Below are 72089 nucleotides of genomic sequence, written 5' to 3'. Positions count from 1 at the left end.
GAGGCATTTAATGTTCAAGCAAAAACGGCTGATTTTCGACAAAAGAGATAACACCCCCCCATTACGTCATGCTTCAGAAATGTGGAAAATGGTCCGTTTTCAAATGTTTTATTTTTGAACGTCAGTTCACATTTATAGGTGGATCATCAGTGTTAGAGCTAAAATTAGCATTTTTAAAGTGATTTTCATGCTTCCAGGGGCTCGGGAAGTGAATTAAATACTATTTGGAGGCATTTAATGTTCAAGCAAAAACGGCTGATTTTTGACAAAAGAGATAACACCCCCCCATTACGTCATGCTTCAGAAATGTGGAAAATGGTCCGTTTTCAAATGTTTTATTTTTGAACGTCAGTTCACATTTGTAGGTGGATCATCAGTGTTAGAGCTAAAATTAGCATGTTTAAAGTGATTTTCATGCTTCCAGGGGCTCGGGAAGTGAATTAAATACTATTTGGAGGCATTTAATGTTCAAGCAAAAACAGCTGATTTTTGACAAAAGAGATAACACCCCCCCCATTACGTCATGCTTCAGAAATGTGGAAAATGGTCCGTTTTCAAATGTTTTATTTTTGAACGTCAGTTCACATTTGTAGGTTGATCATCAGTGTTAGAGCTAAAATTAGCATGTTTAAAGTGATTTTCATGCTTCCAGGGGCCCTAAACACAAGATTTATGGAATGGTAAAAAGTGCATGAAAATGGCCAATTTACTCACTCTGAGTTCTCAAAAAGGGTTTCTTCACCCCGGGAAGTTAATTAAATACCATTTGGAGGCATTGAATTTTCAAGCAAAAACGGCTGATTTTCGACAAAAGAGATAACACCCCCCATTACGTCATGCTTCAGAAATGTGGAGACTGGTCTGTTTTCAAATGTTTTATTTTTGAACGTCAGTTCACATTTGTAGGTTGATCATCAGTGTTAGAGCTAAAATTAGCATGTTTAAAGTGATTTTCATGCTTCCAGGGGCTCGGGAAGTGAATTAAATACTATTTGGAGGCATTTAATGTTCAAGCAAAAACGGCTGATTTTTGACAAAAGAGATAACACCCCCCATTACGTCATGCTTCAGAAATGTGGAAAATGGTCCGTTTCAAATGTTTTATTTTTGAACGTCAGTTCACATTTGTAGGTTGATCATCAGTGTTAGAGCTAAAATTAGCATGTTTAAAGTGATTTTCATGCTTCCAGGGGCCCTAAACACAAGATTTATGGAATGGTTAAAAGTGCATGAAAATGGCCAATTTACTCACTCTGAGTTCTCAAAAAGGGTTTCTTCACCCCGGGAAGTTAAATAAATACCATTTGGAGGCATTTAATGTTCAAGCAAAAACGGCTGATTTTCGACAAAAGAGATAACACCCCCCATTACGTCATGCTTCAGAAACGTGGAAAATGGTCAGTTTCAAATGTTTTATTTTTGAACGTCAGTTCACATTTGTAGGTTGATCATCAGTGTTAGAGCTAAAATTAGCATGTTTAAAGTGATTTTCATGCTTCCAGGGGCCCTAAACACAAGATTTATGGAATGGTTAAAAGTGCATGAAATGGCCAATTTACTCACTCTGAGTTCTCAAAAAGGGTTTCTTCACCCCGGGAAGTTAATTAAATACCATTTGGAGGCATTTAATGTTCAAGCAAAAACGGCTGATTTTCGACAAAAGAGATAACACCCCCCCATTACGTCATGCTTCAGAAATGTGGAAAATGGTCCGTTTTCAAATGTTTTATTTTTGAACGTCAGTTCACATTTGTAGGTGGATCATCAGTGTTAGAGCAAAAATTAGCATGTTTAAAGTGATTTTCATGCTTCCAGGGGCTCGGGAAGTGAATTAAATACTATTTGGAGGCATTTAATGTTCAAGCAAAAACGGCTGATTTTCGACAAAAGAGATAACACCCGCCATTACGTCATGCTTCAGAAATGTGGAGACTGGTCCGTTTTCAAATGTTTTATTTTTGAACGTCAGTTCACATTTGTAGGTTGATCATCAGTGTTAGAGCTAAAATTAGCATGTTTAAAGTGATTTTCATGCTTCCAGGGGCCCTAAACACAAGATTTATGGAATGGTTAAAAGTGCATGAAAATGGCCAATTTACTCACTCTGAGTTCTCAAAAAGGGTTTCTTCACCCCGGGAAGTTAATTAAATACCATTTGGAGGCATTTAATGTTCAAGCAAAAACGGCTGATTTTCGACAAAAGAGATAACACCCCCCCATTACGTCATGCTTCAGAAATGTGGAAAATGGTCCGTTTTCAAATGTTTGATTTTTGAACGTCAGTTCACATTTGTAGGTTGATCATCAGTGTTAGAGCTAAAATTAGCATGTTTAAAGTGATTTTCATGCTACCAAGGGCCCTAAACACAAGATTTATGGAATGGTAAAAAGTGCATGAAAATGGCCAATTTACTCACTCTGAGTTCTCAAAAAGGGTTTCTTCACCCCGGGAAGTTAATTAAATACCATTTGGAGGCATTGAATGTTCAAGCAAAAACGGCTGATTTTCGACAAAAGAGATAACACCCCCCATTACGTCATGCTTCAGAAATGTGGAGACTGGTCCGTTTTCAAATGTTTTATTTTTGAACGTCAGTTCACATTTATAGGTTGATCATCAGTGTTAGAGCTAAAATTAGCATGTTTAAAGTGATTTTCATGCTTCCAGGGGCTCGGGAAGTGAATTAAATACTATTTGGAGGCATTTAATGTTCAAGCAAAAATGGCTGATTTTTGACAAAAGAGATAACACCCCCCCATTTTGTCATGCTTCAGAAATGTGGAAAATGGTCCGTTTTCAAATGTTTTATTTTTGAACGTCAGTTCACATTTGTAGGTTGATCATCAGTGTTAGAGCTAAAATTAGCATGTTTAAAGTGAGTTTCATGCTTCCAGGGGCCCTAAACACAAGATTTATGGAATGGTTAAAAGTGCATGAAAATGGCCAATTTACTCACTCTGAGTTCTCAAAAAGGGTTTCTTCACCCCGGGAAGTTAATTAAATACCATTTGGAGGCATTTAATGTTCAAGCAAAAACGGCTGATTTTCGACAAAAGAGATAACACCCCCCCATTACGTCATGCTTCAGAAATGTGGAAAATGGTCCGTTTTTCAACTGTTTGATTTTTGAACGTCAGTTCACATTTGTAGGTTGATCATCAGTGTTAGAGCTAAAATTAGCATGTTTAAAGTGATTGTCATGCTTCCAGGGGCCCTAAACACAAGATTTATGGAATGGTTAAAAGTGCATGAAAATGGCCAATTTACTCACTCTGAGTTCTCAAAAAGGGTTTCTTCACCCCGGGAAGTTAAATAAATACCATTTGGAGGCATTTAATGTTCAAGCAAAAACGGCTGATTTTCGACAAAAGAGATAACAGCCCCCCATTACGTCATGCTTCAGAAATGTGGAAAATGGTCCGTTTTCAAATGTTTTATTTTTGAACGTCAGTTCACATTTATAGGTGGATCATCAGTGTTAGAGCTAAAATTAGCATGTTTAAAGTGATTTTCATGCTTCCAGGGGCTCGGGAAGTGAATTAAATACTATTTGGAGGCATTTAATGTTCAAGCAAAAACGGCTGATTTTTGACAAAAGAGATAACACCCCCCCATTACGTCATGCTTCAGAAATGTGGAAAATGGTCCGTTTCAAATGTTTTATTTTTGAACGTCAGTTCACATTTGTAGGTTGATCATCAGTGTTAGAGCTAAAATTAGCATGTTTAAAGTGATTTTCATGCTTCCAGGGGCCCTAAACACAAGATTTATGGAATGGTTAAAAGTGCATGAAAATGGCCAATTTACTCACTCTGAGTTCTCAAAAAGGGTTTCTTCACCCCGGGAAGTTAAATAAATACCATTTGGAGGCATTTAATGTTCAAGCAAAAACGGCTGATTTTCGACAAAAGAGATAACACCCCCCCATTACGTCATGCTTCAGAAACGTGGAAAATGGTCAGTTTCAAATGTTTTATTTTTGAACGTCAGTTCACATTTGTAGGTTGATCATCAGTGTTAGAGCTAAAATTAGCATGTTTAAAGTGATTTTCATGCTTCCAGGGGCCCTAAACACAAGATTTATGGAATGGTTAAAAGTGCATGAAATGGCCAATTTACTCACTCTGAGTTCTCAAAAAGGGTTTCTTCACCCCGGGAAGTTAATTAAATACCATTTGGAGGCATTTAATGTTCAAGCAAAAACGGCTGATTTTCGACAAAAGAGATAACACCCCCCCATTACGTCATGCTTCAGAAATGTGGAAAATGGTCCGTTTTCAAATGTTTTATTTTTGAACGTCAGTTCACATTTGTAGGTGGATCATCAGTGTTAGAGCAAAAATTAGCATGTTTAAAGTGATTTTCATGCTTCCAGGGGCTCGGGAAGTGAATTAAATACTATTTGGAGGCATTTAATGTTCAAGCAAAAACGGCTGATTTTCGACAAAAGAGATAACACCCGCCATTACGTCATGCTTCAGAAATGTGGAGACTGGTCCGTTTTCAAATGTTTTATTTTTGAACGTCAGTTCACATTTGTAGGTTGATCATCAGTGTTAGAGCTAAAATTAGCATGTTTAAAGTGATTTTCATGCTTCCAGGGGCCCTAAACACAAGATTTATGGAATGGTTAAAAGTGCATGAAAATGGCCAATTTACTCACTCTGAGTTCTCAAAAAGGGTTTCTTCACCCCGGGAAGTTAATTAAATACCATTTGGAGGCATTTAATGTTCAAGCAAAAACGGCTGATTTTCGACAAAAGAGATAACACCCCCCCATTACGTCATGCTTCAGAAATGTGGAAAATGGTCCGTTTTCAAATGTTTGATTTTTGAACGTCAGTTCACATTTGTAGGTTGATCATCAGTGTTAGAGCTAAAATTAGCATGTTTAAAGTGATTTTCATGCTACCAAGGGCCCTAAACACAAGATTTATGGAATGGTAAAAAGTGCATGAAAATGGCCAATTTACTCACTCTGAGTTCTCAAAAAGGGTTTCTTCACCCCGGGAAGTTAATTAAATACCATTTGGAGGCATTGAATGTTCAAGCAAAAACGGCTGATTTTCGACAAAAGAGATAACACCCCCCATTACGTCATGCTTCAGAAATGTGGAGACTGGTCCGTTTTCAAATGTTTTATTTTTGAACGTCAGTTCACATTTATAGGTTGATCATCAGTGTTAGAGCTAAAATTAGCATGTTTAAAGTGATTTTCATGCTTCCAGGGGCTCGGGAAGTGAATTAAATACTATTTGGAGGCATTTAATGTTCAAGCAAAAATGGCTGATTTTTGACAAAAGAGATAACACCCCCCCATTTTGTCATGCTTCAGAAATGTGGAAAATGGTCCGTTTTCAAATGTTTTATTTTTGAACGTCAGTTCACATTTGTAGGTTGATCATCAGTGTTAGAGCTAAAATTAGCATGTTTAAAGTGAGTTTCATGCTTCCAGGGGCCCTAAACACAAGATTTATGGAATGGTTAAAAGTGCATGAAAATGGCCAATTTACTCACTCTGAGTTCTCAAAAAGGGTTTCTTCACCCCGGGAAGTTAATTAAATACCATTTGGAGGCATTTAATGTTCAAGCAAAAACGGCTGATTTTCGACAAAAGAGATAACACCCCCCCATTACGTCATGCTTCAGAAATGTGGAAAATGGTCCGTTTTTCAACTGTTTGATTTTTGAACGTCAGTTCACATTTGTAGGTTGATCATCAGTGTTAGAGCTAAAATTAGCATGTTTAAAGTGATTGTCATGCTTCCAGGGGCCCTAAACACAAGATTTATGGAATGGTTAAAAGTGCATGAAAATGGCCAATTTACTCACTCTGAGTTCTCAAAAAGGGTTTCTTCACCCCGGGAAGTTAAATAAATACCATTTGGAGGCATTTAATGTTCAAGCAAAAACGGCTGATTTTCGACAAAAGAGATAACACCCCCCCATTACGTCATGCTTCAGAAATGTGGAAAATGGTCCGTTTTCAAATGTTTTATTTTTGAACGTCAGTTCACATTTATAGGTGGATCATCAGTGTTAGAGCTAAAATTAGCATGTTTAAAGTGATTTTCATGCTTCCAGGGGCTCGGGAAGTGAATTAAATACTATTTGGAGGCATTTAATGTTCAAGCAAAAACGGCTGATTTTTGACAAAAGAGATAACACCCCCCCATTACGTCATGCTTCAGAAATGTGGAAAATGGTCCGTTTCAAATGTTTTATTTTTTAACGTCAGTTCACATTTGTAGGTTGATCATCAGTGATAGAGCTAAAATTAGCATGTTTAAAGTGATTTTCATGCTTCCAGGGGCCCTAAACACAAGATTTATGGAATGGTTAAAAGTGCATGAAAATGGCCAATTTACTCACTCTGAGTTCTCAAAAAGGGTTTCTTCACCCCGGGAAGTTAATTAAATACCGTTTGGAGGCATTTAATGTTCAAGCAAAAACGGCAGATTTTCGACAAAAGAGATAACACCCCCCCATTACGTCATGCTTCAGAAATGTGGAAAATGATCCGTTTTCAAATGTTTTATTTTTGAACGTCAGTTCACATTTGTAGGTGGATCATCAGTGTTAGAGCTAAAATTAGCATGTTTAAAGTGATTTTCATGCTTCCAGGGGCTCGGGAAGTGAATTAAATACTATTTGGAGGCATTTAATGTTCAAGCAAAAACAGCTGATTTTTGACAAAAGAGATAACACCCCCCCATTACGTCATGCTTCAGAAATGTGGAAAATGGTCCGTTTTCAAATGTTTTATTTTTGAACGTCAGTTCACATTTGTAGGTTGATCATCAGTGTTAGAGCTAAAATTAGCACGTTTAAAGTGATTTTCATGCTTCCAGGGGCCCTAAACACAAGATTTATGGAATGGTAAAAAGTGCATGAAAATGGCCAATTTACTCACTCTGAGTTCTCAAAAAGGGTTTCTTCACCCCGGGAAGTTAATTAAATACCATTTGGAGGCATTGAATGTTCAAGCAAAAACGGCTGATTTTCGACAAAAGAGATAACACCCCCCATTACGTCATGCTTCAGAAATGTGGAGACTGGTCCGTTTTCAAATGTTTTATTTTTGAACGTCAGTTCACATTTGTAGGTTGATCATCAGTGTTAGAGCTAAAATTAGCATGTTTAAAGTGATTTTCATGCTTCCAGGGGCTCGGGAAGTGAATTAAATACTATTTGGAGGCATTTAATGTTCAAGCAAAAACGGCTGATTTTTGACAAAAGAGATAACACCCCTCATTACGTCATGCTTCAGAAACGTGGAAAATGGTCCGTTTCAAATGTTTTATTTTTGAACGTCAGTTCACATTTGTAGGTTGATCATCAGTGTTAGAGCTAAAATTAGCATGTTTAAAGTGATTTTCATGCTTCCAGGGGCCCTAAACACAAGATTTATGGAATGGTTAAAAGTGCATGAAAATGGCCAATTTACTCACTCTGAGTTCTCAAAAAGGGTTTCTTCACCCCGGGAAGTTAATTAAATACCATTTGGAGGCATTTAATGTTCAAGCAAAAATGGCAGATTTTCGACAAAAGAGATAACACCCCCCCATTACGTCATGCTTCAGAAATGTGGAAAATGGTCCGTTTTCAAATGTTTTATTTTTGAACGTCAGTTCACATTTGTAGGTGGATCATCAGTGTTAGAGCTAAAATTAGCATGTTTAAAGTGATTTTCATGCTTCCAGGGGCTCGGGAAGTGAATTCAATACTATTTGGAGGCATTTAATGTTCAAGCAAAAATGGCTGATTTTTGACAAAAGAGATAACACCCCCCCCATTACGTCATGCTTCAGAAATGTGGAAAATGGTCCGTTTTCAAATGTTTTTTTTTTGAACGTCAGTTCACATTTGTAGGTTGATCATCAGTGTTAGAGCTAAAATTAGCATGTTTAAAGTGATTGTCATGCTTCCAGGGGCCCTAAACACAAGATTTATGGAATGGTTAAAAGTGCATGAAAATGGCCAATTTACTCACTCTGAGTTCTCAAAAAGGGTTTCTTCACCCCGGGAAGTTAATTAAATACCATTTGGAGGCATTTAATGTTGAAGCAAAAACGGCTGATTTTTGACAAAAGAGATAACACCCCCCCATTACGTCATGCTTCAGAAATGTGGAAAATGGTCCGTTTTTCAAATGTTTGATTTTTGAACGTCAGTTCACATTTGTAGGTTGATCATCAGTGTTAGAGCTAAAATTAGCATGTTTAAAGTGATTGTCATGCTTCCAGGGGCCCTAAACACAAGATTTATGGAATGGTTAAAAGTGCATGAAAATGGCCAATTTACTCACTCTGAGTTCTCAAAAAGGGTTTCTTCACCCCGGGAAGTTAAATAAATACCATTTGGAGGCATTTAATGTTCAAGCAAAAACGGCTGATTTTCGACAAAAGAGATAACACCCCCCCATTACGTCATGCTTCAGAAATGTGGAAAATGGTCCGTTTTCAAATGTTTTATTTTTGAACGTCAGTTCACATTTATAGGTGGATCATCAGTGTTAGAGCTAAAATTAGCATGTTTAAAGTGATTTTCATGCTTCCAGGGGCTCGGGAAGTGAATTAAATACTATTTGGAGGCATTTAATGTTCAAGCAAAAACGGCTGATTTTTGACAAAAGAGATAACACCCCCCCATTACGTCATGCTTCAGAAATGTGGAAAATGGTCAGTTTCAAATGTTTTATTTTTGAACGTCAGTTCACATTTGTAGGTTGATCATCAGTGTTAGAGCTAAAATTAGCATGTTTAAAGTGATTTTCATGCTTCCAGGGGCCCTAAACACAAGATTTATGGAATGGTTAAAAGTGCATGAAAATGGCCAATTTACTCACTCTGAGTTCTCAAAAAGGGTTTCTTCACCCCGGGAAGTTAAATAAATACCATTTGGAGGCATTTAATGTTCAAGCAAAAACGGCTGATTTTCGACAAAAGAGATAACACCCCCCCATTACGTCATGCTTCAGAAATGTGGAAAATGGTCCGTTTTCAAATGTTTTATTTTTGAACGTCAGTTCACATTTGTAGGTTGATCATCAGTGTTAGAGCTAAAATTAGCATGTTTAAAGTGATTTTCATGCTTCCAGGGGCTCGGGAAGTGAATTAAATACTATTTGGAGGCATTTAATGTTCAAGCAAAAACGGCTGATTTTTGACAAAAGAGATAACACCCCCCATTACGTCATGCTTCAGAAATGTGGAAAATGGTCCGTTTCAAATGTTTTATTTTTGAACGTCAGTTCACATTTGTAGGTTGATCATCAGTGTTAAAGCTAAAATTAGCATGTTTAAAGTGATTTTCATGCTTCCAGGGGCCCTAAACACAAGATTTATGGAATGGTTAAAAGTGCATGAAAATGGCCAATTTACTCACTCTGAGTTCTCAAAAAGGGTTTCTTCACCCCGGGAAGTTAAATAAATACCATTTGGAGGCATTTAATGTTCAAGCAAAAACGGCTGATTTTCGACAAAAGAGATAACACCCCCCCATTACGTCATGCTTCAGAAACGTGGAAAATGGTCAGTTTCAAATGTTTTATTTTTGAACGTCAGTTCACATTTGTAGGTTGATCATCAGTGTTAGAGCTAAAATTAGCATGTTTAAAGTGATTTTCATGCTTCCAGGGGCCCTAAACACAAGATTTATGGAATGGTTAAAAGTGCATGAAATGGCCAATTTACTCACTCTGAGTTCTCAAAAAGGGTTTCTTCACCCCGGGAAGTTAATTAAATACCATTTGGAGGCATTTAATGTTCAAGCAAAAACGGCTGATTTTCGACAAAAGAGATAACACCCCCCCATTACGTCATGCTTCAGAAATGTGGAAAATGGTCCGTTTTCAAATGTTTTATTTTTGAACGTCAGTTCACATTTGTAGGTGGATCATCAGTGTTAGAGCAAAAATTAGCATGTTTAAAGTGATTTTCATGCTTCCAGGGGCTCGGGAAGTGAATTAAATACTATTTGGAGGCATTTAATGTTCAAGCAAAAACGGCTGATTTTCGACAAAAGAGATAACACCCCCCATTACGTCATGCTTCAGAAATGTGGAGACTGGTCCGTTTTCAAATGTTTTATTTTTGAACGTCAGTTCACATTTGTAGGTTGATCATCAGTGTTAGAGCTAAAATTAGCATGTTTAAAGTGATTTTCATGCTTCCAGGGGCTCGGGAAGTGAATTAAATACTATTTGGAGGCATTTAATGTTCAAGCAAAAATGGCAGATTTTTGACAAAAGAGATAACACCCCCCCATTACGTCATGCTTCAGAAATGTGGAAAATGGTCCGTTTTCAAATGTTTTATTTTTGAACGTCAGTTCACATTTGTTAGTTGATCATCAGTGTTAGAGCTAAAATTAGCATGTTTAAAGTGAGTTTCATGCTTCCAGGGGCCCTAAACACAAGATTTATGGAATGGTTAAAAGTGCATGAAAATGGCCAATTTACTCACTCTGAGTTCTCAAAAAGGGTTTCTTCACCCCGGGAAGTTAATTAAATACCATTTGGAGGCATTTAATGTTCAAGCAAAAACGGCTGATTTTCGACAAAAGAGATAACACCCCCCCATTACGTCATGCTTCAGAAATGTGGAAAATGGTCCGTTTTCAAATGTTTGATTTTTGAACGTCAGTTCACATTTGTAGGTTGATCATCAGTGTTAGAGCTAAAATTAGCATGTTTAAAGTGATTTTCATGCTACCAAGGGCCCTAAACACAAGATTTATGGAATGGTAAAAAGTGCATGAAAATGGCCAATTTACTCACTCTGAGTTCTCAAAAAGGGTTTCTTCACCCCGGGAAGTTAATTAAATACCATTTGGAGGCATTGAATGTTCAAGCAAAAACGGCTGATTTTCGACAAAAGAGATACCACCCCCCATTACGTCATGCTTCAGAAATGTGGAGACTGGTCCGTTTTCAAATGTTTTATTTTTGAACGTCAGTTCACATTTATAGGTTGATCATCAGTGTTAGAGCTAAAATTAGCATGTTTAAAGTGATTTTCATGCTTCCAGGGGCTCGGGAAGTGAATTAAATACTATTTGGAGGCATTTAATGTTCAAGCAAAAATGGCTGATTTTTGACAAAAGAGATAACACCCCCCCATTTTGTCATGCTTCAGAAATGTGGAAAATGGTCCGTTTTTCAACTGTTTGATTTTTGAACGTCAGTTCACATTTGTAGGTTGATCATCAGTGTTAGAGCTAAAATTAGCATGTTTAAAGTGATTGTCATGCTTCCAGGGGCCCTAAACACAAGATTTATGGAATGGTTAAAAGTGCATGAAAATGGCCAATTTACTCACTCTGAGTTCTCAAAAAGGGTTTCTTCACCCCGGGAAGTTAAATAAATACCATTTGGAGGCATTTAATGTTCAAGCAAAAACGGCTGATTTTCGACAAAAGAGATAACAGCCCCCCATTACGTCATGCTTCAGAAATGTGGAAAATGGTCCGTTTTCAAATGTTTTATTTTTGAACGTCAGTTCACATTTATAGGTGGATCATCAGTGTTAGAGCTAAAATTAGCATGTTTAAAGTGATTTTCATGCTTCCAGGGGCTCGGGAAGTGAATTAAATACTATTTGGAGGCATTTAATGTTCAAGCAAAAACGGCTGATTTTTGACAAAAGAGATAACACCCCCCCATTACGTCATGCTTCAGAAATGTGGAAAATGGTCCGTTTCAAATGTTTTATTTTTTAACGTCAGTTCACATTTGTAGGTTGATCATCAGTGTTAGAGCTAAAATTAGCATGTTTAAAGTTATTTTCATGCTTCCAGGGGCCCTAAACACAAGATTTATGGAATGGTAAAAAGTGCATGAAAATGGCCAATTTACTCACTCTGAGTTCTCAAAAAGGGTTTCTTCACCCCGGGAAGTTAATTAAATACCATTTGGAGGCATTGAATGTTCAAGCAAAAACGGCTGATTTTCGACAAAAGAGATAACACCCCCCATTACGTCATGCTTCAGAAATGTGGAGACTGGTCCGTTTTCAAATGTTTTATTTTTGAACGTCAGTTCACATTTGTAGGTTGATCATCAGTGTTAGAGCTAAAATTAGCATGTTTAAAGTGATTTTCATGCTTCCAGGGGCTCGGGAAGTGAATTAAATACTATTTGGAGGCATTTAATGTTCAAGCAAAAACGGCTGATTTTTGACAAAAGAGATAACACCCCTCATTACGTCATGCTTCAGAAACGTGGAAAATGGTCCGTTTCAAATGTTTTATTTTTGAACGTCAGTTCACATTTGTAGGTTGATCATCAGTGTTAGAGCTAAAATTAGCATGTTTAAAGTGATTTTCATGCTTCCAGGGGCCCTAAACACAAGATTTATGGAATGGTTAAAAGTGCATGAAAATGGCCAATTTACTCACTCTGAGTTCTCAAAAAGGGTTTCTTCACCCCGGGAAGTTAATTAAATACCATTTGGAGGCATTTAATGTTCAAGCAAAAATGGCAGATTTTCGACAAAAGAGATAACACCCCCCCATTACGTCATGCTTCAGAAATGTGGAAAATGGTCCGTTTTCAAATGTTTTATTTTTGAACGTCAGTTCACATTTGTAGGTGGATCATCAGTGTTAGAGCTAAAATTAGCATGTTTAAAGTGATTTTCATGCTTCCAGGGGCTCGGGAAGTGAATTCAATACTATTTGGAGGCATTTAATGTTCAAGCAAAAATGGCTGATTTTTGACAAAAGAGATAACACCCCCCCATTACGTCATGCTTCAGAAATGTGGAAAATGGTCCGTTTTCAAATGTTTTTTTTTTGAACGTCAGTTCACATTTGTAGGTTGATCATCAGTGTTAGAGCTAAAATTAGCATGTTTAAAGTGATTGTCATGCTTCCAGGGGCCCTAAACACAAGATTTATGGAATGGTTAAAAGTGCATGAAAATGGCCAATTTACTCACTCTGAGTTCTCAAAAAGGGTTTCTTCACCCCGGGAAGTTAATTAAATACCATTTGGGGGCATTTAATGTTCAAGCAAAAACGGCTGATTTTTGACAAAAGAGATAACACCCCCCATTACGTCATGCTTCAGAAATGTGGAAAATGGTCCGTTTTTCAAATGTTTGATTTTTGAACGTCAGTTCACATTTGTAGGTTGATCATCAGTGTTAGAGCTAAAATTAGCATGTTTAAAGTGATTGTCATGCTTCCAGGGGCCCTAAACACAAGATTTATGGAATGGTTAAAAGTGCATGAAAATGGCCAATTTACTCACTCTGAGTTCTCAAAAAGGGTTTCTTCACCCCGGGAAGTTAAATAAATACCATTTGGAGGCATTTAATGTTCAAGCAAAAACGGCTGATTTTCGACAAAAGAGATAACACCCCCCCATTACGTCATGCTTCAGAAATGTGGAAAATGGTCCGTTTTCAAATGTTTTATTTTTGAACGTCAGTTCACATTTATAGGTGGATCATCAGTGTTAGAGCTAAAATTAGCATGTTTAAAGTGATTTTCATGCTTCCAGGGGCTCGGGAAGTGAATTAAATACTATTTGGAGGCATTTAATGTTCAAGCAAAAACGGCTGATTTTTGACAAAAGAGATAACACCCCCCCATTACGTCATGCTTCAGAAATGTGGAAAATGGTCAGTTTCAAATGTTTTATTTTTGAACGTCAGTTCACATTTGTAGGTTGATCATCAGTGTTAGAGCTAAAATTAGCATGTTTAAAGTGATTTTCATGCTTCCAGGGGCCCTAAACACAAGATTTATGGAATGGTTAAAAGTGCATGAAAATGGCCAATTTACTCACTCTGAGTTCTCAAAAAGGGTTTCTTCACCCCGGGAAGTTAATTAAATACCATTTGGAGGCATTTAATGTTCAAGCAAAAACGGCTGATTTTCGACAAAAGAGATAACACCCCCCCATTACGTCATGCTTCAGAAATGTGGAAAATGGTCCGTTTTTCAAATGTTTGATTTTTGAACGTCAGTTCACATTTGTAGGTTGATCATCAGTGTTAGAGCTAAAATTAGCATGTTTAAAGTGATTGTCATGCTTCCAGGGGCCCTAAACACAAGATTTATGGAATGGTTAAAAGTGCATGAAAATGGCCAATTTACTCACTCTGAGTTCTCAAAAAGGGTTTCTTCACCCCGGGAAGTTAAATAAATACCATTTGGAGGCATTTAATGTTCAAGCAAAAACGGCTGATTTTCGACAAAAGAGATAACACCCCCCCATTACGTCATGCTTCAGAAATGTGGAAAATGGTCCGTTTTCAAATGTTTTATTTTTGAACGTCAGTTCACATTTATAGGTGGATCATCAGTGTTAGAGCTAAAATTAGCATGTTTAAAGTGATTTTCATGCTTCCAGGGGCTCGGGAAGTGAATTAAATACTATTTGGAGGCATTTAATGTTCAAGCAAAAACGGCTGATTTTTGACAAAAGAGATAACACCCCCCCATTACGTCATGCTTCAGAAATGTGGAAAATGGTCCGTTTCAAATGTTTTATTTTTGAACGTCAGTTCACATTTGTAGGTTGATCATCAGTGTTAGAGCTAAAATTAGCATGTTTAAAGTGATTTTCATGCTTCCAGGGGCCCTAAACACAAGATTTATGGAATGGTTAAAAGTGCATGAAAATGGCCAATTTACTCACTCTGAGTTCTCAAAAAGGGTTTCTTCACCCCGGGAAGTTAAATAAATACCATTTGGAGGCATTTAATGTTCAAGCAAAAACGGCTGATTTTCGACAAAAGAGATAACACCCCCCCATTACGTCATGCTTCAGAAACGTGGAAAATGGTCAGTTTCAAATGTTTTATTTTTGAACGTCAGTTCACATTTGTAGGTTGATCATCAGTGTTAGAGCTAAAATTAGCATGTTTAAAGTGATTTTCATGCTTCCAGGGGCCCTAAACACAAGATTTATGGAATGGTTAAAAGTGCATGAAATGGCCAATTTACTCACTCTGAGTTCTCAAAAAGGGTTTCTTCACCCCGGGAAGTTAATTAAATACCATTTGGAGGCATTTAATATTCAAGCAAAAACGGCTGATTTTCGACAAAAGAGATAACACCCCCCCATTACGTCATGCTTCAGAAATGTGGAAAATGGTCCGTTTTCAAATGTTTTATTTTTGAACGTCAGTTCACATTTGTAGGTGGATCATCAGTGTTAGAGCAAAAATTAGCATGTTTAAAGTGATTTTCATGCTTCCAGGGGCTCGGGAAGTGAATTAAATACTATTTGGAGGCATTTAATGTTCAAGCAAAAACGGCTGATTTTCGACAAAAGAGATAACACCCCCCATTACGTCATGCTTCAGAAATGTGGAGACTGGTCCGTTTTCAAATGTTTTATTTTTGAACGTCAGTTCACATTTGTAGGTTGATCATCAGTGTTAGATCTAAAATTAGCATGTTTAAAGTGATTTTCATGCTTCCAGGGGCTCGGGAAGTGAATTAAATACTATTTGGAGGCATTTAATGTTCAAGCAAAAATGGCTGATTTTTGACAAAAGAGATAACACCCCCCCATTACGTCATGCTTCAGAAATGTGGAAAATGGTCCGTTTTCAAATGTTTTATTTTTGAACGTCAGTTCACATTTGTTAGTTGATCATCAGTGTTAGAGCTAAAATTAGCATGTTTAAAGTGAGTTTCATGCTTCCAGGGGCCCTAAACACAAGATTTATGGAATGGTTAAAAGTGCATGAAAATGGCCAATTTACTCACTCTGAGTTCTCAAAAAGGGTTTCTTCACCCCGGGAAGTTAATTAAATACCATTTGGAGGCATTTAATGTTCAAGCAAAAACGGCTGATTTTCGACAAAAGAGATAACACCCCCCCATTACGTCATGCTTCAGAAATGTGGAAAATGGTCCGTTTTCAAATGTTTGATTTTTGAACGTCAGTTCACATTTGTAGGTTGATCATCAGTGTTAGAGCTAAAATTAGCATGTTTAAAGTGATTTTCATGCTTCCAAGGGCCCTAAACACAAGATTTATGGAATGGTAAAAAGTGCATGAAAATGGCCAATTTACTCACTCTGAGTTCTCAAAAAGGGTTTCTTCACCCCGGGAAGTTAATTAAATACCATTTGGAGGCATTGAATGTTCAAGCAAAAACGGCTGATTTTCGACAAAAGAGATAACACCCCCCATTACGTCATGCTTCAGAAATGTGGAGACTGGTCCGTTTTCAAATGTTTTATTTTTGAACGTCAGTTCACATTTATAGGTTGATCATCAGTGTTAGAGCTAAAATTAGCATGTTTAAAGTGATTTTCATGCTTCCAGGGGCTCGGGAAGTGAATTAAATACTATTTGGAGGCATTTAATGTTCAAGCAAAAATGGCTGATTTTTGACAAAAGAGATAACACCCCCCCATTTTGTCATGCTTCAGAAATGTGGAAAATGGTCCGTTTTCAAATGTTTTATTTTTGAACGTCAGTTCACATTTGTAGGTTGATCATCAGTGTTAGAGCTAAAATTAGCATGTTTAAAGTGAGTTTCATGCTTCCAGGGGCCCTAAACACAAGATTTATGGAATGGTTAAAAGTGCATGAAAATGGCCAATTTACTCACTCTGAGTTCTCAAAAAGGGTTTCTTCACCCCGGGAAGTTAATTAAATACCATTTGGAGGCATTTAATGTTCAAGCAAAAACGGCTGATTTTCGACAAAAGAGATAACACCCCCCCATTACGTCATGCTTCAGAAATGTGGAAAATGGTCCGTTTTTCAAATGTTTGATTTTTGAACGTCAGTTCACATTTGTAGGTTGATCATCAGTGTTAGAGCTAAAATTAGCATGTTTAAAGTGATTGTCATGCTTCCAGGGGCCCTAAACACAAGATTTATGGAATGGTTAAAAGTGCATGAAAATGGCCAATTTACTCACTCTGAGTTCTCAAAAAGGGTTTCTTCACCCCGGGAAGTTAAATAAATACCATTTGGAGGCATTTAATGTTCAAGCAAAAACGGCTGATTTTTGACAAAAGAGATAACAGCCCCCCATTACGTCATGCTTCAGAAATGTGGAAAATGGTCCGTTTTCAAATGTTTTATTTTTGAACGTCAGTTCACATTTATAGGTGGATCATCAGTGTTAGAGCTAAAATTAGCATGTTTAAAGTGATTTTCATGCTTCCAGGGGCTCGGGAAGTGAATTAAATACTATTTGGAGGCATTTAATGTTCAAGCAAAAACGGCGGATTTTTGACAAAAGAGATAACACCCCCCCATTACGTCATGCTTCAGAAATGTGGAAAATGGTCCGTTTCAAATGATTTATTTTTTAACGTCAGTTCACATTTGTAGGTTGATCATCAGTGTTAGAGCTAAAATTAGCATGTTTAAAGTGATTTTCATGCTTCCAGGGGCCCTAAACACAAGATTTATGGAATGGTTAAAAGTGCATGAAAATGGCCAATTTACTCACTCTGAGTTCTCAAAAAGGGTTTCTTCACCCCGGGAAGTTAATTAAATACCGTTTGGAGGCATTTAATGTTCAAGCAAAAACGGCAGATTTTCGACAAAAGAGATAACACCCCCCCATTACGTCATGCTTCAGAAATGTGGAAAATGATCCGTTTTCAAATGTTTTATTTTTGAACGTCAGTTCACATTTGTAGGTGGATCATCAGTGTTAGAGCTAAAATTAGCATGTTTAAAGTGATTTTCATGCTTCCAGGGGCTCGGGAAGTGAATTAAATACTATTTGGAGGCATTTAATGTTCAAGCAAAAACAGCTGATTTTTGACAAAAGAGATAACACCCCCCATTACGTCATGCTTCAGAAATGTGGAAAATGGTCCGTTTTCAAATGTTTTATTTTTGAACGTCAGTTCACATTTGTAGGTTGATCATCAGTGTTAGAGCTAAAATTAGCATGTTTAAAGTGATTTTCATGCTTCCAGGGGCCCTAAACACAAGATTTATGGAATGGTAAAAAGTGCATGAAAATGGCCAATTTACTCACTCTGAGTTCTCAAAAAGGGTTTCTTCACCCCGGGAAGTTAATTAAATACCATTTGGAGGCATTGAATGTTCAAGCAAAAACGGCTGATTTTCGACAAAAGAGATAACACCCCCCATTACGTCATGCTTCAGAAATGTGGAGACTGGTCCGTTTTCAAATGTTTTATTTTTGAACGTCAGTTCACATTTGTAGGTTGATCATCAGTGTTAGAGCTAAAATTAGCATGTTTAAAGTGATTTTCATGCTTCCAGGGGCTCGGGAAGTGAATTAAATACTATTTGGAGGCATTTAATGTTCAAGCAAAAACGGCTGATTTTTGACAAAAGAGATAACACCCCTCATTACGTCATGCTTCAGAAATGTGGAAAATGGTCCGTTTCAAATGTTTTATTTTTGAACGTCAGTTCACATTTGTAGGTTGATCATCAGTGTTAGAGCTAAAATTAGCATGTTTAAAGTGATTTTCATGCTTCCAGGGGCCCTAAACACAAGATTTATGGAATGGTTAAAAGTGCATGAAAATGGCCAATTTACTCACTCTGAGTTCTCAAAAAGGGTTTCTTCACCCCGGGAAGTTAATTAAATACCATTTGGAGGCATTTAATGTTCAAGCAAAAATGGCAGATTTTCGACAAAAGAGATAACACCCCCCCATTACGTCATGCTTCAGAAATGTGGAAAATGGTCCGTTTTCAAATGTTTTATTTTTGAACGTCAGTTCACATTTGTAGGTGGATCATCAGTGTTAGAGCTAAAATTAGCATGTTTAAAGTGATTGTCATGCTTCCAGGGGCCCTAAACACAAGATTTATGGAATGGTTAAAAGTGCATGAAAATGGCCAATTTACTCACTCTGAGTTCTCAAAAAGGGTTTCTTCACCCCGTGAAGTTAAATAAATACCATTTGGAGGCATTTAATGTTCAAGCAAAAACGGCTGATTTTCGACAAAAGAGATAACACCCCCCATTACGTCATGCTTCAGAAATGTGGAAAATGGTCCGTTTTCAAATGTTTTATTTTTGAACGTCAGTTCACATTTATAGGTGGATCATCAGTGTTAGAGCTAAAATTAGCATGTTTAAAGTGATTTTCATGCTTCCAGGGGCTCGGGAAGTGAATTAAATACTATTTGGAGGCATTTAATGTTCAAGCAAAAACGGCTGATTTTTGACAAAAGAGATAACACCCCCCCATTACGTCATGCTTCAGAAATGTGGAAAATGGTCCGTTTCAAATGTTTTATTTTTGAACGTCAGTTCACATTTGTAGGTTGATCATCAGTGTTAGAGCTAAAATTAGCATGTTTAAAGTGATTTTCATGCTTCCAGGGGCCCTAAACACAAGATTTATGGAATGGTTAAAAGTGCATGAAAATGGCCAATTTACTCACTCTGAGTTCTCAAAAAGGGTTTCTTCACCCCGGGAAGTTAAATAAATACCATTTGGAGGCATTTAATGTTCAAGCAAAAACGGCTGATTTTCGACAAAAGAGATAACACCCCCCCATTACGTCATGCTTCAGAAACGTGGAAAATGGTCAGTTTCAAATGTTTTATTTTTGAACGTCAGTTCACATTTGTAGGTTGATCATCAGTGTTAGAGCTAAAATTAGCATGTTTAAAGTGATTTTCATGCTTCCAGGGGCCCTAAACACAAGATTTATGGAATGGTTAAAAGTGCATGAAATGGCCAATTTACTCACTCTGAGTTCTCAAAAAGGGTTTCTTCACCCCGGGAAGTTAATTAAATACCATTTGGAGGCATTTAATGTTCAAGCAAAAACGGCTGATTTTCGACAAAAGAGATAACACCCCCCATTACGTCATGCTTCAGAAATGTGGAGACTGGTCCGTTTTCAAATGTTTTATTTTTGAACGTCAGTTCACATTTGTAGGTTGATCATCAGTGTTAGAGCTAAAATTAGCATGTTTAAAGTGATTTTCATGCTTCCAGGGGCTCGGGAAGTGAATTAAATACTATTTGGAGGCATTTAATGTTCAAGCAAAAACGGCTGATTTTCGACAAAAGAGATAACACCCCCCATTACGTCATGCTTCAGAAATGTGGAGACTGGTCCGTTTTCAAATGTTTTATTTTTGAACGTCAGTTCACATTTGTAGGTTGATCATCAGTGTTAGAGCTAAAATTAGCATGTTTAAAGTGATTTTCATGCTTCCAGGGGCTCGGGAAGTGAATTAAATACTATTTGGAGGCATTTAATGTTCAAGCAAAAATGGCTGATTTTTGACAAAAGAGATAACACCCCCCCATTACGTCATGCTTCAGAAATGTGGAAAATGGTCCGTTTTCAAATGTTTTATTTTTGAACGTCAGTTCACATTTGTTAGTTGATCATCAGTGTTAGAGCTAAAATTAGCATGTTTAAAGTGAGTTTCATGCTTCCAGGGGCCCTAAACACAAGATTTATGGAATGGTTAAAAGTGCATGAAAATGGCCAATTTACTCACTCTGAGTTCTCAAAAAGGGTTTCTTCGACCCGGGAAGTTAATTAAATACCATTTGGAGGCATTTAATGTTCAAGCAAAAACGGCTGATTTTCGACAAAAGAGATAACACCCCCCCATTACGTCATGCTTCAGAAATGTGGAAAATGGTCCGTTTTCAAATGTTTGATTTTTGAACGTCAGTTCACATTTGTAGGTTGATCATCAGTATTAGAGCTAAAATTAGCATGTTTAAAGTGATTTTCATGCTTCCAAGGGCCCTAAACACAAGATTTATGGAATGGTAAAAAGTGCATGAAAATGGCCAATTTACTCACTCTGAGTTCTCAAAAAGGGTTTCTTCACCCCGGGAAGTTAATTAAATACCATTTGGAGGCATTGAATGTTCAAGCAAAAACGGCTGATTTTCGACAAAAGAGATAACACCCCCCATTACGTCATGCTTCAGAAATGTGGAGACTGGTCCGTTTTCAAATGTTTTATTTTTGAACGTCAGTTCACATTTATAGGTTGATCATCAGTGTTAGAGCTAAAATTAGCATGTTTAAAGTGATTTTCATGCTTCCAGGGGCTCGGGAAGTGAATTAAATACTATTTGGAGGCATTTAATGTTCAAGCAAAAATGGCTGATTTTTGACAAAAGAGATAACACCCCCCCATTTTGTCATGCTTCAGAAATGTGGAAAATGGTCCGTTTTCAAATGTTTTATTTTTGAACGTCAGTTCACATTTGTAGGTTGATCATCAGTGTTAGAGCTAAAATTAGCATGTTTAAAGTGAGTTTCATGCTTCCAGGGGCCCTAAACACAAGATTTATGGAATGGTTAAAAGTGCATGAAAATGGCCAATTTACTCACTCTGAGTTCTCAAAAAGGGTTTCTTCACCCCGGGAAGTTAATTAAATACCATTTGGAGGCATTTAATGTTCAAGCAAAAACGGCTGATTTTCGACAAAAGAGATAACACCCCCCATTACGTCATGCTTCAGAAATGTGGAAAATGGTCCGTTTTTCAAATGTTTGATTTTTGAACGCCAGTTCACATTTGTAGGTTGATCATCAGTGTTAGAGCTAAAATTAGCATGTTTAAAGTGATTGTCATGCTTCCAGGGGCCCTAAACACAAGATTTATGGAATGGTTAAAAGTGCATGAAAATGGCCAATTTACTCACTCTGAGTTCTCAAAAAGGGTTTCTTCACCCCGGGAAGTTAAATAAATACCATTTGGAGGCATTTAATGTTCAAGCAAAAACGGCTGATTTTCGACAAAAGAGATAACAGCCCCCCATTACGTCATGCTTCAGAAATGTGGAAAATGGTCCGTTTTCAAATGTTTTATTTTTGAACGTCAGTTCACATTTATAGGTGGATCATCAGTGTTAGAGCTAAAATTAGCATGTTTAAAGTGATTTTCATGCTTCCAGGGGCTCGGGAAGTGAATTAAATACTATTTGGAGGCATTTAATGTTCAAGCAAAAACGGCTGATTTTTGACAAAAGAGATAACACCCCCCCATTACGTCATGCTTCAGAAATGTGGAAAATGGTCCGTTTCAAATGTTTTATTTTTTAACGTCAGTTCACATTTGTAGGTTGATCATCAGTGTTAGAGCTAAAATTAGCATGTTTAAAGTGATTTTCATGCTTCCAGGGGCCCTAAACACAAGATTTATGGAATGGTTAAAAGTGCATGAAAATGGCCAATTTACTCACTCTGAGTTCTCAAAAAGGGTTTCTTCACCCCGGGAAGTTAATTAAATACCGTTTGGAGGCATTTAATGTTCAAGCAAAAACGGCAGATTTTCGACAAAAGAGATAACACCCCCCCATTACGTCATGCTTCAGAAATGTGGAAAATGATCCGTTTTCAAATGTTTTATTTTTGAACGTCAGTTCACATTTGTAGGTGGATCATCAGTGTTAGAGCTAAAATTAGCATGTTTAAAGTGATTTTCATGCTTCCAGGGGCTCGGGAAGTGAATTAAATACTATTTGGAGGCATTTAATGTTCAAGCAAAAACAGCTGATTTTTGACAAAAGAGATAACACCCCCCCATTACGTCATGCTTCAGAAATGTGGAAAATGGTCCGTTTTCAAATGTTTTATTTTTGAACGTCAGTTCACATTTGTAGGTTGATCATCAGTGTTAGAGCTAAAATTAGCATGTTTAAAGTGATTTTCATGCTTCCAGGGGCCCTAAACACAAGATTTATGGAATGGTAAAAAGTGCATGAAAATGGCCAATTTACTCACTCTGAGTTCTCAAAAAGGGTTTCTTCACCCCGGGAAGTTAATTAAATACCATTTGGAGGCATTGAATGTTCAAGCAAAAACGGCTGATTTTCGACAAAAGAGATAACACCCCCCATTACGTCATGCTTCAGAAATGTGGAGACTGGTCCGTTTTCAAATGTTTTATTTTTGAACGTCAGTTCACATTTGTAGGTTGATCATCAGTGTTAGAGCTAAAATTAGCATGTTTAAAGTGATTTTCATGCTTCCAGGGGCTCGGGAAGTGAATTAAATACTATTTGGAGGCATTTAATGTTCAAGCAAAAACGGCTGATTTTTGACAAAAGAGATAACACCCCTCATTACGTCATGCTTCAGAAATGTGGAAAATGGTCCGTTTCAAATGTTTTATTTTTGAACGTCAGTTCACATTTGTAGGTTGATCATCAGTGTTAGAGCTAAAATTAGCATGTTTAAAGTGATTTTCATGCTTCCAGGGGCCCTAAACACAAGATTTATGGAATGGTTAAAAGTGCATGAAAATGGCCAATTTACTCACTCTGAGTTCTCAAAAAGGGTTTCTTCACCCCGGGAAGTTAATTAAATACCATTTGGAGGCATTTAATGTTCAAGCAAAAATGGCAGATTTTCGACAAAAGAGATAACACCCCCCCATTACGTCATGCTTCAGAAATGTGGAAAATGGTCCGTTTTCAAATGTTTTATTTTTGAACGTCAGTTCACATTTGTAGGTGGATCATCAGTGTTAGAGCTAAAATTAGCATGTTTAAAGTGATTTACATGCTTCCAGGGGCTCGGGAAGTGAATTCAATACTATTTGGAGGCATTTAATGTTCAAGCAAAAATGGCTGATTTTTGACAAAAGAGATAACACCCCCCCATTACGTCATGCTTCAGAAATGTGGAAAATGGTCCGTTTTCAAATGTTTTATTTTTGAACGTCAGTTCACATTTGTAGGTTGATCATCAGTGTTAGAGCTAAAATTAGCATGTTTAAAGTGATTGTCATGCTTCCAGGGGCCCTAAACACAAGATTTATGGAATGGTTAAAAGTGCATGAAAATGGCCAATTTACTCACTCTGAGTTCTCAAAAAGGGTTTCTTCACCCCGGGAAGTTAATTAAATACCATTTGGAGGCATTTAATGTTCAAGCAAAAACGGCTGATTTTCGACAAAAGAGATAACACCCCCCCATTACGTCATGCTTCAGAAATGTGGAAAATGGTCCGTTTTTCAAATGTTTGATTTTTGAACGTCAGTTCACATTTGTAGGTTGATCATCAGTGTTAGAGCTAAAATTAGCATGTTTAAAGTGATTGTCATGCTTCCAGGGGCCCTAAACACAAGATTTATGGAATGGTTAAAAGTGCATGAAAATGGCCAATTTACTCACTCTGAGTTCTCAAAAAGGGTTTCTTCACCCCGGGAAGTTAAATAAATACCATTTGGAGGCATTTAATGTTCAAGCAAAAACGGCTGATTTTCGACAAAAGAGATAACACCCCCCCCATTACGTCATGCTTCAGAAATGTGGAAAATGGTCCGTTTTCAAATGTTTTATTTTTGAACGTCAGTTCACATTTATAGGTGGATCATCAGTGTTAGAGCTAAAATTAGCATGTTTAAAGTGATTTTCATGCTTCCAGGGGCTCGGGAAGTGAATTAAATACTATTTGGAGGCATTTAATGTTCAAGCAAAAACGGCTGATTTTTGACAAAAGAGATAACACCCCTCATTACGTCATGCTTCAGAAATGTGGAAAATGGTCCGTTTCAAATGTTTTATTTTTGAACGTCAGTTCACATTTGTAGGTTGATCATCAGTGTTAGAGCTAAAATTAGCATGTTTAAAGTGATTTTCATGCTTCCAGGGGCCCTAAACACAAGATTTATGGAATGGTTAAAAGTGCATGAAAATGGCCAATTTACTCACTCTGAGTTCTCAAAAAGGGTTTCTTCACCCCGGGAAGTTAATTAAATACCATTTGGAGGCATTTAATGTTCAAGCAAAAATGGCAGATTTTCGACAAAAGAGATAACACCCCCCCATTACGTCATGCTTCAGAAATGTGGAAAATGGTCCGTTTTCAAATGTTTTATTTTTGAACGTCAGTTCACATTTGTAGGTGGATCATCAGTGTTAGAGCTAAAATTAGCATGTTTAAAGTGATTTACATGCTTCCAGGGGCTCGGGAAGTGAATTCAATACTATTTGGAGGCATTTAATGTTCAAGCAAAAATGGCTGATTTTTGACAAAAGAGATAACACCCCCCCATTACGTCATGCTTCAGAAATGTGGAAAATGGTCCGTTTTCAAATGTTTTATTTTTGAACGTCAGTTCACATTTGTAGGTTGATCATCAGTGTTAGAGCTAAAATTAGCATGTTTAAAGTGATTGTCATGCTTCCAGGGGCCCTAAACACAAGATTTATGGAATGGTTAAAAGTGCATGAAAATGGCCAATTTACTCACTCTGAGTTCTCAAAAAGGGTTTCTTCACCCCGGGAAGTTAATTAAATACCATTTGGAGGCATTTAATGTTCAAGCAAAAACGGCTGATTTTCGACAAAAGAGATAACACCCCCCCATTACGTCATGCTTCAGAAATGTGGAAAATGGTCCGTTTTTCAAATGTTTGATTTTTGAACGTCAGTTCACATTTGTAGGTTGATCATCAGTGTTAGAGCTAAAATTAGCATGTTTAAAGTGATTGTCATGCTTCCAGGGGCCCTAAACACAAGATTTATGGAATGGTTAAAAGTGCATGAAAATGGCCAATTTACTCACTCTGAGTTCTCAAAAAGGGTTTCTTCACCCCGGGAAGTTAAATAAATACCATTTGGAGGCATTTAATGTTCAAGCAAAAACGGCTGATTTTCGACAAAAGAGATAACACCCCCCCATTACGTCATGCTTCAGAAATGTGGAAAATGGTCCGTTTTCAAATGTTTTATTTTTGAACGTCATTTCACATTTATAGGTGGATCATCAGTGTTAGAGCTAAAATTAGCATGTTTAAAGTGATTTTCATGCTTCCAGGGGCTCGGGAAGTGAATTAAATACTATTTGGAGGCATTTAATGTTCAAGCAAAAACGGCTGATTTTTGACAAAAGAGATAACACCCCCCCATTACGTCATGCTTCAGAAATGTGGAAAATGGTCCGTTTCAAATGTTTTATTTTTGAACGTCAGTTCACATTTGTAGGTTGATCATCAGTGTTAGAGCTAAAATTAGCATGTTTAAAGTGATTGTCATGCTTCCAGGGGCCCTAAACACAAGATTTATGGAATGGTTAAAAGTGCATGAAAATGGCCAATTTACTCACTCTGAGTTCTCAAAAAGGGTTTCTTCACCCCGGGAAGTTAAATAAATACCATTTGGAGGCATTTAATGTTCAAGCAAAAACGGCTGATTTTCGACAAAAGAGATAACACCCCCCCATTACGTCATGCTTCAGAAATGTGGAAAATGGTCCGTTTTCAAATGTTTTATTTTTGAACGTCAGTTCACATTTATAGGTGGATCATCAGTGTTAGAGCTAAAATTAGCATGTTTAAAGTGATTTTCATGCTTCCAGGGGCTCGGGAAGTGAATTAAATACTATTTGGAGGCATTTAATGTTCAAGCAAAAACGGCTGATTTTTGACAAAAGAGATAACACCCCCCCATTACGTCATGCTTCGGAAATGTGGAAAATGGTCCGTTTTAAATGTTTTATTTTTGAACGTCAGTTCACATTTGTAGGTTGATCGTCAGTGTTAGAGCTAAAATTAGCATGTTTAAAGTGATTTTCATGCTTCCAGGGGCCCTAAACACAAGATTTATGGAATGGTTAAAAGTGCATGAAAATGGCCAATTTACTCACTCTGAGTTCTCAAAAAGGGTTTCTTCACCCCGGGAAGTTAATTAAATACCATTTGGAGGCATTTAATGTTCAAGCAAAAACGTTAGATTTTCGACAAAAGAGATAACACCCCCCCATTACGTCATGCTTCAGAAATGTGGAAAATGATCCGTTTTCAAATGTTTTATTTTTGAACGTCAGTTCACATTTGTAGGTGGATCATCAGTGTTAGAGCTAAAATTAGCATGTTTAAAGTGATTTTCATGCTTCCAGGGGCTCGGGAAGTGAATTAAATACTATTTGGAGGCATTTAATGTTCAAGCAAAAACAGCTGATTTTTGACAAAAGAGATAACACCCCCCCCCATTACGTCATGCTTCAGAAATGTGGAAAATGGTCCGTTTTCAAATGTTTTATTTTTGAACGTCAGTTCACATTTGTAGGTTGATCATCAGTGTTAGAGCTAAAATTAGCATGTTTAAACTGATTTTCATGCTTCCAGGGGCCCTAAACACAAGATTTATGGAATGGTAAAAAGTGCATGAAAATGGCCAATTTACTCACTCTGAGTTCTCAAAAAGGGTTTCTTCACCCCAGGAAGTTAATTAAATACCATTTGGAGGCATTGAATGTTCAAGCAAAAACGGCTGATTTTCGACAAAAGAGATAACACCCCCCATTACGTCATGCTTCAGAAATGTGGAGACTGGTCCGTTTTCAAATGTTTTATTTTTGAACGTCAGTTCACATTTGTAGGTTGATCATCAGTGTTAGAGCTAAAATTAGCATGTTTAAAGTGATTTTCATGCTTCCAGGGGCTCGGGAAGTGAATTAAATACTATTTGGAGGCATTTAATGTTCAAGCAAAAATGGCTGATTTTTGACAAAAGAGATAACACCCCCCATTACGTCATGCTTCAGAAATGTGGAAAATGGTCCGTTTTCAAATGTTTTATTTTTGAACGTCAGTTCACATTTGTAGGTTGATCATCAGTGTTAGAGCTAAAATTAGCATGTTTAAAGTGATTTTCATGTTTCCAGGGGCCCTAAACACAAGATTTATGGAATGGTAAAAAGTGCATGAAAATGGCCAATTTACTCACTCTGAGTTCTCAAAAAGGGTTTCTTCACCCCGGGAAGTTAATTAAATACCATTTGGAGGCATTGAATGTTCAAGCAAAAACGGCTGATTTTCGACAAAAGAGATAACACCCCCCATTACGTCATGCTTCAGAAATGTGGAGACTGGTCCGTTTTCAAATGTTTTATTTTTGAACGTCAGTTCACATTTGTAGGTTGATCATCAGTGTTAGAGCTAAATCTAGCATGTTTAAAGTGATTTTCATGCTTCCAGGGGCTCGGGAAGTGAATTAAATACTATTTGGAGGCATTTAATGTTCAAGCAAAAACGGCTGATTTTTGACAAAAGAGATAACACCCCCCATTACGTCATGCTTCAGAAATGTGGAAAATGGTCCGTTTCAAATGTTTTATTTTTGAACGTCAGTTCACATTTGTAGGTTGATCATCAGTGTTAGAGCAAAAATTAGCATGTTTAAAGTGATTTTCATGCTTCCAGGGGCCCTAAACACAAGATTTATGGAATGGTTAAAAGTGCATGAAAATGGCCAATTTACTCACTCTGAGTTCTCAAAAAGGGTTTCTTCACCCCGGGAAGTTAATTAAATACCATTTGGAGGCATTTAATGTTCAAGCAAAAATGGCAGATTTTCGACAAAAGAGATAACACCCCCCCCATTACGTCATGCTTCAGAAATGTGGAAAATGGTCCGTTTTCAAATGTTTTATTTTTGAACGTCAGTTCACATTTGTAGGTGGATCATCAGTGTTAGAGCTAAAATTAGCATGTTTAAAGTGATTTTCATGCTTCCAGGGGCTCGGGAAGTGAATTAAATACTATTTGGAGGCATTTAATGTTCAAGCAAAAATGGCTGATTTTTGACAAAAGAGATAACACCCCCCCATTACGTCATGCTTCAGAAATGTGGAAAATGGTCCGTTTTCAAATGTTTTATTTTTGAACGTCAGTTCACATTTGTAGGTTGATCATCAGTGTTAGAGCTAAAATTAGCATGTTTAAAGTGATTGTCATGCTTCGAGGGGCCCTAAACACAAGATTTATGGAATGGTTAAAAGTGCATGAAAATGGCCAATTTACTCACTCTGAGTTCTCAAAAAGGGTTTCTTCACCCCGGGAAGTTAAATAAATACCATTTGGAGGCATTTAATGTTCAAGCAAAAACGGCTGATTTTCGAGAAAAGAGATAACACCCCCCCCATTACGTCATGCTTCAGAAATGTGGAAAATGGTCCGTTTTCAAATGTTTTATTTTTGAACGTCAGTTCACATTTATAGGTGGATCATCAGTGTTAGAGCTAAAATTAGCATGTTTAAAGTGATTTTCATGCTTCCAGGGGCTCGGGAAGTGAATTAAATACTATTTGGAGGCATTTAATGTTCAAGCAAAAACGGCTGATTTTTGACAAAAGAGATAACACCCCCCCATTACGTCATGCTTCAGAAATGTGGAAAATGGTCCGTTTCAAATGTTTTATTTTTGAACGTCAGTTCACATTTGTAGGTTGATCATCAGTGTTAGAGCTAAAATTAGCATGTTTAAAGTGATTTTCATGCTTCCAGGGGCCCTAAACACAAGATTTATGGAATGGTTAAAAGTGCATGAAAATGGCCAATTTACTCACTCTGAGTTCTCAAAAAGGGTTTCTTCACCCCGGGAAGTTAATTAAATACCATTTGGAGGCATTTAATGTTCAAGCAAAAACGGCTGATTTTCGACAAAAGAGATAACACCCCCCCATTACGTCATGCTTCAGAAATGTGGAAAATGATCCGTTTTCAAATGTTTTATTTTTGAACGTCAGTTCACATTTGTAGGTGGATCATCAGTGTTAGAGCTAAAATTAGCATGTTTAAAGTGATTTTCATGCTTCCAGGGGCTCGGGAAGTGAATTAAATACTATTTGGAGGCATTTAATGTTCAAGCAAAAACAGCTGATTTTTGACAAAAGAGATAACACCCCCCCCCATTACGTCATGCTTCAGAAATGTGGAAAATGGTCCGTTTTCAAATGTTTTATTTTTGAACGTCAGTTCACATTTGTAGGTTGATCATCAGTGTTAGAGCTAAAATTAGCATGTTTAAAGTGATTTTCATGCTTCCAGGGGCCCTAAACACAAGATTTATGGAATGGTAAAAAGTGCATGAAAATGGCCAATTTACTCACTCTGAGTTCTCAAAAAGGGTTTCTTCACCCCGGGAAGTTAATTAAATACCATTTGGAGGCATTGAATGTTCAAGCAAAAACGGCTGATTTTCGACAAAAGAGATAACACCCCCCATTACGTCATGCTTCAGAAATGTGGAGACTGGTCCGTTTTCAAATGTTTTATTTTTGAACGTCAGTTCACATTTGTAGGTTGATCATCAGTGTTAGAGCTAAAATTAGCATGTTTAAAGTGATTTTCATGCTTCCAGGGGCTCGGGAAGTGAATTAAATACTATTTGGAGGCATTTAATGTTCAAGCAAAAACGGCTGATTTTTGACAAAAGAGATAACACCCCCCATTACGTCATGCTTCAGAAATGTGGAAAATGGTCCGTTTCAAATGTTTTATTTTTGAACGTCAGTTCACATTTGTAGGTTGATCATCAGTGTTAGAGCTAAAATTAGCATGTTTAAAGTGATTTTCATGCTTCCAGGGGCCCTAAACACAAGATTTATGGAATGGTTAAAAGTGCATGAAAATGGCCAATTTACTCACTCTGAGTTCTCAAAAAGGGTTTCTTCACCCCGGGAAGTTAAATAAATACCATTTGGAGGCATTTAATGTTCAAGCAAAAACGGCTGATTTTCGACAAAAGAGATAACACCCCCCCATTACGTCATGCTTCAGAAATGTGGAAAATGGTCCGTTTCAAATGTTTTATTTTTGAACGTCAGTTCACATTTGTAGGTTGATCATCAGTGTTAGAGCTAAAATTAGCATGTTTAAAGTGATTTTCATGCTTCCAGGGGCCCTAAACACAAGATTTATGGAATGGTTAAAAGTGCATGAAAATGGCCAATTTACTCACTCTGAGTTCTCAAAAAGGGTTTCTTCACCCCGGGAAGTTAATTAAATACCATTTGGAGGCATTTAATGTTCAAGCAAAAACGGCTGATTTTCGACAAAAGAGATAACACCCCCCCATTACATCATGCTTCAGAAATGTGGAAAATGGTCCGTTTTCAAATGTTTTATTTTTGAACGTCAGTTCACATTTGTAGGTGGATCATCAGTGTTAGAGCTAAAATTAGCATGTTTAAAGTGATTTTCATGCTTCCAGGGGCTCGGGAAGTGAATTAAATACTATTTGGAGGCATTTAATGTTCAAGCAAAAACGGCTGATTTTCGACAAAAGAGATAACACCCCCCATTACGCCATGCTTCAGAAATGTGGAGACTGGTCCGTTTTCAAATGTTTTATTTTTGAACGTCAGTTCACATTTGTAGGTTGATCATCAGTGTTAGAGCTAAAATTAGCATGTTTAAAGTGATTTTCATGCTTCCAGGGGCTCGGGAATTGAATTAAATACTATTTGGAGGCATTTAATGTTCAAGCAAAAATGGCTGATTTTTGACAAAAGAGATAACACCCCCCATTACGTCATGCTTCAGAAATGTGGAAAATGGTCCGTTTTCAAATGTTTTATTTTTGAACGTCAGTTCACATTTGTGGGTTGATCATCAGTGTTAGAGCTAAAATTAGCATGTTTAAAGTGAGTTTCATGCTTCCAGGGGCCCTAAACACAAGATTTATGGAATGGTTAAAAGTGCATGAAAATGGCCAATTTACTCACTCTGAGTTCTCAAAAAGGGTTTCTTCACCCCGGGAAGTTAATTAAATACCATTTGGAGGCATTTAATGTTCAAGCAAAAACGGCTGATTTTCGACAAAAGAGATAACACCCCCCCATTACGTCATGCTTCAGAAATGTGGAAAATGGTCCGTTTTCAAATGTTTGATTTTTGAACGTCAGTTCACATTTGTAGGTTGATCATCAGTGTTAGAGCTAAAATTAGGATGTTTAAAGTTATTTTCATGCTTCCAGGGGCTCGGGAAGTGAATTAAATACTATTTGGAGGGATTTAATGTTCAAGCAAAAACGGCTGATTTTTGACAAAAGAGATAACACCCCCCCATTACGTCATGCTTTAGAAATGTGGAAAATGGTCCGTTTTCAAATGTTTTATTTTTGAACGTCAGTTCACATTTGTGGGTTGATCATCAGTGTTAGAGCTAAAATTAGCATGTTTAAAGTGATTTTCATGCTTCCAGGGGCCCTAAACACAAGATTTATGGAATGGTTAAAAGTGCATGAAAATGGCCAATTTACTCACTCTGAGTTCTCAAAAAGGGTTTCTTCACCCCGGGAAGTTAATTAAATACCATTTGGAGGCATTTAATGTTCAAGCAAAAACGGCTGATTTTCGACAAAAGAGATAACACCCCCCCATTACGTCATGCTTCAGAAATGTGGAAAATGGTCTGTTTTTCAAATGTTTGATTTTTGAACGTCAGTTCACATTTGTAGGTTGATCATCAGTGTTAGAGCTAAAATTAGCATGTTTAAAGTGATTGTCATGCTTCCAGGGGCCCTAAACACAAGATTTATGGAATGGTTAAAAGTGCATGAAAATGGCCAATTTACTCACTCTGAGTTCTCAAAAAGGGTTTCTTCACCCCGGGAAGTTAAATAAATACCATTTGGAGGCATTTAATGTTCAAGCAAAAACGGCTGATTTTCGACAAAAGAGATAACACCCCCCCATTACGTCATGCTTCAGAAATGTGGAAAATGGTCCGTTTTCAAATGTTTTATTTTTGAACGTCAGTTCACATTTATAGGTGGATCATCAGTGTTAGAGCTAAAATTAGCATGTTTAAAGTGATTTTCATGCTTCCAGGGGCTCGGGAAGTGAATTAAATACTATTTGGAGGCATTTAATGTTCAAGCAAAAACGGCTGATTTTTGACAAAAGAGATAACACCCCCCATTACGTCATGCTTCAGAAATGTGGAAAATGGTCCGTTTCAAATGTTTTATTTTTGAACGTCAGTTCACATTTGTAGGTTGATCATCAGTGTTAGAGCTAAAATTAGCATGTTTAAAGTGATTTTCATGCTTCCAGGGGCCCTAAACACAAGATTTATGGAATGGTTAAAAGTGCATGAAAATGGCCAATTTACTCACTCTGAGTTCTCAAAAAGGGTTTCTTCACCCCGGGAAGTTAATTGAATACCATTTGGAGGCATTTAATGTTCAAGCAAAAACGTTAGATTTTCGACAAAAGAGATAACACCCCCCCATTACGTCATGCTTCAGAAATGTGGAAAATGATCCGTTTTCAAATGTTTTATTTTTGAACGTCAGTTCACATTTGTAGGTGGATCATCAGTGTTAGAGCTAAAATTAGCATGTTTAAAGTGATTTTCATGCTTCCAGGGGCTCGGGAAGTGAATTAAATACTATTTGGAGGCATTTAATGTTCAAGCAAAAACAGCTGATTTTTGACAAAAGAGATAACACCCCCCCCCATTACGTCATGCTTCAGAAATGTGGAAAATGGTCCGTTTTCAAATGTTTTATTTTTGAACGTCAGTTCACATTTGTAGGTTGATCATCAGTGTTAGAGCTAAAATTAGCATGTTTAAACTGATTTTCATGCTTCCAGGGGCCCTAAACACAAGATTTATGGAATGGTAAAAAGTGCATGAAAATGGCCAATTTACTCACTCTGAGTTCTCAAAAAGGGTTTCTTCACCCCAGGAAGTTAATTAAATACCATTTGGAGGCATTGAATGTTCAAGCAAAAACGGCTGATTTTCGACAAAAGAGATAACACCCCCCATTACGTCATGCTTCAGAAATGTGGAGACTGGTCCGTTTTCAAATGTTTTATTTTTGAACGTCAGTTCACATTTGTAGGTTGATCATCAGTGTTAGAGCTAAAATTAGCATGTTTAAAGTGATTTTCATGCTTCCAGGGGCTCGGGAAGTGAATTAAATACTATTTGGAGGCATTTAATGTTCAAGCAAAAATGGCTGATTTTTGACAAAAGAGATAACACCCCCCATTACGTCATGCTTCAGAAATGTGGAAAATGGTCCGTTTTCAAATGTTTTATTTTTGAACGTCAGTTCACATTTGTAGGTTGATCATCAGTGTTAGAGCTAAAATTAGCATGTTTAAAGTGATTTTCATGCTTCCAGGGGCCCTAAACACAAGATTTATGGAATGGTAAAAAGTGCATGAAAATGGCCAATTTACTCACTCTGAGTTCTCAAAAAGGGTTTCTTCACCCCGGGAAGTTAATTAAATACCATTTGGAGGCATTGAATGTTCAAGCAAAAACGGCTGATTTTCGACAAAAGAGATAACACCCCCCATTACGTCATGCTTCAGAAATGTGGAGACTGGTCCGTTTTCAAATGTTTTATTTTTGAACGTCAGTTCACATTTGTAGGTTGATCATCAGTGTTAGAGCTAAATCTAGCATGTTTAAAGTGATTTTCATGCTTCCAGGGGCTCGGGAAGTGAATTAAATACTATTTGGAGGCATTTAATGTTCAAGCAAAAACGGCTGATTTTTGACAAAAGAGATAACACCCCCCATTACGTCATGCTTCAGAAATGTGGAAAATGGTCCGTTTCAAATGTTTTATTTTTGAACGTCAGTTCACATTTGTAGGTTGATCATCAGTGTTAGAGCAAAAATTAGCATGTTTAAAGTGATTTTCATGCTTCCAGGGGCCCTAAACACAAGATTTATGGAATGGTTAAAAGTGCATGAAAATGGCCAATTTACTCACTCTGAGTTCTCAAAAAGGGTTTCTTCACCCCGGGAAGTTAATTAAATACCATTTGGAGGCATTTAATGTTCAAGCAAAAATGGCAGATTTTCGACAAAAGAGATAACACCCCCCCATTACGTCATGCTTCAGAAATGTGGAAAATGGTCCGTTTTCAAATGTTTTATTTTTGAACGTCAGTTCACATTTGTAGGTGGATCATCAGTGTTAGAGCTAAAATTAGCATGTTTAAAGTGATTTTCATGCTTCCAGGGGCTCGGGAAGTGAATTAAATACTATTTGGAGGCATTTAATGTTCAAGCAAAAATGGCTGATTTTTGACAAAAGAGATAACACCCCCCCATTACGTCATGCTTTAGAAATGTGGAAAATGGTCCGTTTTCAAATGTTTTATTTTTGAACGTCAGTTCACATTTGTGGGTTGATCATCAGTGTTAGAGCTAAAATTAGCATGTTTAAAGTGATTTTCATGCTTCCAGGGGCCCTAAACACAAGATTTATGGAATGGTTAAAAGTGCATGAAAATGGCCAATTTACTCACTCTGAGTTCTCAAAAAGGGTTTCTTCACCCCGGGAAGTTAATTAAATACCATTTGGAGGCATTTAATGTTCAAGCAAAAACGGCTGATTTTCGACAAAAGAGATAACACCCCCCCATTACGTCATGCTTCAGAAATGTGGAAAATGGTCTGTTTTTCAAATGTTTGATTTTTGAACGTCAGTTCACATTTGTAGGTTGATCATCAGTGTTAGAGCTAAAATTAGCATGTTTAAAGTGATTGTCATGCTTCCAGGGGCCCTAAACACAAGATTTATGGAATGGTTAAAAGTGCATGAAAATGGCCAATTTACTCACTCTGAGTTCTCAAAAAGGGTTTCTTCACCCCGGGAAGTTAAATAAATACCATTTGGAGGCATTTAATGTTCAAGCAAAAACGGCTGATTTTCGACAAAAGAGATAACACCCCCCCATTACGTCATGCTTCAGAAATGTGGAAAATGGTCCGTTTTCAAATGTTTTATTTTTGAACGTCAGTTCACATTTATAGGTGGATCATCAGTGTTAGAGCTAAAATTAGCATGTTTAAAGTGATTTTCATGCTTCCAGGGGCTCGGGAAGTGAATTAAATACTATTTGGAGGCATTTAATGTTCAAGCAAAAACGGCTGATTTTTGACAAAAGAGATAACACCCCCCATTACGTCATGCTTCAGAAATGTGGAAAATGGTCCGTTTCAAATGTTTTATTTTTGAACGTCAGTTCACATTTGTAGGTTGATCATCAGTGTTAGAGCTAAAATTAGCATGTTTAAAGTGATTTTCATGCTTCCAGGGGCCCTAAACACAAGATTTATGGAATGGTTAAAAGTGCATGAAAATGGCCAATTTACTCACTCTGAGTTCTCAAAAAGGGTTTCTTCACCCCGGGAAGTTAATTAAATACCATTTGGAGGCATTTAATGTTCAAGCAAAAACGTTAGATTTTCGACAAAAGAGATAACACCCCCCCATTACGTCATGCTTCAGAAATGTGGAAAATGATCCGTTTTCAAATGTTTTATTTTTGAACGTCAGTTCACATTTGTAGGTGGATCATCAGTGTTAGAGCTAAAATTAGCATGTTTAAAGTGATTTTCATGCTTCCAGGGGCTCGGGAAGTGAATTAAATACTATTTGGAGGCATTTAATGTTCAAGCAAAAACAGCTGATTTTTGACAAAAGAGATAACACCCCCCCCATTACGTCATGCTTCAGAAATGTGGAAAATGGTCCGTTTTCAAATGTTTTATTTTTGAACGTCAGTTCACATTTGTAGGTTGATCATCAGTGTTAGAGCTAAAATTAGCATGTTTAAACTGATTTTCATGCTTCCAGGGGCCCTAAACACAAGATTTATGGAATGGTAAAAAGTGCATGAAAATGGCCAATTTACTCACTCTGAGTTCTCAAAAAGGGTTTCTTCACCCCAGGAAGTTAATTAAATACCATTTGGAGGCATTGAATGTTCAAGCAAAAACGGCTGATTTTCGACAAAAGAGATAACACCCCCCATTACGTCATGCTTCAGAAATGTGGAGACTGGTCCGTTTTCAAATGTTTTATTTTTGAACGTCAGTTCACATTTGTAGGTTGATCATCAGTGTTAGAGCTAAAATTAGCATGTTTAAAGTGATTTTCATGCTTCCAGGGGCTCGGGAAGTGAATTAAATACTATTTGGAGGCATTTAATGTTCAAGCAAAAATGGCTGATTTTTGACAAAAGAGATAACACCCCCCATTACGTCATGCTTCAGAAATGTGGAAAATGGTCCGTTTTCAAATGTTTTATTTTTGAACGTCAGTTCACATTTGTAGGTTGATCATCAGTGTTAGAGCTAAAATTAGCATGTTTAAAGTGATTTTCATGCTTCCAGGGGCCCTAAACACAAGATTTATGGAATGGTAAAAAGTGCATGAAAATGGCCAATTTACTCACTCTGAGTTCTCAAAAAGGGTTTCTTCACCCCGGGAAGTTAATTAAATACCATTTGGAGGCATTGAATGTTCAAGCAAAAACGGCTGATTTTCGACAAAAGAGATAACACCCCCCATTACGTCATGCTTCAGAAATGTGGAGACTGGTCCGTTTTCAAATGTTTTATTTTTGAACGTCAGTTCACATTTGTAGGTTGATCATCAGTGTTAGAGCTAAATCTAGCATGTTTAAAGTGATTTTCATGCTTCCAGGGGCTCGGGAAGTGAATTAAATACTATTTGGAGGCATTTAATGTTCAAGCAAAAACGGCTGATTTTTGACAAAAGAGATAACACCCCCCATTACGTCATGCTTCAGAAATGTGGAAAATGGTCCGTTTCAAATGTTTTATTTTTGAACGTCAGTTCACATTTGTAGGTTGATCATCAGTGTTAGAGCAAAAATTAGCATGTTTAAAGTGATTTTCATGCTTCCAGGGGCCCTAAACACAAGATTTATGGAATGGTTAAAAGTGCATGAAAATGGCCAATTTACTCACTCTGAGTTCTCAAAAAGGGTTTCTTCACCCCGGGAAGTTAATTAAATACCATTTGGAGGCATTTAATGTTCAAGCAAAAATGGCAGATTTTCGACAAAAGAGATAACACCCCCCCATTACGTCATGCTTCAGAAATGTGGAAAATGGTCCGTTTTCAAATGTTTTATTTTTGAACGTCAGTTCACATTTGTAGGTGGATCATCAGTGTTAGAGCTAAAATTAGCATGTTTAAAGTGATTTTCATGCTTCCAGGGGCTCGGGAAGTGAATTAAATACTATTTGGAGGCATTTAATGTTCAAGCAAAAATGGCTGATTTTTGACAAAAGAGATAACACCCCCCCATTACGTCATGCTTCAGAAATGTGGAAAATGGTCCGTTTTCAAATGTTTTATTTTTGAACGTCAGTTCACATTTGTAGGTTGATCATCAGTGTTAGAGCTAAAATTAGCATGTTTAAAGTGATTGTCATGCTTCGAGGGGCCCTAAACACAAGATTTATGGAATGGTTAAAAGTGCATGAAAATGGCCAATTTACTCACTCTGAGTTCTCAAAAAGGGTTTCTTCACCCCGGGAAGTTAAATAAATACCATTTGGAGGCATTTAATGTTCAAGCAAAAACGGCTGATTTTCGAGAAAAGAGATAACAACCCCCCCATTACGTCATGCTTAAGAAATGTGGAAAATGGTCCGTTTTCAAATGTTTTATTTTTGAACGTCAGTTCACATTTATAGGTGGATCATCAGTGTTAGAGCTAAAATTAGCATGTTTAAAGTGATTTTCATGCTTCCAGGGGCTCGGGAAGTGAATTAAATACTATTTGGAGGCATTTAATGTTCAAGCAAAAACGGCTGATTTTTGACAAAAGAGATAACACCCCCCCATTACGTCATGCTTCAGAAATGTGGAAAATGGTCCGTTTCAAATGTTTTATTTTTGAACGTCAGTTCACATTTGTAGGTTGATCATCAGTGTTAGAGCTAAAATTAGCATGTTTAAAGTGATTTTCATGCTTCCAGGGGCCCTAAACACAAGATTTATGGAATGGTTAAAAGTGCATGAAAATGGCCAATTTACTCACTCTGAGTTCTCAAAAAGGGTTTCTTCACCCCGGGAAGTTAATTAAATACCATTTGGAGGCATTTAATGTTCAAGCAAAAACGGCTGATTTTCGACAAAAGAGATAACACCCCCCCATTACGTCATGCTTCAGAAATGTGGAAAATGATCCGTTTTCAAATGTTTTATTTTTGAACGTCAGTTCACATTTGTAGGTGGATCATCAGTGTTAGAGCTAAAATTAGCATGTTTAAAGTGATTTTCATGCTTCCAGGGGCTCGGGAAGTGAATTAAATACTATTTGGAGGCATTTAATGTTCAAGCAAAAACAGCTGATTTTTGACAAAAGAGATAACACCCCCCCCCATTACGTCATGCTTCAGAAATGTGGAAAATGGTCCGTTTTCAAATGTTTTATTTTTGAACGTCAGTTCACATTTGTAGGTTGATCATCAGTGTTAGAGCTAAAATTAGCATGTTTAAAGTGATTTTCATGCTTCCAGGGGCCCTAAACACAAGATTTATGGAATGGTAAAAAGTGCATGAAAATGGCCAATTTACTCACTCTGAGTTCTCAAAAAGGGTTTCTTCACCCCGGGAAGTTAATTAAATACCATTTGGAGGCATTGAATGTTCAAGCAAAAACGGCTGATTTTCGACAAAAGAGATAACACCCCCCATTACGTCATGCTTCAGAAATGTGGAGACTGGTCCGTTTTCAAATGTTTTATTTTTGAACGTCAGTTCACATTTGTAGGTTGATCATCAGTGTTAGAGCTAAAATTAGCATGTTTAAAGTGATTTTCATGCTTCCAGGGGCTCGGGAAGTGAATTAAATACTATTTGGAGGCATTTAATGTTCAAGCAAAAACGGCTGATTTTTGACAAAAGAGATAACACCCCCCATTACGTCATGCTTCAGAAATGTGGAAAATGGTCCGTTTCAAATGTTTTATTTTTGAACGTCAGTTCACATTTGTAGGTTGATCATCAGTGTTAGAGCTAAAATTAGCATGTTTAAAGTGATTTTCATGCTTCCAGGGGCCCTAAACACAAGATTTATGGAATGGTTAAAAGTGCATGAAAATGGCCAATTTACTCACTCTGAGTTCTCAAAAAGGGTTTCTTCACCCCGGGAAGTTAAATAAATACCATTTGGAGGCATTTAATGTTCAAGCAAAAACGGCTGATTTTCGACAAAAGAGATAACACCCCCCCATTACGTCATGCTTCAGAAATGTGGAAAATGGTCCGTTTCAAATGTTTTATTTTTGAACGTCAGTTCACATTTGTAGGTTGATCATCAGTGTTAGAGCTAAAATTAGCATGTTTAAAGTGATTTTCATGCTTCCAGGGGCCCTAAACACAAGATTTATGGAATGGTTAAAAGTGCATGAAAATGGCCAATTTACTCACTCTGAGTTCTCAAAAAGGGTTTCTTCACCCCGGGAAGTTAATTAAATACCATTTGGAGGCATTTAATGTTCAAGCAAAAACGGCTGATTTTCGACAAAAGAGATAACACCCCCCCATTACGTCATGCTTCAGAAATGTGGAAAATGGTCCGTTTTCAAATGTTTTATTTTTGAACGTCAGTTCACATTTGTAGGTGGATCATCAGTGTTAGAGCTAAAATTAGCATGTTTAAAGTGATTTTCATGCTTCCAGGGGCTCGGGAAGTGAATTAAATACTATTTGGAGGCATTTAATGTTCAATCAAAAACAGCTGATTTTCGACAAAAGAGATAACACCCCCCATTACGCCATGCTTCAGAAATGTGGAGACTGGTCCGTTTTCAAATGTTTTATTTTTGAACGTCAGTTCACATTTGTAGGTTGATCATCAGTGTTAGAGCTAAAATTAGCATGTTTAAAGTGATTTTCATGCTTCCAGGGGCTCGGGAATTGAATTAAATACTATTTGGAGGCATTTAATGTTCAAGCAAAAATGGCTGATTTTTGACAAAAGAGATAACACCCCCCATTACGTCATGCTTCAGAAATGTGGAAAATGGTCCGTTTTCAAATGTTTTATTTTTGAACGTCAGTTCACATTTGTGGGTTGATCATCAGTGTTAGAGCTAAAATTAGCATGTTTAAAGTGAGTTTCATGCTTCCAGGGGCCCTAAACACAAGATTTATGGAATGGTTAAAAGTGCATGAAAATGGCCAATTTACTCACTCTGAGTTCTCAAAAAGGGTTTCTTCACCCCGGGAAGTTAATTAAATACCATTTGGAGGCATTTAATGTTCAAGCAAAAACGGCTGATTTTCGACAAAAGAGATAACACCCCCCCATTACGTCATGCTTCAGAAATGTGGAAAATGGTCCGTTTTCAAATGTTTGATTTTTGAACGTCAGTTCACATTTGTAGGTTGATCATCAGTGTTAGAGCTAAAATTAGGATGTTTAAAGTTATTTTCATGCTTCCAGGGGCTCGGGAAGTGAATTAAATACTATTTGGAGGGATTTAATGTTCAAGCAAAAACGGCTGATTTTTGACAAAAGAGATAACACCCCCCCATTACGTCATGCTTTAGAAATGTGGAAAATGGTCCGTTTTCAAATGTTTTATTTTTGAACGTCAGTTCACATTTGTAGGTTGATCATCAGTGTTAGAGCTAAAATTAGCATGTTTAAAGTGATTTTCATGCTTCCAGGGGCCCTAAACACAAGATTTATGGAATGGTTAAAAGTGCATGAAAATGGCCAATTTACTCACTCTGAGTTCTCAAAAAGGGTTTCTTCACCCCGGGAAGTTAAATAAATACCATTTGGAGGCATTTAATGTTCAAGCAAAAACGGCTGATTTTCGACAAAAGAGATAACACCCCCCCATTACGTCATGCTTCAGAAATGTGGAAAATGGTCTGTTTTCAAATGTTTTATTTTTGAACGTCAGTTCACATTTGTAGGTGGATCATCAGTGTTAGAGCTAAAATTAGCATGTTTAAAGTGATTTTCATGCTTCCAGGGGCTCGGGAAGTGAATTAAATACTATTTGGAGGCATTTAATGTTCAAGCAAAAATGGCTGATTTTTGACAAAAGAGATAACACCCCCCCCATTACGTCATGCTTCAGAAATGTGGAAAATGGTCCGTTTTCAAATGTTTTATTTTTGAACGTTAGTTCACATTTGTAGGTTGATCATCAGTGTTAGAGCAAAAATTAGCATGTTTAAAGTGATTTTCATGCTTCCAGGGGCTCGGGAATTGAATTAAATACTATTTGGAGGCATTTAATGTTCAAGCAAAAATGGCTGATTTTTGACAAAAGAGATAACACCCCCCATTACGTCATGCTTCAGAAATGTGGAAAATGGTCCGTTTTCAAATGTTTTATTTTTGAACGTCAGTTCACATTTGTGGGTTGATCATCAGTGTTAGAGCTAAAATTAGCATGTTTAAAGTGAGTTTCATGCTTCCAGGGGCCCTAAACACAAGATTTATGGAATGGTTAAAAGTGCATGAAAATGGCCAATTTACTCACTCTGAGTTCTCAAAAAGGGTTTCTTCACCCCGGGAAGTTAATTAAATACCATTTGGAGGCATTTAATGTTCAAGCAAAAACGGCTGATTTTCGACAAAAGAGATAACACCCCCCCATTACGTCATGCTTCAGAAATGTGGAAAATGGTCCGTTTTCAAATGTTTGATTTTTGAACGTCAGTTCACATTTGTAGGTTGATCATCAGTGTTAGAGCTAAAATTAGGATGTTTAAAGTTATTTTCATGCTTCCAGGGGCTCGGGAAGTGAATTAAATACTATTTGGAGGGATTTAATGTTCAAGCAAAAACGGCTGATTTTTGACAAAAGAGATAACACCCCCCCATTACGTCATGCTTTAGAAATGTGGAAAATGGTCCGTTTTCAAATGTTTTATTTTTGAACGTCAGTTCACATTTGTAGGTTGATCATCAGTGTTAGAGCTAAAATTAGCATGTTTAAAGTGATTTTCATGCTTCCAAGGGCCCTAAACACAAGATTTATGGAATGGTAAAAAGTGCATGAAAATGGCCAATTTACTCACTCTGAGTTCTCAAAAAGGGTTTCTTCACCCCGGGAAGTTAATTAAATACCATTTGGAGGCATTGAATGTTCAAGCAAAAACGACTGATTTTCGACAAAAGAGATAACACCCCCCATTACGTCATGCTTCAGAAATGTGGAGACTGGTCCGTTTTCAAATGTTTTATTTTTGAACGTCAGTTCACATTTGTAGGTTGATCATCAGTGTTAGAGCTAAAATTAGCATGTTTAAAGTGATTTTCATGCTTCCAGGGGCTCGGGAAGTGAATTAAATACTATTTGGAGGCATTTAATGTTCAAGAAAAAATGGCTGATTTTTGACAAAAGAGATAACACCCCCCCATTACGTCATGCTTCAGAAATGTGGAAAATGGTCCGTTTTCAAATGTTTTATTTTTGAACGTCAGTTCACATTTGTAGGTTGATCATCAGTGTTAGAGCTAAAATTAGCATGTTTAAAGTGAGTTTCATGCTTCCAGGGGCCCTAAACACAAGATTTATGGAATGGTTAAAAGTGCATGAAAATGGCCAATTTACTCACTCTGAGTTCTCAAAAAGGGTTTCTTCACCCCGGGAAGTTAATTAAATACCATTTGGAGGCATTTAATGTTCAAGCAAAAACGGCAGATTTTTGACAAAAGAGATAACACCCCCCCATTACGTCATGCTTCAGAAATGTGGAAAATGGTCCGTTTTCAAATGTTTTATTTGTGAACGTCAGTTCACATTTGTAGGTGGATCATCAGTGTTAGAGCTAAAATTAGCATGTTTAAAGTGATTTTCATGCTTCCAGGGGCTCGGGAAGTGAATTAAATACTATTTGGCGGCATTTAATGTTCAAGCAAAAATGGCTGATTTTTGACAAAAGAGATAACACCCCCCCATTACGTCATGCTTCAGAAATGTGGAAAATGGTCCGTTTTCAAATGTTTTATTTTTGAACGTCAGTTCACATTTGTAGGTTGATCATCAGTGTTAGAGCTAAAATTAGCATGTTTAAAGTGATTTTCATGCTTCCAGGGGCCCTAAACACAAGATTTATGGAATGGTTAAAAGTGCATGAAAATGGCCAATTTACTCACTCTGAGTTCTCAAAAAGGGTTTCTTCACCCCGGGAAGTTAAATAAATACCATTTGGAGGCATTTAATGTTCAAGCAAAAACGGCTGATTTTCGACAAAAGAGATAACACCCCCCCATTACGTCATGCTTCAGAAATGTGGAAAATGGTCTGTTTTCAAATGTTTTATTTTTGAACGTCAGTTCACATTTGTAGGTGGATCATCAGTGTTAGAGCTAAAATTAGCATGTTTAAAGTGATTTTCATGCTTCCAGGGGCTCGGGAAGTGAATTAAATACTATTTGGAGGCATTTAATGTTCAAGCAAAAATGGCTGATTTTTGACAAAAGAGATAACACCCCCCCCATTACGTCATGCTTCAGAAATGTGGAAAATGGTCCGTTTTCAAATGTTTTATTTTTGAACGTCAGTTCACATTTGTAGGTTGATCATCAGTGTTAGAGCTAAAATTAGCATGTTTAAAGTGATTTTCATGCTTCCAGGGGCCCTAAACACAAGATTTATGAAATGGTTAAAAGTGCATGAAAATGGCCAATTTACTCACTCTGAGTTCTCAAAAAGGGTTTCTTCACCCCGGGAAGTTAATTAAATACCATTTGGAGGCATTGAATGTTCAAGCAAAAACGGCTGATTTTCGACAAAAGAGATAACACCCCCATTACGTCATGCTTCAGAAATGTGGAGACTGGTCCATTTTCAAATGTTTTATTTTTGAACGTCAGTTCACATTTGTAGGTTGATCCTCAGTGTTAGAGCTAAAATTAGCATGTTTAAAGTGATTTTCATGCTTCCAGGGGCTCGGGAAGTGAATTAAATACTATTTGGAGGCATTTAATGTTCAAGCAAAAATGGCTGATTTTTGACAAAAGAGATAACACCCCCCCATTACGTCATGCTTCAGAAATGTGGAAAATGGTCCGTTTTCAAATGTTTTATTTTTGAACGTCAGTTCACATTTGTAGGTTGATCATCAGTGTTAGAGCTAAAATTAGCATGTTTAAAGTGAGTTTCATGCTTCCAGGGGCCCTAAACACAAGATTTATGGAATGGTTAAAAGTGCATGAAAATGGCCAATTTACTCACTCTGAGTTCTCAAAAAGGGTTTCTTCACCCCGGGAAGTTAATTAAATACCATTTGGAGGCATTTAATGTTCAAGCAAAAACGGCTGATTTTCGACAAAAGAGATAACACCCCCCCATTACGTCATGCTTCAGAAATGTGGAAAATGGTCCGTTTTTCAAATGTTTGATTTTTGAACGTCAGTTCACATTTGTAGGTTGATCATCAGTGTTAGAGCTAAAATTAGCATGTTTAAAGTGATTGTCATGCTTCCAGGGGCTCGGGAAGTGAATTAAATACTATTTGGAGGCATTTAATGTTCAAGCAAAAACGGCTGATTTTTGACAAAAGAGATAACACCCCCCCATTACGTCATGCTTCAGAAATGTGGAAAATGGTCCGTTTCAAATGTTTTATTTTTGAACGTCAGTTCACATTTGTAGGTTGATCATCAGTGTTAGAGCTAAAATTAGCATGTTTAAAGTGATTTTCATGCTTCCAGGGGCCCTAAACACAAGATTTATGGAATGGTTAAAAGTGCATGAAAATGGCCAATTTACTCACTCTGAGTTCTCAAAAAGGGTTTCTTCACCCCGGGAAGTTAATTAAATACCATTTGGAGGCATTTAATGTTCAAGCAAAAACGGCAGATTTTCGACAAAAGAGATAACACCCCCCCATTACGTCATGCTTCAGAAATGTGGAAAATGATCCGTTTTCAAATGTTTTATTTTTGAACGTCAGTTCACATTTGTAGGTGGATCATCAGTGTTAGAGCTAAAATTAGCTTGTTTAAAGTGATTTTCATGCTTCCAGGGGCTCGGGAAGTGAATTAAATACTATTTGGAGGCATTTAATGTTCAAGCAAAAACAGCTGATTTTTGACAAAAGAGATAACACCCCCCCCATTACGTCATGCTTCAGAAATGTGGAAAATGGTCCGTTTTCAAATGTTTTATTTTTGAACGTCAGTTCACATTTGTAGGTTGATCATCAGTGTTAGAGCTAAAATTAGCATGTTTAAAGTGATTTTCATTTTTCCAGGGGCCCTAAACACAAGATTTATGGAATGGTAAAAAGTGCATGAAAATGGCCAATTTACTCACTCTGAGTTCTCAAAAAGGGTTTCTTCACCCCGGGAAGTTAATTAAATACCATTTGGAGGCATTGAATGTTCAAGCAAAAACGGCTGATTTTCGACAAAAGAGATAACACCCCCCATTACGTCATGCTTCAGAAATGTGGAGACTGGTCCGTTTTCAAATGTTTTATTTTTGAACGTCAGTTCACATTTGTAGGTTGATCATCAGTGTTAGAGCTAAAATTAGCATGTTTAAAGTGATTTTCATGCTTCCAGGGGCTCGGGAAGTGAATTAAATACTATTTGGAGGCATTTAATGTTCAAGCAAAAACGGCTGATTTTTGACAAAAGAGATAACACCCCCCATTACGTCATGCTTCAGAAATGTGGAAAATGGTCCGTTTTAAATGTTTTATTTTTGAACGTCAGTTCACATTTGTAGGTTGATCATCAGTGTTAGAGCTAAAATTAGCATGTTTAAAGTGATTTTCATGCTTCCAGGGGCCCTAAACACAAGATTTATGGAATGGTTAAAAGTGCATGAAAATGCCAATTTACTCACTCTGAGTTCTCAAAAAGGGTTTCTTCACCCCGGGAAGTTAATTAAATACCATTTGGAGGCATTTAATGTTCAAGCAAAAATGGCAGATTTTCGACAAAAGAGATAACACCCCCCCATTACGTCATGCTTCAGAAATGTGGAAAATGGTCCGTTTTCAAATGTTTTATTTTTGAACGTCAGTTCACATTTGTAGGTTGATCATCAGTGTTAGAGCTAAAATTAGCATGTTTAAAGTGATTTTCATGCTTCCAGGGGCCCTAAACACAAGATTTATGGAATGGTAAAAAGTGCATGAAAATGGCCAATTTACTCACTCTGAGTTCTCAAAAAGGGTTTCTTCACCCCGGGAAGTTAAATAAATACTATTTGGAGGCATTTAATGTTCAAGCAAAAATGGCTGATTTTCGACAAAAGAGATAACACCCCCCCATTACGTCATGCTTCAGAAATGTGGAAAATGGTCTGTTTTCAAATGTTTTATTTTTGAACGTCAGTTAACATTTGTAGGTGGATCATCAGTGTTAGAGCTAAAATTAGCATGTTTAAAGTGATTGTCATGCTTCCAGGGGCTCGGGAAGTGAATTCAATACTATTTGGAGGCATTTAATGTTCAAGCAAAAATGGCTGATTTTTGACAAAAGAGATAACACCCCCCCCCATTACGTCATGCTTCAGAAATGTGGAAAATGGTCCGTTCTCAAATGTTTTATTTTTGAACGTCAGTTCACATTTGTAGGTTGATCATCAGTTTTAGAGCTAAAATTAGCATGTTTAAAGTGATTTTCATGCTTCCAGGGGCCCTAAACACAAGATTTATGGAATGGTTAAAAGTGCATGAAAATGGCCAATTTACTCACTCTGAGTTCTCAAAAAGGGTTTCTTCACCCCGGGAAGTTAAATAAATACCATTTGGAGGCATTTAATGTTCAAGCAAAAATGGCTGATTTTCGACAAAAGAGATAACACCCCCCCATTACGTCATGCTTCAGAAATGTGGAAAATGGTCTGTTTTCAAATGTTTTATTTTTGAACGTCAGTTAACATTTGTAGGTGGATCATCAGTGTTAGAGCTAAAACTAGCATGTTTAAAGTGATTTTCATGCTTCCAGGGGCTCGGGAAGTGAATTAAATACTATTTGGAGGCATTTAATGTTCAAGCAAAAATGGCTTTATTTTTGACAAAAGAGATAACACCCCCCCCCCCCATTACGTCATGCTTCAGAAATGTGGAAAATGGTCCGTTTTCAAATGTTTTATTTTTGAACGTCAGTTCACATTTGTAGGTTGGACATCAGTGTTAGAGCTAAAATTAGCATGTTTAAAGTGATTTTCATGCTTCCAGGGGCCCTAAACACAAGATTTATGGAATGGTTAAAAGTGCATGAAAATGGCCAATTTACTCACTCTGAGTTCTCAAAAAGGGTTTCTTCACCCCGGGAAGTTAAATAAATACCATTTGGAGGCATTTAATGTTCAAGCAAAAACGGCTGATTTTCGACAAAAGAGATAACACCCCCCCATTACTTCATGCTTCAGAAATGTGGAAAATGGTCCGTTTCAAATGTTTTATTTGTGAACGTCAGTTCACATTTGTAGGTTGATCATCAGTGTTAGAGCTAAAATTAGCATGTTTAAAGTGATTTTCATGCTTCCAGGGGCCCTAAACACAAGATTTATGGAATGGTTAAAAGTGCATGAAAATGGCCAATTTACTCACTCTGAGTTCTCAAAAAGGGTTTCTTCACCCCGGGAAGTTAATTAAATACCATTTAGAGGCATTTAATGTTCAAGCAAAAACGGCTGATTTTCGACAAAAGAGATAACACCCCCCCATTACGTCATGCTTCAGAAATGTGGAAAATGGTCCGTTTTCAAATGTTTTATTTTTGAACGTCAGTTCACATTTGTAGGTGGATCATCAGTGTTAGAGCTAAAATTAGCATGTTTAAAGTGATTTTCATGCTTCCAGGGGCTCGGGAAGTGAATTAAATACTATTTGGAGGCATTTAATGTTCAAGCAAAAACGGCTGATTTTCGACAAAAGAGATAACACCCCCCATTACGTCATGCTTCAGAAATGTGGAGACTGGTCCGTTTTCAAATGTTTTATTTTTGAACGTCAGTTCACATTTGTAGGTTGATCATCAGTGTTAGAGCTAAAATTAGCATGTTTAAAGTGATTTTCATGCTTCCAGGGGCTCGGGAAGTGAATTAAATACTATTTGGAGGCATTTAATGTTCAAGCAAAAATGGCTGATTTTTGACAAAAGAGATAACACCCCCCCATTACGTCATGCTTCAGAAATGTGGAAAATGGTCCGTTTTCAAATGTTTTATTTTTGAACGTTAGTTCACATTTGTGGGTTGATCATCAGTGTTAGAGCTAAAATTAGCATGTTTAAAGTGAGTTTCATGCTTCCAGGGGCCCTAAACACAAGATTTATGGAATGGTTAAAAGTGCATGAAAATGGCCAATTTACTCACTCTGAGTTCTCAAAAAGGGTTTCTTCACCCCGGGAAGTTAATTAAATACCATTTGGAGGCATTTAATGTTCAAGCAAAAACGGATGATTTTCGACAAAAGAGATAACACCCCCCCATTACGTCATGCTTCAGAAATGTGGAAAATGGTCCGTTTTCAAATGTTTGATTTTTGAACGTCAGTTCACATTTGTAGGTTGATCATCAGTGTTAGAGCTAAAATTAGCATGTTTAAAGTGATTTTCATGCTTCCAGGGGCTCGGGAAGTGAATTAAATACTATTTGGAGGCATTTAATGTTCAAGCAAAAATGGCTGATTTTTTACAAAAGAGATAACACCCCCCCATTACGTCATGCTTCAGAAATGTGGAAAATGGTCCGTTTTCAAATGTTTTATTTTTGAACGTCAGTTCACATTTGTAGGTTGATCATCAGTGTTAGAGCTAAAATTAGCATGTTTAAAGTGAGTTTCATGCTTCCAGGGGCCCTAAACACAAAATTTATGGAATGGTTAAAAGTGCATGAAAATGGCCAATTTACTCACTCTGAGTTCTCAAAAAGGGTTTCTTCACCCCGGGAAGTTAATTAAATACCATTTAGAGGCATTTAATGTTCAAGCAAAAACAGCAGATTTTCGACAAAAGAGATAACACCCCCCATTATGTCATGCTTCAGAAATGTGGAAAATGGTCCGTTTTCAAATGTTTTATTTTTGAACGTCAGTTCACATTTGTAGGTGGATCATCAGTGTTAGAGCTAAAATTAGCATGTTTAAAGTGATTTTCATGCTTCCAGGGGCTCGGGAAGTGAATTAAATACTATTTGGAGGCATTTAATGTTCAAGCAAAAACGGCTGATTTTTGACAAAAGAGATAACACCCCCCATTACGTCATGCTTCAGAAATGTGGAAAATGGTCCGTTTTCAAATGTTTTATTTTTGAACGTCAGTTCACATTTGTAGGTTGATCATCAGTGTTAGAGCTAAAATTAGCATGTTTAAAGTGATTTTCATGCTTCCAGGGGCCCTAAACACAAGATTTATGGAATGGTAAAAAGTGCATGAAAATGGCCAATTTACTCACTCTGAGTTCTCAAAAAGGGTTTCTTCACCCCGGGAAGTTAATTAAATACCATTTGGAGGCATTGAATGTTCAAGCAAAAACGGCTGATTTTCGACAAAAGAGATAACACCCCCCATTACGTCATGCTTCAGAAATGTGGAGACTGGTCCGTTTTCAAATGTTTTATTTTTGAACGTCAGTTCACATTTGTAGGTTGATCATCAGTGTTAGAGCTAAATCTAGCATGTTTAAAGTGATTTTCATGCTTCCAGGGGCTCGGGAAGTGAATTAAATACTATTTGGAGGCATTTAATGTTCAAGCAAAAACGGCTGATTTTTGACAAAAGAGATAACACCCCCCATTACGTCATGCTTCAGAAATGTGGAAAATGGTCCGTTTCAAATGTTTTATTTTTGAACGTCAGTTCACATTTGTAGGTTGATCATCAGTGTTAGAGCAAAAATTAGCATGTTTAAAGTGATTTTCATGCTTCCAGGGGCCCTAAACACAAGATTTATGGAATGGTTAAAAGTGCATGAAAATGGCCAATTTACTCACTCTGAGTTCTCAAAAAGGGTTTCTTCACCCCGGGAAGTTAATTAAATACCATTTGGAGGCATTTAATGTTCAAGCAAAAATGGCAGATTTTCGACAAAAGAGATAACACCCCCCCATTACGTCATGCTTCAGAAATGTGGAAAATGGTCCGTTTTCAAATGTTTTATTTTTGAACGTCAGTTCACATTTGTAGGTGGATCATCAGTGTTAGAGCTAAAATTAGCATGTTTAAAGTGATTTTCATGCTTCCAGGGGCTCGGGAAGTGAATTAAATACTATTTGGAGGCATTTAATGTTCAAGCAAAAATGGCTGATTTTTGACAAAAGAGATAACACCCCCCCATTACGTCATGCTTCAGAAATGTGGAAAATGGTCCGTTTTCAAATGTTTTATTTTTGAACGTCAGTTCACATTTGTAGGTTGATCATCAGTGTTAGAGCTAAAATTAGCATGTTTAAAGTGATTGTCATGCTTCGAGGGGCCCTAAACACAAGATTTATGGAATGGTTAAAAGTGCATGAAAATGGCCAATTTACTCACTCTGAGTTCTCAAAAAGGGTTTCTTCACCCCGGGAAGTTAAATAAATACCATTTGGAGGCATTTAATGTTCAAGCAAAAACGGCTGATTTTCGACAAAAGAGATAACACCCCCCCCATTACGTCATGCTTCAGAAATGTGGAAAATGGTCCGTTTTCAAATGTTTTATTTTTGAACGTCAGTTCACATTTATAGGTGGATCATCAGTGTTAGAGCTAAAATTAGCATGTTTAAAGTGATTTTCATGCTTCCAGGGGCTCGGGAAGTGAATTAAATACTATTTGGAGGCATTTAATGTTCAAGCAAAAACGGCTGATTTTTGACAAAAGAGATAACACCCCCCCATTACGTCATGCTTCAGAAATGTGGAAAATGGTCCGTTTCAAATGTTTTATTTTTGAACGTCAGTTCACATTTGTAGGTTGATCATCAGTGTTAGAGCTAAAATTAGCATGTTTAAAGTGATTTTCATGCTTCCAGGGGCCCTAAACACAAGATTTATGGAATGGTTAAAAGTGCATGAAAATGGCCAATTTACTCACTCTGAGTTCTCAAAAAGGGTTTCTTCACCCCGGGAAGTTAATTAAATACCATTTGGAGGCATTTAATGTTCAAGCAAAAACGGCTGATTTTCGACAAAAGAGATAACACCCCCCCATTACGTCATGCTTCAGAAATGTGGAAAATGATCCGTTTTCAAATGTTTTATTTTTGAACGTCAGTTCACATTTGTAGGTGGATCATCAGTGTTAGAGCTAAAATTAGCATGTTTAAAGTGATTTTCATGCTTCCAGGGGCTCGGGAAGTGAATTAAATACTATTTGGAGGCATTTAATGTTCAAGCAAAAACGGCTGATTTTTGACAAAAGAGATAACACCCCCCATTACGTCATGCTTCAGAAATGTGGAAAATGGTCCGTTTCAAATGTTTTATTTTTGAACGTCAGATCACATTTGTAGGTTGATCATCAGTGTTAGAGCTAAAATTAGCATGTTTAAAGTGATTTTCATGCTTCCAGGGGCCCTAAACACAAGATTTATGGAATGGTTAAAAGTGCATGAAAATGGCCAATTTACTCACTCTGAGTTCTCAAAAAGGGTTTCTTCACCCCGGGAAGTTAAATAAATACCATTTGGAGGCATTTAATGTTCAAGCAAAAACGGCTGATTTTCGACAAAAGAGATAACACCCCCCCATTACGTCATGCTTCAGAAATGTGGAAAATGGTCCGTTTCAAATGTTTTATTTTTGAACGTCAGTTCACATTTGTAGGTTGATCATCAGTGTTAGAGCTAAAATTAGCATGTTTAAAGTGATTTTCATGCTTCCAGGGGCCCTAAACACAAGATTTATGGAATGGTTAAAAGTGCATGAAAATGGCCAATTTACTCACTCTGAGTTCTCAAAAAGGGTTTCTTCACCCCGGGAAGTTAATTAAATACCATTTGGAGGCATTTAATGTTCAAGCAAAAACGGCTGATTTTCGACAAAAGAGATAACACCCCCCCATTACGTCATGCTTCAGAAATGTGGAAAATGGTCCGTTTTCAAATGTTTTATTTTTGAACGTCAGTTCACATTTGTAGGTGGATCATCAGTGTTAGAGCTAAAATTAGCATGTTTAAAGTGATTTTCATGCTTCCAGGGGCTCGGGAAGTGAATTAAATACTATTTGGAGGCATTTAATGTTCAAGCAAAAACGGCTGATTTTCGACAAAAGAGATAACACCCCCCATTACGCCATGCTTCAGAAATGTGGAGACTGGTCCGTTTTCAAATGTTTTATTTTTGAACGTCAGTTCACATTTGTAGGTTGATCATCAGTGTTAGAGCTAAAATTAGCATGTTTAAAGTGATTTTCATGCTTCCAGGGGCTCGGGAAGTGAATTAAATACTATTTGGAGGCATTTAATGTTCAAGCAAAAATGGCTGATTTTTGACAAAAGAGATAACACCCCCCATTACGTCATGCTTCAGAAATGTGGAAAATGGTCCGTTTTCAAATGTTTTATTTTTGAACGTCAGTTCACATTTGTGGGTTGATCATCAGTGTTAGAGCTAAAATTAGCATGTTTAAAGTGATTTTCATGCTTCCAGGGGCCCTAAACACAAGATTTATGGAATGGTTAAAAGTGCATGAAAATGGGCAATTTACTCACTCTGAGTTCTCAAAAAGGGTTTCTTCACCCCGGGAAGTTAATTAAATACCATTTGGAGGCATTTAATGTTCAAGCAAAAACGGCTGATTTTCGACAAAAGAGATAACACCCCCCCATTACGTCATGCTTCAGAAATGTGGAAAATGGTCCGTTTTCAAATGTTTGATTTTTGAACGTCAGTTCACATTTGTAGGTTGATCATCAGTGTTAGAGCTAAAATTAGGATGTTTAAAGTTATTTTCATGCTTCCAGGGGCTCGGGAAGTGAATTAAATACTATTTGGAGGGATTTAATGTTCAAGCAAAAACGGCTGATTTTTGACAAAAGAGATAACACCCCCCCATTACGTCATGCTTTAGAAATGTGGAAAATGGTCCGTTTTCAAATGTTTTATTTTTGAACGTCAGTTCACATTTGTAGGTTGATCATCAGTGTTAGAGCTAAAATTAGCATGTTTAAAGTGATTTTCATGCTTCCAAGGGCCCTAAACACAAGATTTATGGAATGGTAAAAAGTGCATGAAAATGGCCAATTTACTCACTCTGAGTTCTCAAAAAGGGTTTCTTCACCCCGGGAAGTTAATTAAATACCATTTGGAGGCATTGAATGTTCAAGCAAAAACGACTGATTTTCGACAAAAGAGATAACACCCCCCATTACGTCATGCTTCAGAAATGTGGAGACTGGTCCGTTTTCAAATGTTTTATTTTTGAACGTCAGTTCACATTTGTAGGTTGATCATCAGTGTTAGAGCTAAAATTAGCATGTTTAAAGTGATTTTCATGCTTCCAGGGGCTCGGGAAGTGAATTAAATACTATTTGGAGGCATTTAATGTTCAAGAAAAAATGGCTGATTTTTGACAAAAGAGATAACACCCCCCCATTACGTCATGCTTCAGAAATGTGGAAAATGGTCCGTTTTCAAATGTTTTATTTTTGAACGTCAGTTCACATTTGTAGGTTGATCATCAGTGTTAGAGCTAAAATTAGCATGTTTAAAGTGAGTTTCATGCTTCCAGGGGCCCTAAACACAAGATTTATGGAATGGTTAAAAGTGCATGAAAATGGCCAATTTACTCACTCTGAGTTCTCAAAAAGGGTTTCTTCACCCCGGGAAGTTAATTAAATACCATTTGGAGGCATTTAATGTTCAAGCAAAAACGGCAGATTTTCGACAAAAGTGATAACACCCCCCCATTACGTCATGCTTCAGAAATGTGGAAAATGGTCCGTTTTCAAATGTTTTATTTGTGAACGTCAGTTCACATTTGTAGGTGGATCATCAGTGTTAGAGCTAAAATTAGCATGTTTAAAGTGATTTTCATGCTTCCAGGGGCTCGGGAAGTGAATTAAATACTATTTGGAGGCATTTAATGTTCAAGCAAAAATGGCTGATTTTTGACAAAAGAGATAACACCCCCCCATTACGTCATGCTTCAGAAATGTGGAAAATGGTCCGTTTTCAAATGTTTTATTTTTGAACGTCAGTTCACATTTGTAGGTTGATCATCAGTGTTAGAGCTAAAATTAGCATGTTTAAAGTGAGTTTCATGCTTCCAGGGGCCCTAAACACAAAATTTATGGAATGGTTAAAAGTGCATGAAAATGGCCAATTTACTCACTCTGAGTTCTCAAAAAGGGTTTCTTCACCCCGGGAAGTTAATTAAATACCATTTGGAGGCATTTAATGTTCAAGCAAAAACAGCAGATTTTCGACAAAAGAGATAACACCCCCCATTACGTCATGCTTCAGAAATGTGGAAAATGGTCCGTTTTCAAATGTTTTATTTTTGAACGTCAGTTCACATTTGTAGGTGGATCATCAGTGTTAGAGCTAAAATTAGCATGTTTAAAGTGATTTTCATGCTTCCAGGGGCTCGGGAAGTGAATTAAATACTATTTGGAGGCATTTAATGTTCAAGCAAAAATGGCTGATTTTTGACAAAAGAGATAACACCCCCCCATTACGTCATGCTTCAGAAATGTGGAAAATGGTCCGTTTTCAAATGTTTTATTTTTGAACGTCAGTTCACATTTGTAGGTTGATCATCAGTGTTAGAGCTAAAATTAGCATGTTTAAAGTGATTTTCATGCTTCCAGGGGCCCTAAACACAAGATTTATGGAATGGTTAAAACTGCATGAAAATGGCCAATTTACTCACTCTGAGTTCTCAAAAAGGGTTTCTTCACCCCGGGAAGTTAAATAAATACCATTTGGAGGCATTTAATGTTCAAGCAAAAACGGCTGATTTTCGACAAAAGAGATAACACCCCCATTACGTCATGCTTCAGAAATGTGGAGACTGGTCCGTTTTCAAATGTTTTATTTTTGAACGTCAGTTCACATTTGTAGGTTGATCATCAGTGTTAGAGCTAAAATTAGCATGTTTAAAGTGATTGTCATGCTTCGAGGGGCCCTAAACACAAGATTTATGGAATGGTTAAAAGTGCATGAAAATGGCCAATTTACTCACTCTGAGTTCTCAAAAAGGGTTTCTTCACCCCGGGAAGTTAAATAAATACCATTTGGAGGCATTTAATGTTCAAGCAAAAACGGCTGATTTTCGAGAAAAGAGATAACACCCCCCCCATTACGTCATGCTTCAGAAATGTGGAAAATGGTCCGTTTTCAAATGTTTTATTTTTGAACGTCAGTTCACATTTATAGGTGGATCATCAGTGTTAGAGCTAAAATTAGCATGTTTAAAGTGATTTTCATGCTTCCAGGGGCTCGGGAAGTGAATTAAATACTATTTGGAGGCATTTAATGTTCAAGCAAAAACGGCTGATTTTTGACAAAAGAGATAACACCCCCCCATTACGTCATGCTTCAGAAATGTGGAAAATGGTCCGTTTCAAATGTTTTATTTTTGAACGTCAGTTCACATTTGTAGGTTGATCATCAGTGTTAGAGCTAAAATTAGCATGTTTAAAGTGATTTTCATGCTTCCAGGGGCCCTAAACACAAGATTTATGGAATGGTTAAAAGTGCATGAAAATGGCCAATTTACTCACTCTGAGTTCTCAAAAAGGGTTTCTTCACCCCGGGAAGTTAATTAAATACCATTTGGAGGCATTTAATGTTCAAGCAAAAACGGCTGATTTTCGACAAAAGAGATAACACCCCCCCATTACGTCATGCTTCAGAAATGTGGAAAATGATCCGTTTTCAAATGTTTTATTTTTGAACGTCAGTTCACATTTGTAGGTGGATCATCAGTGTTAGAGCTAAAATTAGCATGTTTAAAGTGATTTTCATGCTTCCAGGGGCTCGGGAAGTGAATTAAATACTATTTGGAGGCATTTAATGTTCAAGCAAAAACAGCTGATTTTTGACAAAAGAGATAACACCCCCCCCATTACGTCATGCTTCAGAAATGTGGAAAATGGTCCGTTTTCAAATGTTTTATTTTTGAACGTCAGTTCACATTTGTAGGTTGATCATCAGTGTTAGACCTAAAATTAGCATGTTTAAAGTGATTTTCATGCTTCCAGGGGCCCTAAACACAAGATTTATGGAATGGTAAAAAGTGCATGAAAATGGCCAATTTACTCACTCTGAGTTCTCAAAAAGGGTTTCTTCACCCCGGGAAGTTAATTAAATACCATTTGGAGGCATTGAATGTTCAAGCAAAAACGGCTGATTTTCGACAAAAGAGATAACACCCCCCATTACGTCATGCTTCAGAAATGTGGAGACTGGTCCGTTTTCAAATGTTTTATTTTTGAACGTCAGTTCACATTTGTAGGTTGATCATCAGTGTTAGAGCTAAAATTAGCATGTTTAAAGTGATTTTCATGCTTCCAGGGGCTCGGGAAGTGAATTAAATACTATTTGGAGGCATTTAATGTTCAAGCAAAAACGGCTGATTTTTGACAAAAGAGATAACACCCCCCGTTACGTCATGCTTCAGAAATGTGGAAAATGGTCCGTTTTCAAATGTTTTATTTTTGAACGTCAGTTCACATTTGTAGGTTGATCATCAGTGTTAGAGCTAAAATTAGCATGTTTAAAGTGATTTTCATGCTTCCAGGGGCCCTAAACACAAGATTTATGGAATGGTAAAAAGTGCATGAAAATGGCCAATTTACTCACTCTGAGTTCTCAAAAAGGGTTTCTTCACCCCGGGAAGTTAATTAAATACCATTTGGAGGCATTGAATGTTCAAGCAAAAACGGCTGATTTTCGACAAAAGAGATAACACCCCCCATTACGTCATGCTTCAGAAATGTGGAGACTGGTCCGTTTTCAAATGTTTTATTTTTGAACGTCAGTTCACATTTGTAGGTTGATCATCAGTGTTAGAGCTAAATCTAGCATGTTTAAAGTGATTTTCATGCTTCCAGGGGCTCGGGAAGTGAATTAAATACTATTTGGAGGCATTTAATGTTCAAGCAAAAACGGCTGATTTTTGACAAAAGAGATAACACCCCCCATTACGTCATGCTTCAGAAATGTGGAAAATGGTCCGTTTCAAATGTTTTATTTTTGAACGTCAGTTCACATTTGTAGGTTGATCATCAGTGTTAGAGCAAAAATTAGCATGTTTAAAGTGATTTTCATGCTTCCAGGGGCCCTAAACACAAGATTTATGGAATGGTTAAAAGTGCATGAAAATGGCCAATTTACTCACTCTGAGTTCTCAAAAAGGGTTTCTTCACCCCGGGAAGTTAATTAAATACCATTTGGAGGCATTTAATGTTCAAGCAAAAATGGCAGATTTTCGACAAAAGAGATAACACCCCCCCATTACGTCATGCTTCAGAAATGTGGAAAATGGTCCGTTTTCAAATGTTTTATTTTTGAACGTCAGTTCACATTTGTAGGTGGATCATCAGTGTTAGAGCTAAAATTAGCATGTTTAAAGTGATTTTCATGCTTCCAGGGGCTCGGGAAGTGAATTAAATACTATTTGGAGGCATTTAATGTTCAAGCAAAAATGGCTGATTTTTGACAAAAGAGATAACACCCCCCCATTACGTCATGCTTCAGAAATGTGGAAAATGGTCCGTTTTCAAATGTTTTATTTTTGAACGTCAGTTCACATTTGTAGGTTGATCATCAGTGTTAGAGCTAAAATTAGCATGTTTAAAGTGATTGTCATGCTTCGAGGGGCCCTAAACACAAGATTTATGGAATGGTTAAAAGTGCATGAAAATGGCCAATTTACTCACTCTGAGTTCTCAAAAAGGGTTTCTTCACCCCGGGAAGTTAAATAAATACCATTTGGAGGCATTTAATGTTCAAGCAAAAACGGCTGATTTTCGACAAAAGAGATAACACCCCCCCCATTACGTCATGCTTCAGAAATGTGGAAAATGGTCCGTTTTCAAATGTTTTATTTTTGAACGTCAGTTCACATTTATAGGTGGATCATCAGTGTTAGAGCTAAAATTAGCATGTTTAAAGTGATTTTCATGCTTCCAGGGGCTCGGGAAGTGAATTAAATACTATTTGGAGGCATTTAATGTTCAAGCAAAAACGGCTGATTTTTGACAAAAGAGATAACACCCCCCCATTACGTCATGCTTCAGAAATGTGGAAAATGGTCCGTTTCAAATGTTTTATTTTTGAACGTCAGTTCACATTTGTAGGTTGATCATCAGTGTTAGAGCTAAAATTAGCATGTTTAAAGTGATTTTCATGCTTCCAGGGGCCCTAAACACAAGATTTATGGAATGGTTAAAAGTGCATGAAAATGGCCAATTTACTCACTCTGAGTTCTCAAAAAGGGTTTCTTCACCCCGGGAAGTTAATTAAATACCATTTGGAGGCATTTAATGTTCAAGCAAAAACGGCTGATTTTCGACAAAAGAGATAACACCCCCCCATTACGTCATGCTTCAGAAATGTGGAAAATAATCCGTTTTCAAATGTTTTATTTTTGAACGTCAGTTCACATTTGTAGGTGGATCATCAGTGTTAGAGCTAAAATTAGCATGTTTAAAGTGATTTTCATGCTTCCAGGGGCTCGGGAAGTGAATTAAATACTATTTGGAGGCATTTAATGTTCAAGCAAAAACGGCTGATTTTTGACAAAAGAGATAACACCCCCCATTACGTCATGCTTCAGAAATGTGGAAAATGGTCCGTTTCAAATGTTTTATTTTTGAACGTCAGTTCACATTTGTAGGTTGATCATCAGTGTTAGAGCTAAAATTAGCATGTTTAAAGTGATTTTCATGCTTCCAGGGGCCCTAAACACAAGATTTATGGAATGGTTAAAAGTGCATGAAAATGGCCAATTTACTCACTCTGAGTTCTCAAAAAGGGTTTCTTCACCCCGGGAAGTTAAATAAATACCATTTGGAGGCATTTAATGTTCAAGCAAAAACGGCTGATTTTCGACAAAAGAGATAACACCTCCCCATTACGTCATGCTTCAGAAATGTGGAAAATGGTCCGTTTCAAATGTTTTATTTTTGAACGTCAGTTCACATTTGTAGGTTGATCATCAGTGTTAGAGCTAAAATTAGCATGTTTAAAGTGATTTTCATGCTTCCAGGGGCCCTAAACACAAGATTCATGGAATGGTTAAAAGTGCATGAAAATGGCCAATTTACTCACTCTGAGTTCTCAAAAAGGGTTTCTTCACCCCGGGAAGTTAATTAAATACCATTTGGAGGCATTTAATGTTCAAGCAAAAACGGCTGATTTTCGACAAAAGAGATAACACCCCCCCATTACGTCATGCTTCAGAAATGTGGAAAATGATCCGTTTTCAAATGTTTTATTTTTGAACGTCAGTTCACATTTGTAGGTGGATCATCAGTGTTAGAGCTAAAATTAGCATGTTTAAAGTGATTTTCATGCTTCCAGGGGCTCGGGAAGTGAATTAAATACTATTTGGAGGCATTTAATGTTCAAGCAAAAACGGCTGATTTTTGACAAAAGAGATAACACCCCCCATTACGTCATGCTTCAGAAATGTGGAAAATGGTCCGTTTCAAATGTTTTATTTTTGAACGTCAGATCACATTTGTAGGTTGATCATCAGTGTTAGAGCTAAAATTAGCATGTTTAAAGTGATTTTCATGCTTCCAGGGGCCCTAAACACAAGATTTATGGAATGGTTAAAAGTGCATGAAAATGGCCAATTTACTCACTCTGAGTTCTCAAAAAGGGTTTCTTCACCCCGGGAAGTTAAATAAATACCATTTGGAGGCATTTAATGTTCAAGCAAAAACGGCTGATTTTCGACAAAAGAGATAACACCCCCCCATTACGTCATGCTTCAGAAATGTGGAAAATGGTCCGTTTCAAATGTTTTATTTTTGAACGTCAGTTCACATTTGTAGGTTGATCATCAGTGTTAGAGCTAAAATTAGCATGTTTAAAGTGATTTTCATGCTTCCAGGGGCCCTAAACACAAGATTTATGGAATGGTTAAAAGTGCATGAAAATGGCCAATTTACTCACTCTGAGTTCTCAAAAAGGGTTTCTTCACCCCGGGAAGTTAATTAAATACCATTTGGAGGCATTTAATGTTCAAGCAAAAACGGCTGATTTTCGACAAAAGAGATAACACCCCCCCATTACGTCATGCTTCAGAAATGTGGAAAATGGTCCGTTTTCAAATGTTTTATTTTTGAACGTCAGTTCACATTTGTAGGTGGATCATCAGTGTTAGAGCTAAAATTAGCATGTTTAAAGTGATTTTCATGCTTCCAGGGGCTCGGGAAGTGAATTAAATACTATTTGGAGGCATTTAATGTTCAAGCAAAAACGGCTGATTTTCGACAAAAGAGATAACACCCCCCATTACGCCATGCTTCAGAAATGTGGAGACTGGTCCGTTTTCAAATGTTTTATTTTTGAACGTCAGTTCACATTTGTAGGTTGATCATCAGTGTTAGAGCTAAAATTAGCATGTTTAAAGTGATTTTCATGCTTCCAGGGGCTCGGGAAGTGAATTAAATACTATTTGGAGGCATTTAATGTTCAAGCAAAAATGGCTGATTTTTGACAAAAGAGATAACACCCCCCATTACGTCATGCTTCAGAAATGTGGAAAATGGTCCGTTTTCAAATGTTTTATTTTTGAACGTCAGTTCACATTTGTGGGTTGATCATCAGTGTTAGAGCTAAAATTAGCATGTTTAAAGTGATTTTCATGCTTCCAGGGGCCCTAAACACAAGATTTATGGAATGGTTAAAAGTGCATGAAAATGGGCAATTTACTCACTCTGAGTTCTCAAAAAGGGTTTCTTCACCCCGGGAAGTTAATTAAATACCATTTGGAGGCATTTAATGTTCAAGCAAAAACGGCTGATTTTCGACAAAAGAGATAACACCCCCCCATTACGTCATGCTTCAGAAATGTGGAAAATGGTCCGTTTTCAAATGTTTGATTTTTGAACGTCAGTTCACATTTGTAGGTTGATCATCAGTGTTAGAGCTAAAATTAGGATGTTTAAAGTTATTTTCATGCTTCCAGGGGCTCGGGAAGTGAATTAAATACTATTTGGAGGGATTTAATGTTCAAGCAAAAACGGCTGATTTTTGACAAAAGAGATAACACCCCCCCATTACGTCATGCTTTAGAAATGTGGAAAATGGTCCGTTTTCAAATGTTTTATTTTTGAACGTCAGTTCACATTTGTAGGTTGATCATCAGTGTTAGAGCTAAAATTAGCATGTTTAAAGTGATTTTCATGCTTCCAAGGGCCCTAAACACAAGATTTATGGAATGGTAAAAAGTGCATGAAAATGGCCAATTTACTCACTCTGAGTTCTCAAAAAGGGTTTCTTCACCCCGGGAAGTTAATTAAATACCATTTGGAGGCATTGAATGTTCAAGCAAAAACGACTGATTTTCGACAAAAGAGATAACACCCCCCATTACGTCATGCTTCAGAAATGTGGAGACTGGTCCGTTTTCAAATGTTTTATTTTTGAACGTCAGTTCACATTTGTAGGTTGATCATCAGTGTTAGAGCTAAAATTAGCATGTTTAAAGTGATTTTCATGCTTCCAGGGGCTCGGGAAGTGAATTAAATACTATTTGGAGGCATTTAATGTTCAAGAAAAAATGGCTGATTTTTGACAAAAGAGATAACACCCCCCCATTACGTCATGCTTCAGAAATGTGGAAAATGGTCCGTTTTCAAATGTTTTATTTTTGAACGTCAGTTCACATTTGTAGGTTGATCATCAGTGTTAGAGCTAAAATTAGCATGTTTAAAGTGAGTTTCATGCTTCCAGGGGCCCTAAACACAAGATTTATGGAATGGTTAAAAGTGCATGAAAATGGCCAATTTACTCACTCTGAGTTCTCAAAAAGGGTTTCTTCACCCCGGGAAGTTAATTAAATACCATTTGGAGGCATTTAATGTTCAAGCAAAAACGGCAGATTTTCGACAAAAGTGATAACACCCCCCCATTACGTCATGCTTCAGAAATGTGGAAAATGGTCCGTTTTCAAATGTTTTATTTGTGAACGTCAGTTCACATTTGTAGGTGGATCATCAGTGTTAGAGCTAAAATTAGCATGTTTAAAGTGATTTTCATGCTTCCAGGGGCTCGGGAAGTGAATTAAATACTATTTGGAGGCATTTAATGTTCAAGCAAAAATGGCTGATTTTTGACAAAAGAGATAACACCCCCCCATTACGTCATGCTTCAGAAATGTGGAAAATGGTCCGTTTTCAAATGTTTTATTTTTGAACGTCAGTTCACATTTGTAGGTTGATCATCAGTGTTAGAGCTAAAATTAGCATGTTTAAAGTGAGTTTCATGCTTCCAGGGGCCCTAAACACAAAATTTATGGAATGGTTAAAAGTGCATGAAAATGGCCAATTTACTCACTCTGAGTTCTCAAAAAGGGTTTCTTCACCCCGGGAAGTTAATTAAATACCATTTGGAGGCATTTAATGTTCAAGCAAAAACAGCAGATTTTCGACAAAAGAGATAACACCCCCCATTACGTCATGCTTCAGAAATGTGGAAAATGGTCCGTTTTCAAATGTTTTATTTTTGAACGTCAGTTCACATTTGTAGGTGGATCATCAGTGTTAGAGCTAAAATTAGCATGTTTAAAGTGATTTTCATGCTTCCAGGGGCTCGGGAAGTGAATTAAATACTATTTGGAGGCATTTAATGTTCAAGCAAAAATGGCTGATTTTTGACAAAAGAGATAACACCCCCCCATTACGTCATGCTTCAGAAATGTGGAAAATGGTCCGTTTTCAAATGTTTTATTTTTGAACGTCAGTTCACATTTGTAGGTTGATCATCAGTGTTAGAGCTAAAATTAGCATGTTTAAAGTGATTTTCATGCTTCCAGGGGCCCTAAACACAAGATTTATGGAATGGTTAAAACTGCATGAAAATGGCCAATTTACTCACTCTGAGTTCTCAAAAAGGGTTTCTTCACCCCGGGAAGTTAAATAAATACCATTTGGAGGCATTTAATGTTCAAGCAAAAACGGCTGATTTTCGACAAAAGAGATAACACCCCCATTACGTCATGCTTCAGAAATGTGGAGACTGGTCCGTTTTCAAATGTTTTATTTTTGAACGTCAGTTCACATTTGTAGGTTGATCATCAGTGTTAGAGCTAAAATTAGCATGTTTAAAGTGATTGTCATGCTTCGAGGGGCCCTAAACACAAGATTTATGGAATGGTTAAAAGTGCATGAAAATGGCCAATTTACTCACTCTGAGTTCTCAAAAAGGGTTTCTTCACCCCGGGAAGTTAAATAAATACCATTTGGAGGCATTTAATGTTCAAGCAAAAACGGCTGATTTTCGAGAAAAGAGATAACACCCCCCCCATTACGTCATGCTTCAGAAATGTGGAAAATGGTCCGTTTTCAAATGTTTTATTTTTGAACGTCAGTTCACATTTATAGGTGGATCATCAGTGTTAGAGCTAAAATTAGCATGTTTAAAGTGATTTTCATGCTTCCAGGGGCTCGGGAAGTGAATTAAATACTATTTGGAGGCATTTAATGTTCAAGCAAAAACGGCTGATTTTTGACAAAAGAGATAACACCCCCCCATTACGTCATGCTTCAGAAATGTGGAAAATGGTCCGTTTCAAATGTTTTATTTTTGAACGTCAGTTCACATTTGTAGGTTGATCATCAGTGTTAGAGCTAAAATTAGCATGTTTAAAGTGATTTTCATGCTTCCAGGGGCCCTAAACACAAGATTTATGGAATGGTTAAAAGTGCATGAAAATGGCCAATTTACTCACTCTGAGTTCTCAAAAAGGGTTTCTTCACCCCGGGAAGTTAATTAAATACCATTTGGAGGCATTTAATGTTCAAGCAAAAACGGCTGATTTTCGACAAAAGAGATAACACCCCCCCATTACGTCATGCTTCAGAAATGTGGAAAATGATCCGTTTTCAAATGTTTTATTTTTGAACGTCAGTTCACATTTGTAGGTGGATCATCAGTGTTAGAGCTAAAATTAGCATGTTTAAAGTGATTTTCATGCTTCCAGGGGCTCGGGAAGTGAATTAAATACTATTTGGAGGCATTTAATGTTCAAGCAAAAACAGCTGATTTTTGACAAAAGAGATAACACCCCCCCCATTACGTCATGCTTCAGAAATGTGGAAAATGGTCCGTTTTCAAATGTTTTATTTTTGAACGTCAGTTCACATTTGTAGGTTGATCATCAGTGTTAGACCTAAAATTAGCATGTTTAAAGTGATTTTCATGCTTCCAGGGGCCCTAAACACAAGATTTATGGAATGGTAAAAAGTGCATGAAAATGGCCAATTTACTCACTCTGAGTTCTCAAAAAGGGTTTCTTCACCCCGGGAAGTTAATTAAATACCATTTGGAGGCATTGAATGTTCAAGCAAAAACGGCTGATTTTCGACAAAAGAGATAACACCCCCCATTACGTCATGCTTCAGAAATGTGGAGACTGGTCCGTTTTCAAATGTTTTATTTTTGAACGTCAGTTCACATTTGTAGGTTGATCATCAGTGTTAGAGCTAAAATTAGCATGTTTAAAGTGATTTTCATGCTTCCAGGGGCTCGGGAAGTGAATTAAATACTATTTGGAGGCATTTAATGTTCAAGCAAAAACGGCTGATTTTTGACAAAAGAGATAACACCCCCCGTTACGTCATGCTTCAGAAATGTGGAAAATGGTCCGTTTCAAATGTTTTATTTTTGAACGTCAGTTCACATTTGTAGGTTGATCATCAGTGTTAGAGCTAAAATTAGCATGTTTAAAGTGATTTTCATGCTACCAGGGGCCCTAAACACAAGATTTATGGAATGGTTAAAAGTGCATGAAAATGGCCAATTTACTCACTCTGAGTTCTCAAAAAGGGTTTCTTCACCCCGGGAAGTTAAATAAATACCATTTGGAGGCATTTAATGTTCAAGCAAAAACGGCTGATTTTCGACAAAAGAGATAACACCCCCCCATTACGTCATGCTTCAGAAATGTGGAAAATGGTCCGTTTCAAATGTTTTATTTTTGAACGTCAGTTCACATTTGTAGGTTGATCATCAGTGTTAGAGCTAAAATTAGCATGTTTAAAGTGATTTTCATGCTTCCAGGGGCCCTAAACACAAGATTTATGGAATGGTTAAAAGTGCATGAAAATGGCCAATTTACTCACTCTGAGTTCTCAAAAAGGGTTTCTTCACCCCGGGAAGTTAATTAAATACCATTTGGAGGCATTTAATGTGTAAGCAAAAACGGCTGATTTTCGACAAAAGAGATAACACCCCCCATTACGTCATGCTTCAGAAATGTGGAAAATGGTCCGTTTTCAAATGTTTTATTTTTGAACGTCAGTTCACATTTGTAGGTGGATCATCAGTGTTAGAGCTAAAATTAGCATGTTTAAAGTGATTTTCATGCTTCCAGGGGCTCGGGAAGTGAATTAAATACTATTTGGAGGCATTTAATGTTCAAGCAAAAACGGCTGATTTTCGACAAAAGAGATAACACCCCCCATTACGCCATGCTTCAGAAATGTGGAGACTGGTCCGTTTTCAAATGTTTTATTTTTGAACGTCAGTTCACATTTGTAGGTTGATCATCAGTGTTAGAGCTAAAATTAGCATGTTTAAAGTGATTTTCATGCTTCCAGGGGCTCGGGAAGTGAATTAAATACTATTTGGAGGCATTTAATGTTCAAGCAAAAATGGCTGATTTTTGACAAAAGAGATAACACCCCCCATTACGTCATGCTTCAGAAATGTGGAAAATGGTCCGTTTTCAAATGTTTTATTTTTGAACGTCAGTTCACATTTGTGGGTTGATCATCAGTGTTAGAGCTAAAATTAGCATGTTTAAAGTGAGTTTCATGCTTCCAGGGGCCCTAAACACAAGATTTATGGAATGGTTAAAAGTGCATGAAAATGGCCAATTTACTCACTCTGAGTTCTCAAAAAGGGTTTCTTCACCCCGGGAAGTTAATTAAATACCATTTGGAGGCATTTAATGTTCAAGCAAAAACGGCTGATTTTCGACAAAAGAGATAACACCCCCCCATTACGTCATGCTTCAGAAATGTGGAAAATGGTCCGTTTTCAAATGTTTGATTTTTGAACGTCAGTTCACATTTGTAGGTTGATCATCAGTGTTAGAGCTAAAATTAGGATGTTTAAAGTTATTTTCATGCTTCCAGGGGCTCGGGAAGTGAATTAAATACTATTTGGAGGGATTTAATGTTCAAGCAAAAACGGCTGATTTTTGACAAAAGAGATAACACCCCCCCATTACGTCATGCTTTAGAAATGTGGAAAATGGTCCGTTTTCAAATGTTTTATTTTTGAACGTCAGTTCACATTTGTAGGTTGATCATCAGTGTTAGAGCTAAAATTAGCATGTTTAAAGTGATTTTCATGCTTCCAAGGGCCCTAAACACAAGATTTATGGAATGGTAAAAAGTGCATGAAAATGGCCAATTTACTCACTCTGAGTTCTCAAAAAGGGTTTCTTCACCCCGGGAAGTTAATTAAATACCATTTGGAGGCATTGAATGTTCAAGCAAAAACGACTGATTTTCGACAAAAGAGATAACACCCCCCATTACGTCATGCTTCAGAAATGTGGAGACTGGTCCATTTTCAAATGTTTTATTTTTGAACGTCAGTTCACATTTGTAGGTTGATCATCAGTGTTAGAGCTAAAATTAGCATGTTTAAAGTGATTTTCATGCTTCCAGGGGCTCGGGAAGTGAATTAAATACTATTTGGAGGCATTTCATGTTCAAGAAAAAATGGCTGATTTTTGACAAAAGAGATAACACCCCCCCCATTACGTCATGCTTCAGAAATGTGGAAAATGGTCCGTTTTCAAATGTTTTATTTTTGAACGTCAGTTCACATTTGTAGGTTGATCATCAGTGTTAGAGCTAAAATTAGCATGTTTAAAGTGAGTTTCATGCTTCCAGGGGCCCTAAACACAAGATTTATGGAATGGTTAAAAGTGCATGAAAATGGCCAATTTACTCACTCTGAGTTCTCAAAAAGGGTTTCTTCACCCCGGGAAGTTAATTAAATACCATTTGGAGGCATTTAATGTTCAAGCAAAAACGGCAGATTTTCGACAAAAGAGATAACACCCCCCCATTACGTCATGCTTCAGAAATGTGGAAAATGGTCCGTTTTCAAATGTTTTATTTGTGAACGTCAGTTCACATTTGTAGGTGGATCATCAGTGTTAGAGCTAAAATTAGCATGTTTAAAGTGATTTTCATGCTTCCAGGGGCTCGGGAAGTGAATTAAATACTATTTGGAGGCATTTAATGTTCAAGCAAAAATGGCTGATTTTTGACAAAAGAGATAACACCCCCCCATTACGTCATGCTTCAGAAATGTGGAAAATGGTCCGTTTTCAAATGTTTTATTTTTGAACGTCAGTTCACATTTGTAGGTTGATCATCAGTGTTAGAGCTAAAATTAGCATGTTTAAAGTGATTTTCATGCTTCCAGGGGCCCTAAACACAAGATTTATGGAATGGTTAAAAGTGCATGAAAATGGCCAATTTACTCACTCTGAGTTCTCAAAAAGGGTTTCTTCACCCCGGGAAGTTAAATAAATACCATTTGGAGGCATTTAATGTTCAAGCAAAAATGGCTGATTTTCGACAAAAGAGATAACACCCCCCCATTACGTCATGCTTCAGAAATGTGGAAAATGGTCTGTTTTCAAATGTTTTATTTTTGAACGTCAGTTAACATTTGTAGGTGGATCATCAGTGTTAGAGCTAAAACTAGCATGTTTAAAGTGATTTTCATGCTTCCAGGGGCTCGGGAAGTGAATTAAATACTATTTGGAGGCATTTAATGTTCAAGCAAAAATGGCTTTATTTTTGACAAAAGAGATAACACCCCCCCCCCCCCATTACGTCATGCTTCAGAAATGTGGAAAATGGTCCGTTTTCAAATGTTTTATTTTTGAACGTCAGTTCACATTTGTAGGTTGGACATCAGTGTTAGAGCTAAAATTAGCATGTTTAAAGTGATTTTCATGCTTCCAGGGGCCCTAAACACAAGATTTATGGAATGGTTAAAAGTGCATGAAAATGGCCAATTTACTCACTCTGAGTTCTCAAAAAGGGTTTCTTCACCCCGGGAAGTTAAATAAATACCATTTGGAGGCATTTAATGTTCAAGCAAAAACGGCTGATTTTCGACAAAAGAGATAACACCCCCCCATTACTTCATGCTTCAGAAATGTGGAAAATGGTCCGTTTCAAATGTTTTATTTTTGAACGTCAGTTCACATTTGTAGGTTGATCATCAGTGTTAGAGCTAAAATTAGCATGTTTAAAGTGATTTTCATGCTTCCAGGGGCCCTAAACACAAGATTTATGGAATGGTTAAAAGTGCATGAAAATGGCCAATTTACTCACTCTGAGTTCTCAAAAAGGGTTTCTTCACCCCGGGAAGTTAATTAAATACCATTTAGAGGCATTTAATGTTCAAGCAAAAACGGCTGATTTTCGACAAAAGAGATAACACCCCCCCATTACGTCATGCTTCAGAAATGTGGAAAATGGTCCGTTTTCAAATGTTTTATTTTTGAACGTCAGTTCACATTTGTAGGTGGATCATCAGTGTTAGAGCTAAAATTAGCATGTTTAAAGTGATTTTCATGCTTCCAGGGGCTCGGGAAGTGAATTAAATACTATTTGGAGGCATTTAATGTTCAAGCAAAAACGGCTGATTTTCGACAAAAGAGATAACACCCCCCATTACGTCATGCTTCAGAAATGTGGAGACTGGTCCGTTTTCAAATGTTTTATTTTTGAACGTCAGTTCACATTTGTAGGTTGATCATCAGTGTTAGAGCTAAAATTAGCATGTTTAAAGTGATTTTCATGCTTCCAGGGGCTCGGGAAGTGAATTAAATACTATTTGGAGGCATTTAATGTTCAAGCAAAAATGGCTGATTTTTGACAAAAGAGATAACACCCCCCCATTACGTCATGCTTCAGAAATGTGGAAAATGGTCCGTTTTCAAATGTTTTATTTTTGAACGTTAGTTCACATTTGTGGGTTGATCATCAGTGTTAGAGCTAAAATTAGCATGTTTAAAGTGAGTTTCATGCTTCCAGGGGCCCTAAACACAAGATTTATGGAATGGTTAAAAGTGCATGAAAATGGCCAATTTACTCACTCTGAGTTCTCAAAAAGGGTTTCTTCACCCCGGGAAGTTAATTAAATACCATTTGGAGGCATTTAATGTTCAAGCAAAAACGGCTGATTTTCGACAAAAGAGATAACACCCCCCCATTACGTCATGCTTCAGAAATGTGGAAAATGGTCCGTTTTCAAATGTTTGATTTTTGAACGTCAGTTCACATTTGTAGGTTGATCATCAGTGTTAGAGCTAAAATTAGCATGTTTAAAGTGATTTTCATGCTTCCAGGGGCTCGGGAAGTGAATTAAATACTATTTGGAGGCATTTAATGTTCAAGCAAAAATGGCTGATTTTTTACAAAAGAGATAACACCCCCCCATTACGTCATGCTTCAGAAATGTGGAAAATGGTCCGTTTTCAAATGTTTTATTTTTGAACGTCAGTTCACATTTGTAGGTTGATCATCAGTGTTAGAGCTAAAATTAGCATGTTTAAAGTGAGTTTCATGCTTCCAGGGGCCCTAAACACAAAATTTATGGAATGGTTAAAAGTGCATGAAAATGGCCAATTTACTCACTCTGAGTTCTCAAAAAGGGTTTCTTCACCCCGGGAAGTTAATTAAATACCATTTAGAGGCATTTAATGTTCAAGCAAAAACAGCAGATTTTCGACAAAAGAGATAACACCCCCCATTACGTCATGCTTCAGAAATGTGGAAAATGGTCCGTTTTCAAATGTTTTATTTTTGAACGTCAGTTCACATTTGTAGGTGGATCATCAGTGTTAGAGCTAAAATTAGCATGTTTAAAGTGATTTTCATGCTTCCAGGGGCTCGGGAAGTGAATTAAATACTATTTGGAGGCATTTAATGTTCAAGCAAAAACGGCAGATTTTTGACAAAAGAGATAACACCCCCCATTACGTCATGCTTCAGAAATGTGGAAAATGGTCCGTTTTCAAATGTTTTATTTTTGAACGTCAGTTCACATTTGTAGGTTGATCATCAGTGTTAGAGCTAAAATTAGCATGTTTAAAGTGATTTTCATGCTTCCAGGGGCCCTAAACACAAGATTTATGGAATGGTAAAAAGTGCATGAAAATGGCCAATTTACTCACTCTGAGTTCTCAAAAAGGGTTTCTTCACCCCGGGAAGTTAATTAAATACCATTTGGAGGCATTGAATGTTCAAGCAAAAACGGCTGATTTTCGACAAAAGAGATAACACCCCCCATTACGTCATGCTTCAGAAATGTGGAGACTGGTCCGTTTTCAAATGTTTTATTTTTGAACGTCAGTTCACATTTGTAGGTTGATCATCAGTGTTAGAGCTAAATCTAGCATGTTTAAAGTGATTTTCATGCTTCCAGGGGCTCGGGAAGTGAATTAAATACTATTTGGAGGCATTTAATGTTCAAGCAAAAACGGCTGATTTTTGACAAAAGAGATAACACCCCCCATTACGTCATGCTTCAGAAATGTGGAAAATGGTCCGTTTCAAATGTTTTATTTTTGAACGTCAGTTCACATTTGTAGGTTGATCATCAGTGTTAGAGCAAAAATTAGCATGTTTAAAGTGATTTTCATGCTTCCAGGGGCCCTAAACACAAGATTTATGGAATGGTTAAAAGTGCATGAAAATGGCCAATTTACTCACTCTGAGTTCTCAAAAAGGGTTTCTTCACCCCGGGAAGTTAATTAAATACCATTTGGAGGCATTTAATGTTCAAGCAAAAATGGCAGATTTTCGACAAAAGAGATAACACCCCCCCATTACGTCATGCTTCAGAAATGTGGAAAATGGTCCGTTTTCAAATGTTTTATTTTTGAACGTCAGTTCACATTTGTAGGTGGATCATCAGTGTTAGAGCTAAAATTAGCATGTTTAAAGTGATTTTCATGCTTCCAGGGGCTCGGGAAGTGAATTAAATACTATTTGGAGGCATTTAATGTTCAAGCAAAAATGGCTGATTTTTGACAAAAGAGATAACACCCCCCCATTACGTCATGCTTCAGAAATGTGGAAAATGGTCCGTTTTCAAATGTTTTATTTTTGAACGTCAGTTCACATTTGTAGGTTGATCATCAGTGTTAGAGCTAAAATTAGCATGTTTAAAGTGATTGTCATGCTTCGAGGGGCCCTAAACACAAGATTTATGGAATGGTTAAAAGTGCATGAAAATGGCCAATTTACTCACTCTGAGTTCTCAAAAAGGGTTTCTTCACCCCGGGAAGTTAAATAAATACCATTTGGAGGCATTTAATGTTCAAGCAAAAACGGCTGATTTTCGACAAAAGAGATAACACCCCCCCCATTACGTCATGCTTCAGAAATGTGGAAAATGGTCCGTTTTCAAATGTTTTATTTTTGAACGTCAGTTCAC

This window comes from Lissotriton vulgaris, chromosome 11 (genome assembly GCF_964263255.1).
Source record: "Lissotriton vulgaris chromosome 11, aLisVul1.2, whole genome shotgun sequence".
Lineage (NCBI taxonomy): Eukaryota > Metazoa > Chordata > Amphibia > Caudata > Salamandridae > Lissotriton > Lissotriton vulgaris.
Note: the sequence above shows the minus strand (reverse complement) of the source record.